General features: G+C 42.6%; 1 pseudogene; it reads right to left on the bottom strand.

Annotated features, from left to right (window-relative positions):
* Window positions 1-34,924: 34,924 nt before the first annotated feature.
* On the bottom strand, window positions 34,925-69,925 carry LOC100896861 (uncharacterized; annotated as a pseudogene).
* Window positions 69,926-72,089: the final 2,164 nt, after the last annotated feature.

Here is a 72,089-nt window from a genome sequence, read left to right as displayed (position 1 = left end):
CTTCAAATTTTTATTGGAAGCCTTCTACATGTTAAGCACTGTTTTAGATGCAGGAGATGTCAAAAGATCTATAGCACAATTCCTCCGTCGAGAGTTCAGTCTGAACTCTAACCTGAATGTCATGAAGTAGACCAGATTTCCTCCCCATTTTATACACTTAATTTCCACATCATAACCTTCTGTCCTCACCTTCTACAACTTTGTCATATCTTTTACTCTATCTGTGTTGTTATTTTCAGGTTTGGTTATTGTTGTTTTTAAACAAATGGAGTCTTGCTCTGTTGCTCAGGCTAGAGTGCAGGGGTGCGATCACAGCTCACTGCAGCCTCCAACTCCTGGGCTCAAGCAATCCTCTTAAGTAACTGGGACTTACAGGTACATGCCTCACACTCAGGTAATTGTAGAAACAAGGTCTTCCTATGTTGTTCAGGCTGGTCTCAAACTCGTGGCCTCAAGTGATCTTCCAATATTTTTGTATTTACTCTTCCTCAAACATTAATGAGCAACTAAACATTCTCACATTCATCTCTAATGTTTTTCTCATGCGTCATCTCTTCTTGGCCTACTTCTTTGATACTTTTCTACATGTCTAAATCAGACCCATCCATTAAACCAAGGTAGAATCTCTTCTCCCTGACAGCTATTCAGGAATCAGGCAATGTCTCCCTTCTTTCAATTTTCAAAGTACCAAAATTCCAAGTACCAAATGTAAGACGGTGAGAATAACTGAAGTTATTCACCATCTCATATTTGGTACTTGGAATATAGTGCACTTTGATAAATAGACATTTTTCTTTTCTATGTAAGTGGTCTCATGGCATATCTATAAGTATAGAAAAAGATCATCGATAGGTATTCTAAATAAATACAAATTTGCAATATGCATGATATTTGCTAAAAAGAATACTAAGAATAGTACAAAACTGAAGATCAATGCCAGATTTAATACTGAAATACCTATTGTTTAACCAGTAAAATCTTGACATGCATAGTTTTTCAAAAGTTGTAATTGATTACCAGTGTCTAAGTACTGGGAGGTCTGACATAGCATTTGAAATTTCTGGCCTCACTTGGAAAATCAGAGGCAATGCTTGACCTACTTTAGCATGGTGACTGTCAGCTGAGGCCAAGAAGCAACTACCATTGTCTCCTCAGTGTTGGGGTGGAGGAGAGTCAGTTTCCCCTTTGTCACCATTCTCATCCTAGTTATTTCTTACAACAGTGTCAAAAAAGAAAATAAAGCCTGGGCACAGTGGCTCATGCCTATATTCCCAGCACCTGGGGAGTCTGAGGAGGGCAGAAGGGTTGAGGCCAGGAGTTCAAGACCAGCCTGGCCAACATGGTGAAATCTCATCTCTACTAAAAACAAAAACTATCCAGGCGTGATGGTGCACACCTGTAATCCCAGCTACTCAGGAGGCGGAGGCAGGAGAATCACTTGAGCACAGGAGGTGGGGGTTGCAGCGAGCGAAGATCACACCACTGCACTCTAGCCTGGGCGACAGAGTGAGACTGGTCTCAAAAAAAAAAAAAAAAAAAAAAGAAAGAAAGAAAGAGAAAAGAAGAAAGTGAAGCATTTCCTGTTACCTGTGGCTCTGTCTCAGGGAACAAACAGCATGAAAGGGCAATTTTTTCAAGAAAAATGAGGAAATGCATTATTATTGTTTTGGGGCTGAAGTGGAAAATAGAACTGTGAGTTAATATTCAGTGTGTTTAATATGAAAACAAAGCAAAACCTGAGAGGCTGTGATGGGATAAATCTGGCCCGTTGTAATTTTTGCCAGCCTAGCCCTTGCAGACATTTGTGTTTGCAGCTGACCCTTGGATCAGGGGAAAGGTCAAGGGCCTAAAGGTGAGCTGGGCCCAGGTCCTGGCTCTGGCGTTGACAAGTGTGTGACCTAGGTGGGTTATGGCTAACCACACTTTTCCTCTCTCTAAAATGGGAATAATGCTACCTGCTACATGGTGGTAAATTGAACTTGAAACGAGATGCGTAACAACAGGACTTTTGTCTGTTCCTTGTAAGCTAGTGCCTACAACAGTGCTGTGTATGTGCTTGGGGCATAATAGGCACACATACTGAGTATACAAGTGACATCTGTAATGCGCTACGAGCTTTGCTCATAGGAGGCCATTAGCCAATTTGAGCATGTTTTTTTTTTTTTTTGAGACGGAGTTTCGCTCTTGTTACCCAGGCTGGAGAGCAATGGCACGATGTCGGCTCACCGCAACCTCTGCCTTCTGGGTTCAAGCAATTCTCCTGCCTCAGCCTCCCAAGTAGCTGGGACTATAGGCACACACCACCATGCCCAGCTAATTTTTGTATTTTCAGTAGAGACAGGGTTTCACCTTGTTGACCAGGATGGTCTCGATCTCTTGACCTCGTGATCCACCCGCCTCGGCCTCCCAAAGTGCTGGGATTATAGGCTTGAGCCACCGTGCCCGGCCGAGCATGTTTTTAAGGAGCTAATCATACCTGTTGTTAATAGTAGCAATTATTTGGTCTTTTTACCCCCTAGTACCTAGGCCTGCCACAGAGCAGGTCATTAATATTTATTTACAGAATGAATAGATAATGTCTGATTGTCCATCATTTGCTAATCTTTCTTAAAGAGAGTGGTACTGGGGACACCTGGCTGCCATTTTGGTGTGGCTTTCTCTCCTCTCCCTGAGATAAAAGGATTGCCTGTTGCTCCGCGTGGCGTAGGCCTAATATTTTTCTTTCTTCTTCCAGTTTGGTACATGGCTAATGGAGGGTGGTATCTTCTTAAGAAAATTTATTTCACTTTCTGAAGGTGTTCTTCATTTTCCCAGCTGCCCTTCACTCCCCCTACACACCATTCATGCAACTTCCCAGCTGGCAGATGAGAGGTGGCTAACCATGAAGCTGTCATGAGCATCTTGAACAGTGAAGGCTCACAGGGAGCAGGTTAACACTCAGTGTTGTGGGATTTATCATTACATCCAAGCTGCAGTCTGGTTTTACCGGAGAGCCAGTCTTGTGTGGTCCAGCCAGGCCAGCCATTCTTTTGCAATCTTGTCTATCCGTTGGTGTCTTTTCCTACTTGACTCCAAGGTGTGGTCTTTCAAATAAAGGTTTCATTAACAAGTTTGTAGAAAGGAAAATAAAAATGAGATCAAAGTCTTCCTCCATGTTGCATGCTTAGTACGAAGCCCATATTAACTTACGTAGCTTTCTAGACGCTTCGTAGTTACGTTTCCAACTCTCTCAAGTTCATTTTGTGCTTTTTGACTTTGATCTTCAGAGCTTGGGGCTTGGTGGAGTTTAACAAAATGGGGCATATTGGGTGCCAGGCGTTGTGTTGGGAACTTTCACAAGTGCTGATTTGTTTATTCACAGAAGTTGGCAGCATCATCATGGCCCATGATAACTTATCCAGAACGACTTTGGGTTCTCTTCTGCTCCGTGGTTGCATTTCAGGTTTATCCTCTCCCAGGGAAATACATTCCAGACTTGGGGATTGTATGATAGGCTCATTGGAATAATTAATTTCTTACAGATTAGTTGATATTCTATTGTTTTTGTGTATCATCCTCAAGGTAGATGGTAATTGTGGTGGCGTTTGTATAGTTTGTGTCGTCAGGAATGTTTGTGAGACATTAATTGAATATTTCCTGTGAATATTGTACTTTGCAAAGTCTCCTGGAGGCAAAGAACAGTAATATAAACACAGGTAGTCAATGAATGTTAGTTAACTAAGACATTCGTTTGTTTTTTAACTTGATACAGACTTTTAAATAATGTGCTTTCTTTAATGTAACAGTAACGTTTGTTGCTTGTGAATCATCTGGCCTATATAAAAATGTAAGTGTTTATTAAATAAATAAGAATTCACTGAATACTTACTGTGATCCAGGAGGTGTTCTGGGCACCAGGGACACAATCGTGAACAACAGGCACAGTCTGTTGTGGAGTTGTGGAGTTGACATTCTTCTGGCAGCGAAACACAAAATAATTCTAAGTTACACATTTCTGTCTTTTTTCTTCTTCTTGTCTTTGCTTAAGTCCCATAAAACAAAACAAAAATACGAGTTCAGGTAGAAACAATAGGGTAGCTCCATAACCTTCAAATAACTACTGTGAATAACCCAGCACATTTTCATTTGGTGATTTGCCTATGACTTGTGTGTAAGTGAATATATGCTAACATCTGGATTCCATTTGGTTTCATTTTCTTTCAATTAATGAACCATGTTAGGTGGTCGAACAAGGTGGATGTGTGAACGCCAGCTTGTGTTTTCATGCTTTTCTAGATGAGAGGAGGCAAGGTTTCCAGCGAGGCACCTTTTCCCCTCTTGACTTAGTCTCTTCCTCAAGCCCACAGTCCCAGAAAGAAGCCTGGCCTGGGCCCAGAGCACCTGGAACAGGCAACCTGGGGCATGCCAGGCTGAGCCCTGACTCCACAAACATGCTTTCCCCATTCTGTCTTGATCTCCAGATTGTGGTCCTGCCATGGCTGTTTTCAGCTGAAATAGCATGAAAAATGAGTTCTTGTGGTGTTTTTAATATAAATAGTAGAGATGCCACAGGAATTCAAGTTCTCAGGGGATATGCTTTCTTACAGGGCTTAATATGTCCTGGGAAGACCCTTGAGTTCCGCCTCCCCACCAGCCCTGCCCCTTCAAAGAAGGAAGGGCTGGCAGTGTCCAGGGACTGGGAATGTCCGCTAGGCTGACAGCTCCGTCTGATGCTGCCAGCCCAGGGCTCACTAGGCCACGCAAGCCGAGAGAGTGAGCTCTAGGGTAGCAGTCTACAGAATTTTTCTGTAAAGGGCCAGATTATAAATGCTTCAGGTTTTGCAGACCATGTGGTCTCTGTTGAAACGACTCAACTCTACTTTTGTCACATGGAAGCAGCCATAGTCACTGTGCAGATGAATGAGTATGTCTGTGCTCCAATAAAACTGTATTTACATAAATAGGTGACATGCCAGATTTCACCCATGTGCTGCAGTTTGCAGGCTCCTTCCACTAAAACTGAATCAAGAGGCCCCGGGATCCTACCTGGGCTCTACCGCTTATCTGCTAGAATGGTAGGTGGGTAGTTCCAACTTCTTCATCTGTTAAATGGGGTTCATAAAATAACCTACCTTGTAGTTCTCATGAGTCTTAGTGAGATAATACAAGAAGGCCTCCAGATGCAGTCTCCCCTGTGATTAGTACCTGGACAATCCTGGCTGTATTCCATCTCCATCTTCCCACACAGCTCTGCCTCTGGAAAAGTTTCTCCCTCTAGTCTGAAGAGGCTTTTACCCCCCAAACTTTTGACTCATTCTCCTCTTCCAGATATAGATTTTCTCATGCGTAAATCTTGTTAAGCCTAAAGGCCAATCCATACTGTAAATTTTTCCTGGTTGCAGGTCATACTTTACTCACTTCGGCACCTTTCCCCGACACTTTAGCTGCACTTTTTGAGCGGTGCTCATTTCCTGTTTAGTAACCCTTCATTCATCCATCCATCCATCCATCAGACATATAGGACATTGACTATGCATTCTCCGTGCTGCTATCAGTGTATGTCTTAACTGGCTCTTTTATAAGACCACAGGCCTTTTGAGGTCAGGGATGCTGTTTTATTCCGCCTGGTGCCTCAGAGCCTAGCACTGGGCTGAGCATAATCTATTATGCTTGGTAAACATTTTTTGATGAACGGGAGGGGTATGAATACGCTGTCTCAACTTCCCAGTCCACACTGTTCTTGGCACAGAGCGTTGTATACAGTAAGCATCAAAAACACACATGTTGATTAAGTGTTGGCCTTTGTACCATTTTACTAGCCTGTAATGCTGTTTCTTTGCTTGAGGGACTTGGTTGCCAAATATCTTGATCTTTCACCTTTTCCCTGGTGAAAGGGCAGGACTTCTGAATGAGAGGGGCTCTAAGCCCTGGAATGGCAGGACTCTGAAAGCACGTGGGTTAGATGAAGTGGGGTGAGCATAGGGCATGGGTGGTGGGGAGGGGGTTGTGAGCTCCAGCTTGTCCTTAACACCCATCTGGGTGGCCTCTGAAACCAGACAGGGTAATTATCCCTCCAGCCCCTGCACTCTAAATTATTTATATTTCCCAGTCAAGACACTAAAAAGGGAAGCATAGAAGGACCCTGCCTCCTCCTACAATCAGACTTGACTGCTCTGTTTCCTCCCTGGCTGATCTAAGATGGTCTATGGAATTCAGAAAGGGGCACCAGGTTCAGGGTCAGGAAGGCCTTGGGTTTGAATCCCAGCTCTGTGAATTTGAAAGGTTTCTTTATCCAGAGGGATATTCATTTCCCCTTCTGTAGTATAGAGGTGATAAAAGTCCCCATCTCATAGGGGTTGATGTAAAAAGAAAACAAAGTCAAAAAAGCAACCAAATGGCACATGTAAAATGCAACAGCTTATGTAGAGGGGATCAGTAAACACATACCGTTATCCTTTCCTTTGCCTTGTTTTACACATATTTGAATGCTTCCTTATCCTGCCTCTTGAGGAAGTACTTTGGCAGACATTGGCTTTGTAGGAGAAGAACTAAAGGTTGGATGAACCTGTCATCCAGGGTTTCTCAACCTGGTCATTGTTGATAATTGACATCAGATAATTCTTTGTTGGGCAGTGGGGAGAGCTCACTCAGTGCGTTGGAAGATGTTTAGCAGTGTTATTCACCATGATATGTAGATCACCCATCAGTACCACTCACTTCCTACTCATGATAGCCAAAAATGTCTGCAGATACTGCCAGATCCCCTGGGGTGGGGGTAGGGGGCACAATTGTCCTCCACCGAGGATTACTGCTAGACAAATGAATAAGAAGCTCCTTGCGGGGTGTGGGAGGCAGAGGAGTCTGTGATGGGAGCTACTCCCAGAAGTGATGTCTTTCCTCCTTTGCAAGGGAATTGCATCCCCTAGGATTCAGGTGCTGAAGGGAAATAATAGGCTGTGCTGTGATCCCAACACCTGGAGAAGGCAGAGAAACAAGACCATCAGACTCAGGGTTTGCCAGGGTCAACAGGTGCTTTGTGTCAGGGCCACCTGAGGGCACTTGCCACACTAGGTAACCCGGACCCCAGACATGACAGCTGTGCAGAACCAGGGTAACTGGTCCCTATAGGTGGGAGGAAGACACCATTCCTAAAACTAAGAGACTCAGGTTGGATGCAGCCTCCACTCCTGGTTCAAGCAATCCAGCCACAGTTGTGGGAATTTTTGGCACATGCCACTATGCATGGCTATTTTTTAAAATATTTTTTGTAGAAATGAGGTTTCAACCATTTTGCTCAGGCTGGTCTTGAACTCCTGGACTGAATCTATCTGCCAGCCTCGGCCTTCAGTAGTGCAAGGATTACAGGCAGGAGCCACTATTCCTGGCCAACATGTTTCCTTTTAAGCAGCCTCACAAGAGATTCTGATATCCATAGAAGCTTTAGGATCTCTGCCCCATTGGAAAGGCCATAAGCTTTAGATATAGAATTTAATTTTATGCCTTATCAAACCCAAGCACTTACTGGATGTGTGCTCTTTAAAAAGTTTTACTGGGCTGCCTTCCTAAACAGGTTAAACAATATTGCCGCCCTGGATCATTACAGAGATAAAATACCATTTTCTGAGTACCCACTAAGTGTCAGGTATGTGGAAAATAGTTTTCGTAGGAGAGTTCAATGTGCATTTTTATAAAATTCCAAAGGAAGAGAGTCATATTACTTTTCACCACAGGGCTCTGCTATGAGGAATATTAAGCCCATGTTATAGATGAAGAAACTGAGGCTTAAGTCCCTTGTTCAAGGGTGATACAGACTTATGGCTCCCAGTTCCATGGGTCACCCCAGATTTTTTCATTCTGCATTCAGCATTTTCACATCTGATCTCTCCTCCCCAGTAAATTGCCATGCTTGATTTCTACCCCCAACCTGGGCAGTTATTCAGTATTATGGTGCAGGATTCTTTTCAAGGGTAATGCCAAGAAAAATCTAATCAGATTTCAACAAGAGGATCTCATCTTAGGAAGGGAAGGCGACTTTTCAGCAAAGCAGGTGGGAAATGAGTCAGCTAGAATCTTTTGTCCTCTCTAGAAACAAAGACAGACTGATTCATAAGTGAGGGGTCTTGGCGTGTGTTCTGCTCTGGGATGAGGGTGTAGGTCCCTCACAGTAACTCTCTTGATGATCCTCGCTCTCACCCCAATTTACTTTTACCTGCCACCAACATAAATATCCTGTCAGCTTTCCCTTCCGATGCAGGAAATAACTGCTAGAGAGGGCAAAAGCCAAGGCTGGCCCACGTCACAAGAATTCCACTCCAGAACCTCTTTTTTCCCCGGCCAATTAGCTGAAAGGGTTCGGGAGCTGATCACAATCACTCACTGAGATCTTTCAGGAAGCAGGGGCAGAAATGAATTGATGGAAGTGGGTAGCGCTTTCCTCACATTATTGGCTTTACCTGAAAACTCTGTTCAGGAAATTGTGGGCATTATTTAATAAGTGCTTCTTTGACCCCCGACTTCCACAGACTCCCTGTGAAAACAGCTGACTGGTGAGATGGCAGGACGATCTGAGTAATGCGGGACACCGTGACGTGCAATCACAGACCGAGCACTTGCACAGTTGCACAGTGGTGTTTTCTCAAATGCTGGGACTACTTCAGACTCTCCACCTCATGATGAGCAGGTGGCAGGAGGGTGGGGGGTTTACACCTGGGAACCATAACTAGAAGGCTGTGTGGTGGTCATATGCAGGAAAGTCTTGTCAACCCATTTTACAGGTGAGGAAGTTTAGCCTTAGAAAGGCTGGAAATGCATCCCAGATTACACAGTTGAGATTCATACCTAGAGTCATCTGATCTTTAAATCAGTATTCTTTCCATTTTATTATAGATCATTGAATGCTATCCTAGGAGTTCGCCTGTGTAGAATTTCCTTTCTGCTCTGTTTTGTCAATATATCCAACATTTGGAAAATCAGTTGTATGTTGCATGTGTGTTTCCCTGAAAGGTGACTTTATGTCTTAGATCTCAGAAGCTTAGATGACATTCCAGAGTGGCAGAGATGGGACATATCTATAGGGTTTTCTACCGACCACGCCAGTTACTAGTGGATTGAGAACAACTCAATATGGCCTAGTAGCTTGGCTTAGCTTAGAGTAAAATTCTTGTAGATAGTTAATGTGCTTTGAAATAATAGTAATGTTTACGCTTATTTCTTAGGGGCAGAAAATGGACAAGATGAAGCCTCTAATCTAAGGATTAGGACCAAGAAAATGCATTGACTAGTGCCAGGCATGGTGGCTCATGCCCGTAATGCAAGCTGTTTGGGAATTCTAGGCAGGAGGATTGTGTGAGGACGTTACAGTGAGTTACAATGGCGCCACTGCACTCCAGCCTGTGAAACACGGTGAGACCCTGTCTCTTGGAGGTGGGGAAAGGATTGACTTTTTTAGTAACCAAATAAGTTGCATTGTTTCCTTCTAAATTGCTCTTTCTTCTTCTTGGCAATACATTACTTGTGCAGACTCCCATGGACTATAAACGGTAGCAGAAATGGACTCTAGGAATAACATGGGTGTCAGAGGTGTGCTATTTTAACCAGCGTCCACGAGGTGGCAACCTCTCCAAGGAAACTGAGACCAAAATCTAGTTTTTAAGCAACTGTTGTTATTTAAATGCTTATTGGGCAACTCTAGCACGCTTGGCACCGTACCGAATACTTAAAAGATTTAGCTTCTGCCTTCAAGGAGCTTACCAAGTATCTGGTTTAAATAGAGTCTTGAATTAGACCAATTCTCAGCCTTCTGTTTCAATCACCATAAATCCTTAGATCAGAGTCTTTAAAAGAGAGAGTAACATATAGAACAGAGAAAATGAATTTACTTGAGTCCTACTGTGTGACAGGCACTTAACAGGCACTTTACATGTGTGGTCCTCACTAGGAACTGTGATGGGCGTGGTAACTATCTCATTTTACAGAAAGGAAGTTGGATAGACATTTTAATATTGGAGCTCTAATACCACAGAGCTAGTAAATAGCAGAGGCAAATTACAAACCTATAGTTATCTGCCCCTACAGTCTTTCCACAGGCCACCATATCTCACTGCAGGAAACTTGTGGAATATATTATTCTCAAGAAGTGGTCCAAAAGAAGAAATAGCCACAAAATTCTTTAGATGTTTGCACTGATGTCATATTCCTAAGGAATGCTTATGAGGAAATACCCTGATTTTTTGAGCTATTCCTTGGCCCTTTAAGAATGGTGCCATTGGGGCCAGCCTGTTTTCCTGCAAACTTTCCTTTGCGAGAGGAATGATATGAGCTCTTTCTGGTGCTTCAGCAATAGATTGGCTGCAACTTTAGCATTTAGGCATTTAATTTTTCCTGGTTAATTTTATCCATTAGTCTATATACTATGTATTCATATATGTGTGTGATACACACACATGTATACATATATATACAACATAATATATAGATATGTGGTATATAATAGACCACATATTAGATTTAGAAATCATTTCCATTGAATGTGAGCTCACTAAGGGCAGGGTCTTGAAGGTGTTTAAGATGCTACACAGTCTGTTTGGGGCCTTTATGTTTCAATGGTAATTCTTTGAATTGTTTCTTATGCAAATATATCTACTGCATTAGTTAGGGTTCTCTGAGAAATAGAACCAATAGGATATCTATAGCTATATAGGAAGAGATTTATTATAAGGGGAGAGTTTGTGCCATTTTGGAGGCTGAAAAGTCCCAGGATGTGCCATCTATGAGGTGGAGGCTCAGGAAAGCTGGTGATATAGTTGCAGGCTAAGCTCAGAAGCCTTGAGAACAAGAAGAGCTAATGGCAGAAGTCCCAGTGCAAGTCTGAAGGCTCAAGAACCAGGAGTGCCAATGTCTGAGCGCAGGAAATATAGGTGTCAGCCTCAAGCACAGAGAGCAAAGTCACCTGTCCTCTGTATTTTTGTTCCATTCAGGCCCTTCAAGGATTGGATGATGCCCACCTCATTGATAAAGGCAACTGTTTTTTCCTTTTTCTTTTCTTTTCTTTTTTATGAGATATGGTCTTGCTCTGTCACTCAGCTGGAGTGCAGTGATGCAATCATAGCTCACTGTAGCCTTCAGTTCCTGGGCTCAAGTGATCCTCCCACCTCAGCCTCCTGAGTAGCTGGAACTACAGGCATGCATTACCACACTCGGCTACATTTAAAAGTTTTTTTAGAGATGGGTCTTGCTATGTTTCCCAAACTCCTGAGCTTAAGTGATCCTCTCACCTTAGCCTCCCCAGAAGCTGGGATACAGACCTGAGCCACTTCACCAAGTGAAAGCAGCTCTTTTTTATTCAGTCTACAGATTTGAAGGCTAATTTTCTAGAAATACCCTCCTAGATCATCAGAAATAATGTTTTACTAGCTATGTAGACATCCCCTAGCCCAGTCAAATTGACACATAAAATTAGTCATCCTGGCTGGACACAATGGCTATAATCCCAGTACTTTGGGAGGCCACGATGGAAGGACTTCTTGAGCCCATGAGTTCAAGACCAGCCTGGGCAACAAAGCAAGACCTTATGTCTTAACAACAACCACCACAAATTAGCCAGGCTTGGTAGTTCCAGCTACTCAGGAGACTGAGGTAGGAGGATTGTTTGAGCCCAGGAGATTGAGGCTGCAGTGAGCCAAGGTCACAGCACTGCACTCCAGCCTGTCCAGCCTGGGTGACATGCATACCATCCCATCTGCCCCTTCTCACTTTCATATTTGAAAATGCTACTGTAGCAGTGAGTGAAATACTGGAGTTAATGAAACTGAGATGACTTCAGGAACAGACCCTGGAATGAGGATGGAGGTGCAAGAAGAGAGTCTCAGAGAAGAGCAGGAGGTAGAGGAGGCAGGGCAGGACAGGGGAAGATGCAAAGGGAGATGTCAAGTTTGGGCAAAGTCCTGCAGGGGGAAACTTCAGCCTGATCCCATCAGGAAAATTTGGAGGGCAAGCTATGCCTTAGGATCTGGGGCAAGGGAGATGGGGATTTCCTCCTCCTGTACCTTGCAATCATTTATTAAGAGCTAGGAGGAGGGGAGGGACATGGGACATACATTCCAAGGAACTTGTGGCTTTCCATACTTGTGAGCCAAGCCGGCTTCATTCGCCCGAGATTGAATCTGTGAAGAGCTCCTGTTGCTGGCGTTTGTAAGTAAAAGCACACAGGAGCCCGGGCTGTTCACATGCAGCACAAACACACCGCAGAGGTTCTAGGTGGGGTGTCAACACTGTCCGCTGCACCTAGTGGGTTCTTGGCATTGAAACTTTTATGTTGATGGTTTTAAGTCAGTACTAAGGCCTGTAGTTTTAGTATTTGGCAAGTAGACTTCAGCTATTAGAGTACTTTAGCAAGTCGCTCAGTCATACCTGAAATAATGAATTCTTAACCCATTTCTTTTGTGACCTGCAGTGATTTGCTAAAGATTCAAAATCCTGGGAGGGACTGCTCGATTTGCTGAAGTTAGCGTGCTTTCTCCCTCCCTGGCTTCGGTTGCCCAACTAGGATCGGAGTTATCTGGATTTGCCATCAGACAGTGCCTGCCCCTGTGCAGGAGCCATCAAGCCCGAAAGGAAGGAGGATGAACAGTGAGCTGCCAGTAATGACAGACTCCCACTTAAGTTCATAGGTCCAAAGCAAACGAGACCCTTTGGCCCACTTCGAGCCAAGTCCAGACCCCACTGTGGGGTGGTGCATGAGCTGGGGAGTTTGATCTGAGACACTAGCTGGATGTCAGCTTTCCAAGTCACTAGTGGCCTCTAGGAGTAGAAGCTTCAGTCTCTACCTTTCAGAAACTCCTTTGGGTCTTTCAGTGTTGGCCATGCTGAGGTTTGGCAGCACATTTCTGGGGATTCAGACCAGAATCATAGTGTTGAAAACCATACATTTCTACTGTTCCGAAAATGATAGGTAAGATCATGAGCGGAGTGGGCTTTACCTAATTTTAAATCAATTTCCAGAGCGAAAATTTCCTAAGGCAGCTGCTGGTTATATTGGGATCCCAAAACATGTGGGAAGAGCAAACCTTATTGTATTTACACATCAAGCAGAGGCAGCTCTTCCAGTTCCCAGTCAGCTCTGCGTTCCCTGCAGGAAGCACTCACATTCCCTGGGATACCACAGAGGTGCTGCAGCCCTTGGGATCATCACTTGAGGAAGGATGATTACACCCCTTTGTTCTCATTTCAGCATCTTCTTCAGCTCAGGGCTTATGTTTGTCTTAAATCGTTTAAAGCTGTGAGGAGCCTCCCATTGTGTGATGATAGCTCTGCATATGTGCAGACAGTTTGGGAAGAACCATGTGCTGGAACATCCTGGGCGTGCTTTCTGGGCTTGTCTTGGACTGGCCATTCAGCGGCGCTCATTAAAACATGCTGATTGCCCCCACTTTATAAGCTGATGCCGTGGTAGCCAAGGAGGCAATAGTAAACCTCACGGAATGATGAGAGAGTCAAGCGTTGCATGCATTAAAATGCAATAAAAACATTATTTTTTCATGATTTGGGAAAGAGATAGCCAAGATTCTAGTAAAGCTTGAGAATTTGAAGAGTCTTTAAAAGAGGCAGTACCAATAGAGGTTAGGGGAATTACCAAAGGGCTCCAAGCATCCTGGGACCATTTGTGGTGGAAAGCCATTCACTCCTAGACCTGTAGGACCCTTGAGGGCTGCAGCCGCAACAGGGAGGGTGCTTACGAATACCTTGGAAAGGCTTCTCAGAAGAAATGTGTAGATTCATGGGAGTGAACTAGGCACAGGAGAGTTAGGTGAATATCAAGAGAGAGTGATGTTGCAAAGGCTGAGAGCATGGAAAGAGTTTGAGGTGTTTGGTGGCAGAGCAGAGACTTGGAGCGTGTGGGGGGTTGATTTTGGAGAGAAGGAAGGAGCAGCCCTGTTGTAATGGAACAGGAGTTTTCATTTCCTCCCATGGTAGTGAGAAGGCATTGAAGGGTTTGAAGAAAGAGCATAATCACTTTGCTTCCCTGATCTCACGTGGTGTTGCTCTCCCACGGGAGAAGCCACTGCACTGACCACTCTTTGAGGGTCTACCTGAGGCCTGGTTCCTTCTCACTGGCAGCAGCTAACTGGTTCTTCAAGCAGAGGGGCTCTTGACTCCCATCTGCTCCAATGGGCTGAACTTTCCGCCCCAGCCACCTTCTCCTTGGGCAGATCCATTGCCTATGATGCTCATAGCCTCAACACTGCTGGCACATCCCAAGAGGATGGTTCTGGACCATCTAGATAACTTTTTTCTCCTCTAGGAGAGCCTCCTCCTCCGGGCTCCAAAGATTTGTGTGTCCTGGGTGAACTTCTTCATTCTTAAAGTCTTATTTCATGCTGGTTATTATTCCTGCAGAAATATCTAATTATTCTGGAGTGGAATGTCTATGCTTACTCTCTATCTCTTTGTTGTTAATGTAGCAGTTCACACAGGAACCATGTAAAACATTTAGATATATAATTTTACTCAAGTATCGCAATGACACTATCCGAATCAACTACTATACTCCTTTTCCAGTTAGATATGTGGGAAAAGTTTAAATAAACTTCTTAAGGGCAAGGGCCTGGAGCTACTACATGGCAGAGCAGGATTCAAACCCAGGTCTACATTCTAAGCTCTTGAGCAGCCAGCTGGATCATCTCATCCAGAGATTGATGCCAAGGCTCAAGCTTCCTTCTATCAGGTACAATTGGCATCCCCAAGGCCATTCCTAACTCCTCAGTTGTCAAATCCTTCAGCCTCCCTGTTGCCAGGGCTCAGAGTTTGGAGTACCATGAGGACAGCCCTGTTCACAGTCACATTTAGCTATCTGGCCTAGAAACAACGGGACCTCTGGCTTGGAACTGTTCACCTATATCCAAGGTGATAATCTGTCAGGGTCAAGAGCAAGAAGAAAAGGGAAAATCAGAGGAATTAGCAAATTGATATGTTAGGTCCAGATGGAGGCAAGCTGACATTGGTGAATCGCTTAGATTGCTTTACAGGCAAGCAGCTCCGTCTTAGAATTTCCAGTGTTTATTTGCACAGATGCAGTGGAGAAAAATATATTTCTACAGGGTCATGTTAGCCCAGCTGATGAACTGATAAGGGAAGCCACACCATCTGCTCACAGCCAAGCCTCTGAGTACTTCAGGGATCACGTTAGCCATATTTGTGATAATATAGGAGGAAATGGATAATTTTGCTTTTTCTCTCATTCAAGCTCTATATTTATATTTTAAACCAAACATGGGCCCTCTTTTCTGGACTGGATGCTCCATGTATGTCCCCATACCTTCAGTCTATATTTACTTCCCAGAACACTTGCCAATTTGAGTTGTTTACATCTCTGGAGACACTGGGCTTACATCATGCTGTATGATATCCCATCTGATGAGGCACGTTTGTGAGGCATCCTTTGCAAATGAGCACAGAGGAAGCATTAGCAAATGTGTAACCGAGATGCTGAGAAGCAATTAGCCCAAACGCGAATTTCTTCAGAAATAGATCTCAGAGCCATTATTTGCACATTCTTTGAAAACAAGGAGGGGAATCCATGCAGCCCCTCGTGTGTTTAAACTTCAGTGTTTGTATCTGCGTCGGATGGGCAAGGCAGTGATGGGTTAGGTCCTGGGTGGTACCAAGGAATGCTTTCCACTGATTTGGTCAAGAATGAATTATGTTGCATGGGGACCTGGGTTCTCATCCTGACCTCTTCTTTCTGGCTGTGTGACCTTGGCCAATTTTCTGTCCTCGCCAAACCTCCATTGGTATATGTAAAATGAAGAAAATAATCTTCTAAGTAAACACTATTTGACCACTATAAACAAGACAGATACCAACTATTGTGTCTGGACTCGATGAGAAAATGTGGTCCGTGCACTCGAGAAAGACGCTGTCAGTTGGAGGTACCACTAGGTGTCACCAGCCAGTGAGCCATGTAATGAAGAGTTTCCATGTATCTTCATAAACAGGGTGCACAGGGAGGAAACGGAAGCCAGCTCATGACCTTGAGGCACAAAGGAAGATTCAAGGGATAAACATAGAAATAATAGATAAGAAAGTGCTTTATTTCTCAACGTCTAAATGTTTACATTTGGATTATTCCTGTTTTTAAGGAAATATTAGTCAGGACAGACTACGTTATGGTGCAGTAACAAATGCCACATAATGGAAGTTTGATTTTTTTTTTTTTCCTGATTCTAAATGTCCAGTTGGTTGCCAAGATTATTGGTGAAGGGACGGGTGTCTCTGCAGTCACTTAGAGACCCAGAGTTTGATGAAGGCTCCATATCAGCATGGGAGTCTATGATCTCCATGGCAGGTGGTAAAGCTGTGTACTGGCTCTTAAAACTTCTGTCTGGAGGGCACATTATTACTTCCAATCACATTTCACTGGCCAAAACAAGTTGCATGCCTAACTTTGAAAAAGGTCGGAGGGGTGATCCCAGCACACGTCTGGAAAGTGGAAAAAGACAAAAAAAAAAAAAAAATTGAGAACAGCTGCAATGTTGTCGTGGATTATTTTTTAATTTTTATATTTTTGAGATGGAGTCTTTATTCTGTCACCCAGGCTGGAGTGCAGTGGCAGATCTCAGCTCACTGCAAACTCCGACTCCCAGGTTCAAGCGATTCTCCTACCTCGGCCTCCGGAGTAGCTGTGATTACAAGTGCATGCCACCACACCTGGCTAATTTTTGTAGTTTTAGTTGAGACGGGGTTTTACCATGTTGGCCAGGTTAGTCTTGAACTCCTGACCTCAAGTGACCTGTCAGCCTCAGCCTCCCAAAGTGTTGGGATTATAGGCATGAGCCATTTTGCCTAGCCTCATGTCTTCATGTATTTTCTGTAGAAATACTGCCTGCCTGCTTATGGGTCAAAGTGAGTATTTATTTTTTTGAAATCATGCAGTATCATAACTATAAATCCTACGTAAGACTCAATAATCCTATCTCCAGGTATATATATCCCAGAGAAATTCCCTCATAGATCTGCTAGAATGAACATTAAGACACTGTTTGTTTTAGCAAGGAATTGGGGTCTTTCACTTCTCTGGAGATAGAAAACTAGGCTAAGGCAGGAGGATCACTTGGGCTCAGGAGTTCGAGACCAGCCTGGGCAACATAACAAGACTCAAAAAACCATATGTGTATATTTTTTTGTTCCGAGCTCCAGAAGTGGAAGATAAGGTCTTGTACAAGCCACTAAATTTGCGACAATTTGTTATAGAAACAACAGGTAATGAATATGAGTATAATGTATTATTCTCTCTTAACTCATTAGACACACCATGGACATTTGATATAGAATACTGTGATAGGCAGAATAATTCTTTGTCTCCTCTCACCATTTTACACACACACACACACACACACGCACACACACACTGTCCATATTCTAATTCTTGGAGCCTATGAATGTGTTACATTACATGGAAAAAGGGGGATGACTTAGGTCACAGATGAAAGTAAGGTTGCTAATAAGCTGATTTTAAAATAGATAATTCTGTATTATTCTTGTAGGCCAATGTAACCAGTGTCCTTAAGTGTGGAAGAGGGAGACAGCAAAATCAGTGTCAGACTGATGTGGCATGAAAAAGACTTGGCCTGCCATTCCTAGCTTTGAAGATGGAGGAAGGGGCCACAAGCCAATAAATGTGGGAGGCCTTTAGAAGCCAGAAAAGGTGAAGAAATAGATTCTACCCTAGAGCCACAGAGTTTATAGAACAAAAGATTTCCTCCTAGGAGGGAATGCAGCTCTGCCAATGTCTTGACTTTAGCCCAGTGAGATGCATTTCGGACTTCTGACCTGCAGAGCTGGAAGATGATTCATTTGTATTGTGCAAGCCACTAAGTTTGTGGCAATTTGTTATAGCAGCAATCAGAATAGATACAAATACTATGTAGCATTCTTTATTAACTCATTAAACACCTAAGATACAGCAGGCTGCACAGATTGTATAAAAATTCTAATTAGGAGGCTAGGCATGGTGGCTCACCCCTATAATCCCAGCACTTTGGGAGGCCGAGGCAGGTGGATGACCTGAGGTCAGGCGTTTAAGACCAGCCTGGCCAACATGGTGAAATCCCATCTCTACCAAAAAATAAAAAAAATTAGTTGGGTGTGGTGGTGGGTGCCTGTAATCCCAGCTACTTGGGAGGCTGAGGCAAGGAAAATTGCTTGAGCCTAGACAGTGGAGGTTGGAATGAGCTGCGATTGTGCTACTGCACACCAGCCTGGGCAACAGAGCAAGACTCCATCTCAAAAAAATAAACAAAAAGAAAAAAAAAGAATCAGGATACGATTTTGAACACAAAATCTTCAGTGTAAATTTAACACTCATGCAGATACATATACATAAAGTCCATAATTTATAATATTACAAGCATATTTAAGGATACATACTGAATATAGTAGGGTTTATGGGATAGAAAATGGGAGTAGCAATTAGAGATAAAAGGAAGGCAAGGGATTGGGGGGAAGCCGAAGATCCCGCATGGAACAAGGAGAAACATAGGCTACATTGAGTGTGATTTAACGTAAACTTATTTTTCTATATAAGGTACAGATTCTCCTCTCTCTAGGGGAGAATCTACATCTTTGCCTTTCTGGATTCTAAAGGCCTCCCACATGTATTGGCTTGTGGCCCCTTCCTCCATCTTCAAAGCTAGGAATGGCAGGCCAAGTCTTTCTCATGCCACATCCCTCTGACACCGATTTTGCTGTCTCCTTCTTCCACACTCTAGGGCTTTTTAAGACACTGTGAATCTCAGTTATTTGCATGACTTGCCAGGACAGTTTGAATTAGTGAAAAGTATTTGAAATACCAAAAAAAAAAAAAGTTTCTTTATGAATGTGTACCCCTTGGCTAGGCATAAATCCGTGAGTTTGGGGACAATGTCTTCTTCCACCCTTGTGGCTCCAGCACCTCATGTGGTGCCTGACACGCAGGAGGTGTCCTGGAAATAACTGCAGAGTGGTTAAATGAGAGACTGAGTGATCAAATGAGAGACCGACTGATCAAATGAGACTGGGCTAGTGAGTGAGTGAATATTCAGACTCAAGACAAAACTAAGAAGTGGAGTTGGTGGTTGCCAAATACTTTTGATCAGTTTATCAATTCATATACGCACCTACACAATGCTTGATACTAAGTTATGTGTCATTGGGGATTTAAAAAATAAGCAAATGTATACTCTGCTATCTGTGCATTCTGTTATCTGTCTTCAAGGGTGGTTTAAAATGTAAATAGGCAACATCTTTCACACAGGAAATGGCATGGAGGAAAGCCTCAGATTAAGAGCAGAAGGATCAGTGATAAAGTCAGGGTGACAAAGAACCTTCTAGGAGTGAAGTACAGTACTTCTCTGTACTTGCTGCTTCAAGTGCTCACCTGGAGTGTTTGAATTAATATTCAACTTAAGGAAACCTTCTCCGTGGGGCCCATCTGACTTTGCAGGCCAAAGCAAAGTGAAATTGGGAAAACAGAGGGCACTTCAGAGTGAGGGGAGAGGAAGGAAGGGGGAATGACAACTTGGGTGGCAGGGGAAAGGCAGGTTGCCTTGTAGGAAAACCAGCAGCTGTTCCCTGCCCCTCCGTGGCCCTGGCCTGCGAGGCCCTGCGGCTGAGTCAGGAGTGGCTGACGCTCTGGCTGCTGGACCGTTTCTGCCTCACCTCTTCACCAGCTGGGCTTTGTCAGGCAGCTCTGATGAGCTCGGCTGCCTGGTTCGTTTTCCTTTTGGAAAGAATGGGGGGAAGTTGACCCGCTCGCAGATATGGGGGCAGATCTGCTTCCCCAGCCACAGCCCTTGGCAGGTCCCCCCAGGATTTCCCTGGGCTGTCTGAGAACCGCGGGGAGATGAGAGGTCAGGCGTAGGCTGGATGGAAAACTCTGAAATCTCCACAGCAACCAGGGCCGCTCATGGGAGAAAAAAGCCCTCTGGTGATTAGCCAAGATCTCTAGTCTTCGTTCGTCATCTGGACTTAGACACTCTTTCCATCTGGGGAAAACTGTGTTACTGTCAAGGAAACTCACCAGCTCATTTCTTCATCTTGCATCTCCCGACCACCTTGGAAATCCAGGAATACTTTACGTTAGACTGGTCTGTTTTGAAATAGGCGAACGAACAAACAACCTCCCTAGCCCCTGCCCAAAACCGAAAAAACAAAAACGCCTGCCCTCTTTGTTTTTTCCACTTACTAAAATGGACTTGCCGGCTGGGCGAGGCTGGTAATCCCAGCACTTTGGGAGACCGAGGCGGGTGGATCACAAGGTCAAGAGATCGAGACCATCCTGGGCAACATGGTGAAACCCCCGTCTCTACTAAAAATACAAAAAAAAAATTAGCTGGGCATGGTGGCGGGTGCCTGTAATCTCAGCTACTCAGGAGGCTGAGGCAGGAGAATTGCCTGAACCCAGGAGGTGGAGGTTGCGGTGAGCCGAGATCGCGCCATTGCACTCCAGCCTGGGTAACAAGAGCGAAACTCCGTCTCATAAATAAATAAATAAATAAATAAATAAATAAATAAATAAATAAATAAAAATGGACTTGCCTTTTAAACCCTCTGGGCTTCACTTTGTACCTCCTCCTCCTTAGGACTCTCCATTTTCATTACTTTAAAAGTCCTTCACTGGAGTGGTTTTTACACCCCACCAGGAGAAATTTGGCAATGCCCAGATTCATTTTTGGTTCTTACAACTGGGGAGTTTGATTGGCATCTAGTGAGTGGAGGCGGGGCGGGTGGTAAACGTTCCACAATGCACTGGAATGCTCCCGCAGCAGAGAACGGTCCAGCGCATGATACTGATAGTGTGGAGGTTAAGAGCCCCTGCTCTAAATCTTGCTAATTTCCACGCCACCCTTCCTGATTCCCTCTATTTCTATCTCCATTTATTCAGTTTCCCTTCAGGACCCCAGATTCCATTTTATTTCTGCTTGATTCTGGCAGTTTACCATGGTGGTGAGAGGCATAGGCATATTGAGTTCAAAGAGAGGGTGAGATATCCAAGAGGAAATTAACAGAAAATGATAGAAACATGGCCTACTGATGATAATGGCCATGGTATTAGCTCTCTTTTATTGGAAGCATTCACAAGTAGATGATATTGTTCTAGTTAACCCTCAAATCTATGACTGGGGTATCATTATTGCACCCCCCCCCCTTTTTTTTTTCAAATTCTCTGCCTCCACACAGAGCACATTGACTTGAAAAACCATTGACTGACTCGATTTGGATAAACCTCAAGCTAAAATAAGACATTTTCTATGTCCTTTAGGAATCAGTTCCTAAAGGAAAAAATTGTCTGACAATTTTTTTTGCCTCTTTTTAAAAAAAATTTACTTTAAGTTCTGGTATACGTGTGTAGAACGGGCAGATTTGTTGCATAGGTATACATGTGCCATGGTGGTTTGCTGCACCTATCAGCCCAACATCTAGGTTTTAAGCCCCGCATGCATTAGATATTTGTCCTAATGCTCTCTCTCCCAACAGACCCCAGTGTGTGCTGTTCCCTCCCTGTGTCTGTGTGTTCTAATGATTCAACTCCCACTTATGAATAAGAACATGGGGTGTTTGGTTTTCTGTTACTGTGTTAGTCTGCTGAGAACGATGGCTTCCAGCTTCAGCCATGTCCCTGCAAAGGACAGGAACTCATTTTTTTTTATGGCTGCATAGTATTCCATGGTGTATATGTGCCATATTTTCTTTAGCCAGTCTATCATATTACATGGTTTTTACTGATGAAACTAGAGCTTGGAGAAAGTAAAGCCTGCTTAGTCAAGGTTATGGAGAAAAGGAGCTGGATTTTAAATCTGTGATTAGTCAAACTTCTCAGCCTGTTCTGTTATACATTAGGACTTTGTAAGACACTGTGAATCTAAATTATTTGAATGATGTGAAAGGGCAGTTTGAATGAGTGAAAAGTCTTTTGAATAACAAAAAAGGATAATAGTTTTCTTTATGAATATATGCCACTCTGCCAGGTGCAAATCCATGAGTGGTTTGTTTTCCTGCTGCCTCTGCCTACCTCTTGCTCTTTCTTATTTTGTTTTTGAGACAGGGTCTTGCTCTCAGGCTGGAGTGCAGTGGATCTTGGCTCACTGCAACCACCACCCCCCAGGCTCAATTGATCCTCCTGCTTCGATGTCATTGGCAAGGAGGCTACGCAGGAGTGCATGTCCGAATCTTCAGCCTTTGGGAATAAACTGTACTGGGGACCCTCCAGGGAATGTACCGAATCAGATTCTAACAGTACAGCCTGGGTAAATGTGTGCTTTAAAAGTTGTATAAGTGGGGCTGGGCACTGTGGCTCATGCTTGAACTCCCAGCACTTTGGGAGGCAGAGGTGGGTAGAACACCTGAGCTCATGAGTTCGAGACCAGCCTGGCCAACATGGCAAAACCTCATCTCGACTAAAAATACGATAATTATCCGGGTACGGTGGCTCACATCAGTAGTCCCAGCTACTTAGGAGGCTGAGGTGTGAGAACCATTTGAATCCGGAGGCGGAGACTGTAGCAAGTTGAGATCGCACCACTGCACTCCAGCCTGGGCCACAGAGCAAGATAGTCTAAAAAAAAAAAAAGGTGTGGGAACTAAAGGTAAGAACACATGGATACACAGAGGGGAAACAACACACACTGGGGCCTATGGGAGGGTAGAGGGTGGGAGGACGCAGAGAATCAGGAAAAATAACTCACGGGCACTAGGCTTAATACCTGGGTGATGAAATAATATGTACAACAAACCCCCACAACACAACTTTGCCTATGTAACAAACCTGCACATTGTCTCCTAAACTTAAATAAAAAAGAAAAAGTGGCATAAGTGATCCTGAAGTACATGACCCTGACCTAATAATTACCAGGCGGGGAAACTGAGGCTCAGAGAGGAGAAGTGAGCTGGGACCAGCACCCAGATTTCCTGATGGCCATTCCAGATCTCCATTCCCAGTGTGAGACCACTTAATTCTCATGTCTCTCACCTAGCTCTGGACTTAGGAGAAGTTAAATAAATATTTCCTGGCTTAGTGATTTAAAAAAACAAATCTTAAACAAAAACATTTTGTCTCCTTTTCCTCCCTCCTGTTCCAGTCTTTCAGTTTTAACATGATTTTGGGTAATGATACTTCATTCTTAGCTCCTCATTTTAAATGCCATTCTCCTTATTTTCTCCTGAAATTAAAGCACTGTATTTCTCTTGCCATTACTGAAAAATGTTTCCTTTCAGCCTTTAGAAACCCTTCAGATTCCTGAAGCTAATTGGAATGCAGTAACAATGGGTAACACTCATTGATTGTCTTCTACGTGTCAGGAATTGTGTGTTTCTATTTTATGTGTGCAATTTCTGATGTGTGAAACAACACTGCAACACAGATTTTTTATGTTAATAAAAGTGAGACTCAGAAAGGCTGAAATAATTTTCCTCAAGTCGCAGAGCTAGTAAGTAGCAGTGACAGGCTTTAGCTCTGATGACAGAGCCTGTGGTTTTGCACACTGCTTCTCAGTATCATACCAAATGCACATCATTTAAATCATACCAATAGCTACCCCCTCTGTTCTTCGGGCTCTGATTCCAACTGTAGTTTTAATGTTGGTTGTATGCTCTGAATAATGTTTGTTTTCCGAAAGAAGATACATGTATCGGCCAGAGCATAGCTGGGAAAATACATACCAATCTGGGTCTTTCAGCCAGAGACAGTGCAGTGTAGGGAAATGGCCACGTGGATGTTGGGAGAGCTGAGAACTTAAAAAGGAGATGAGGTAACCCAGTGCTGAGGAGCAGCTCCACCATCCCTAAGTGGGTAGAGAAATAATAGGAATAGGTGTTGTCACCATAGTTTGGAAGCCAGGGCAGCAGCTGGAGCTGTGCTGGAGCTTCCGTAGGAAGCAGAGAGAGAGGAGAATACTTTGGCTTCTCACTTTACTGTTTTAATCTTCTGCCCATGCCTCCCATTGTCAAGTCCATCCAGAAGCCAGAAAGCAGTGAAATAAGGGAAATGTAGCTTTCTGGAATACGGAGGCAGGCAGGGAATGAGGGAGAATGGCTATAAAAGAGGTGAATGACCGGGTAGAAAAGAACAGCTAAGCCTTCCTGTTATCCCCCAGCTAATACGAGCAAATAGAAACTAAAGGCAGTCTTTGGAGTTAGGCAGACTCCAGTTTGAGTCTCTTGACATTTCTGTAGATATCACTCGAGCTCTTTCAGCCCTGATGACTTCATCTTTAATAAAAGAATATAAATATTTCCCATGCCACAACATTGTTGAGATGAAAAGGGAATAAAGTGAAAGACCAGCTTTTAACACAAAAGGACATTCAACAAATAGAAACTATTTTTATTTTATTGTATTCTTAAAAATCTGTAAAATTACCGTTTGATCACACTGTTTTCACAGGGATGGGATGTCACAGTGTGTCATGGCAGATAGCAGATAATGGTAAGTTCTGGTCTCTTCTTCTGTAGGGAAAGGTGAAATACCTTTTCAATTAGCGATTCAAGTCTTATCCAAGGAGTTGTACAGTCTGTTTCCCCATTTTTTTTGCTACTTCCTCTAACACACACACACACACACACACACACACACACTCTCTCTCTCATATATATGCAGACTTTTCTATTTAAATCCTGGTAGTTGTTGAATCCTGTAATATTTTCTGTACCTGAGTTCTTTCACTGATACCTCGAGTTGTCTCCTTTCCCTTTTGGAAGTAAAGGGAAGTCTAAATTCAAGCTCACAGAGGAAAGGACTTCCAAACACTGTAATTCAAGCTCTCATTCTGTCTGCCCCAGAGAGACACAGACAGTCTGACCTACTGGTGAGGTTACCCGAAGTGCGAGTTTCCCGAGGATGCACGCGTTCCTATCCAAGAACAATATCCTCCCTGGTGACCCCAGTGGATGATAAAGATGGAAATAACTCATTAGCGCTTCAGCCGACATTCTTGGGACAGCTGAGGCAACCAGGGGCATTTCAAATTCAACTCGGTTCCCACAGAACGATTCAGCAAGGCTGTCTTTTCAGGCCCCTTGGTAGAAAACTGTCTTTTGAACGGAGATGCTCTGCCTCTCTGAGGAAAAGATGAGATGTTGTTTCTGAAAAGTGACAAGTAAAGGAAACAGAAAGGCAGCCAATTAACATTGGAGTTAATTGAGGCTCCTAAAAATCAAATGGCATGCCACATCACATGCTAGAAAAGTCCTCAGAAATGGAACTCAGATTGCCAATAAATAGCTGAACCTAGATTTGAATGCAAATTTATATCATTCACTCCTTTATCAATTCAAGAAATATTTAGTGAGTGTACACTCTGTGCCAACCTATTTTAGATACCAGGGATATAACAATGTAACAGTGAATAAAAATGAGAAAAATCCCATGTTTGCAGAACTTGTAAGGAAGGACAACACACAAAATACACAGCTGAAGATAGATAGTTCCTTGATAGCTTTGATGTTTTCAAGTGTTAAGGAATAAAACCGGAGCAGACAGGGAAGGGGCAAACATTGCAACGTGAGACATGATCTCATTGCTAGGGTGACATGAAGCCTTGCAGTAGGCAAGCAGAGTGCTGCTCTTCAGGGGAATGGATTATCTGGTAGAGGGGACCTCAGGTGTACAAGAACTGAGGTGGGACCTTGCCTGGTGAGACCAGTGGGGCCGAGTCATGCTGCCTTCCTAAAATGCCACATTGTAAAAGAAAGCTGTTGATAGGTTGTCCATTCGCTCGAAAATATCTGCTCTGTGCCTGAAGCTGTGGATGGAGAATGTTAAGAATCTTACATACCATGATACGATGGGGGGGAAACATCAGATTGGGAAGATCATGAATCACGTAACCAGTTGTTAGTGGGAACCTACCACAGTAGACACGGCATCAGAAAATACAGATGTCGGTACATACAAATGTGAACCTTGGCACAGCTGATATAGATATTCTGGAGGCAAAGACAGAAAAGAAACAAGGCACCCACCTCCCTAGGCTTAAAGAAGCTTATGGTTGAATTGGAGACACCAATTCAACCTGCCGCACTTTATTTATGGGTCACCGGCTCACGCGTAATGTACAAATGCATGAGCCGATGACCCATAAATAAAGTGCGACAGGGTGTCTCGGCCTTTGCTCTTTTCTCTTATCTTCCTCCTGGGCTACAGCATATACCCCTTCCCCACTTCAGGGTCTGGGAAGAGACATAAGTACTAAATAAGAAAAGGTAAACAAAGCAGACATTAGAGATGGGTGTGTTGAGCTTAGTTGGACTTACAGTTAGGCAAAGATCTACTCTGTGAGACATGTCTAGTGTCAGGATCACCTGAGGTCAGAAGTTCAAGACCAGGCTGGCCAACACAGTGAAACCGCCACCCTACTAAAAATACGAAAAAATTAGCCAGGTGTGGTGGTGTGTGCATTAGTCCCAGCTACTTGGGAGGCCGAAGCATGAGAATCGCTTGAACTCGGGAGGCAGAGGTTGCAGTGAGCCAAGACACCACTGCACTCCAGCCTCAGTGATGAAGTGAGACTCTGACAGTCAAAAGGAAAAAAAAGATAAAATGAAAAATGGTGTGTGTGCCTAAGTTCAACTGGGAAAGCATCCTCAGGGCACACGTTTCTCAACTGGTCGTGCTTCTGGATTGCCTTGGACTTACCAGTGTTCCACTGCTTGAAGCCTTTGTGCTGATTAACATTGCTGTTTTGTTTCTATTCTTTTATTTTCTTCCTGGGATATAAAGGCATACTCACCCCCACTACACTCATAGGAATCCTAATCCATCTCCACTTCCAAGAGGAAGGAAGAACCTGCTAGAACAGAGGAAGCTAGAACCTGGAAGGGGAAATCCCGTAGTGCCAGCCTGCTGGGAAGAAGAGCAAGCCCGATAGGATGGAGATGACACTGGAGGTTTCCCATGGGCAGGAGTGCCATAGATCCCTGCACAAGCCCCTTTATCAAGTACATGGACCCTTCCCATGCCTTGGTGGTAGTTTGCCACTCATGGCTCTCACTGCTCCCTTCTCTGGAGAATTTCCTTCCGCTTGTAAGAGCCGCCTCGTCCAGGAAATTATGCTCTAAGGGGAAAGCCCACAGCCGAAGCTGATGGATGCAGATATACCAAAGCCTGATCTCCTTAGGGGATGACTCTGCAGGGCAATTTATGCCCCAGAACCTCCCAAGGACCAGGGCAAGGCTAGAATTTGTCTGGGACTGCATCTGCATTCAGCTCCTTTCCCTTTCTTTCCTGCTTTTCTCCTTCTTGTAGAGAGCCTTCCAAAAATGGACTCCCTCAAATGGTAGGTGCTCAAATCCCACTCTGGGTCTGTTCAAAGGGAACCCAATGTAAGTCACCATCTGTATCAGTTAGGTTGCGGTGTAACAAATCACCCCTAAACTTAGCAGATGAAAAACAACAGACATTTATTATCTCACACATTGTTTGAGTCAGGACTTTGGAAGCAGCTTAGACTCTCTCACAAGGTTGCATTCAAGACCTCAGCCAGGGCTGCAGTCCTCTGAAGGAATGGCTGAAGTTGGATGAGCTGCTTCCACATTGGTTCACTCTTGGCTGGCAAGCTGGTGCTGGCTGTTAGCCAGAGGTTGTGATTCCCTGCCCTATGGGTACCTTTCCATTGGGTTGTTTGAGTCTCTTCATGGACTGGTAGTTGAGTTCCCCCAGAGGGAGTGACCTAATAGAGGTCAGGAGAGAGGCTATGACACTGCTTATGACCTCACCATGGAAGGTGTATACCGTCACTTCCGCAATATCCTATTGATCACACAGATCAGCCCTATTCATGGTTGGAGGGAGCTACAGCAAGGCACGAATCCAGGACTGGGGAGGTTTGAGGGTATCTTGACGTCTGGCTACCGTACCACCCAGGGAAGACTCAGTTTGAATTGTGATAGTTCCTGTGAGTTTGAACTGTTTGCCCCTTCTTTTGTTTTTCTATTAATATATATTTTTTCATTAGTAGGTTTGGTGTTGTTTTCCTCTCTTTCCAAATTGGATGTCTCAAATCCTAGCCTATGTTAATCTGAAACTATTGTTCTTTACCAGAAATTAGCTTTCTTCATCACTACTAAAAGAAGCAGTGGCATGAACAAGGCACTGTCTTTTGATGGCTCTGCAAATTAACCATCCTCTAAATGTCATCTTATCGGGGCTTGTGTGCTGGTTGAGAATGATGGTGCTATCTATACTGAACATGAAACCTTATTCTCCCCTCAGGCTGTTATGGCCAGGAGAATTCAGTGTAGGCAATATTAAGGGATGAGTCATGCAGGATTGAGAGGTGGAAAACTTGGGCAGGAGTTGTATTTCTGTCTTAGATATGTATCCAGTGTAACAGCAATACAGAAGAATGCTGTTAATTCGTTGTAAAATATAATTCATTTTCACATTGCTTTATCATTTTCTTCAGGGATCTAGGAAAAAGTTTGTAAGAAAATCACATGAATCTGGTGTGGAGGAGGAGATAGGGTCTCTAGCATTGCTGTTTGGCATGCATTATGAATTTTCATCATATATAGCATAGGTGGGTTTGGTTTATATTGGGGGAGGTCATCTTTAATTTTCTCCTCCCACTTTGCTCTCACAGCCCTTGTCTCCCATTTGATAGGAACAGTCATTGAGAAGAGGTAGAGTGTAGCATTTTGGTGTTAGGTACACCTATGTTTAATCTCTTCTTCATTTACCTACTTGCACATAAACTAACCTCTCCAAGCCTCCGTTTTCTCATCTGTGAAAAGTACGTACCTACTTCGGAGAGTAGTTTGAGGATTAGATGAGGTTTTAACTGTGTTTACACTGCCCAGCACAGTGCCCAGTCACAAGAATCACATGATTAAGTGGAAGCTGCCTCATGGATTATTCACCCTCCATCTAACTTCCTCCATCACTTCCTGTGGCCCTGATAAAGATTGCTGTGTATCAGGGTTGAGCAGGGCATGTCCTGGCCCTGGATGTTTTAACTTTCAATTTGGGCACTCTGTGTCTCAGGGACACCATTGTCCTGGCACCAGGTCCTACTGGCTTTCAGGAATTCATTGTATTCTTTTCACAGCTCTGAGTTCAGAAATGCCATGTTGCTTACTTGAAATTAGTCAGGCTGAGAGTATTTACACCATGGCAAGTGGCCACAGGGAAAGTATTTGTACCATGAAGCTACCAAGCAGGGCTCCCATTTAGACCCAGTTATGACAAATTTACCAGCATTTCTCTTCCGAGGATGTTTCTTTGGGAAAGCAATCTGTATTACTAGACTGCTTTGCTGTGTTTTTTTTTTTTCCTTCCAAATGACTCTTTAACCATTGCTTTTCTTATGTTTTCCCTTGTGAACCACCTCAGTAGCTCGTTATTTTTTCCCCAGCTTGGCATTCTACTCCTACCTATTTCTTTCCTTCATCATGGTACCAGAGAAGTATCCCACAAGCATTGATTTCATCCTGCTTTCTGATTCCTGCTCGGAAGTCTTCCATAGCATTGTACTTGTGTTGATGGCATGTCTTTGATTTCTCAGGAGTGGAATTTTAAATATCCTGCTCTACTCTCCCTACTTGAGAGACCCAATGTGTTTATTATATGGAATTTGCTTGGAAGAAACATGGTTTTTCTTTTGTTTGTTTATTTTTTGGAGACAGAATCTCGCTCTGTCACCCAGGTTGGAGTGCAGTGGTGCGATCTCAGCTCACTGCATCCTCTGTCTCCTGGGTTCAAGCAATTCTCCTGCCTCAGCCTCCCAAGGAGCTGGGATTGCAGGCATGTGCCACCATGCCCAGCTAATTTTTTTTGTATTTTTAGTAGAAATGAGGTTTCCCCACATTGGCCAGGCTGGTTTCAAACTCCTGGCCTTAGGTGATCTGCCTACCTCAGTCTCCCAAAGTGCTGAGATTACAGGCATGAACCACCATGCCAGCCGGAAAGATCGTGGGTTTTAACACATGGAAGAACAGTTGGAATCCTAGCTCTGCCTCTATGTAGCTGTTTGACATTGAGATGTTTACTTCCCATTAAGCTGCCATGGGATGTTAATACATGCACAGCTCTAGGAATAGTGACTGGCACACAGTAAGTGCTCGATAAATGCTAGGTCTTGCACTTGCTGTCCTTCCTCACTAATGTGCATCTTCCTCTTCAACCTGTCCAGGTTCTTCCTTGTTCCATGAAAGTGTCATACCCAATAGGATCTGATGCTATTTCCCAAATCAAGGGTGTCTTTTTCTCTCCCCTCTCCTGTGCAAATTCAGTTCACCACTTAGGATCAGAGTCGAGCCTTACCTCACTCCCAAAGTCCTGCTTAACTTTTTCAGGCCTTCTTTCCATCTTCCTGAGAAAGAGATAGAAACTCGGGTAGTCAAATTGATGGGGCATGTTCCTTGTGCATCAGCTCTCTGTGGCTAGAGGGATATCATAGCTCCTGGCTTCCTGAAAAATACAAATTTGTATTGAAAGAGGATAAGTTCATCATAATACAGCACACAAAGGGCTGGGTTGGGGAGCAGCAAGGGCTAAGCGGGGGTGGCAGAGAGGAGGGGCTTCTAGCCCACAGTTGTGTATTTCAGAAAAGGGAGTGACATACACATTGAGAGAACCAACGGGTATGGATGCCATTCAACTGGAAATAGGAAGAGGTGTGGTGGGAATTGGATTGTTCCAGAGAGAAACAGTGCAAGTAGGAAGGCCAATGCTTAGAGCTATCGTCGTGATGTAGAGAAGCTCAAGAGTTTTCTGGGAGCTGGAATGGAGTCTTGAGGCTGAGAAGATGGAAGAGAGTGCGTGGAGTCTGGTGTATCCAAGGCTTCGGCTGCCACATTAGGAAGTTGAGTTGTTGTTTTGTTTGCTTTTAAGATGATGGCTAGTCTAAAACTCCTGGGCTCAAGCTGTCCTCCTGCCTCCTCCCACGTAGTTGGAATTACAGACACTTGTCACTGCACCCAGCTAGAAGTTGAAATGTTATTCTAAGAACCACAGGTGTTAAGCAGAAGCATGGCTTGATTAGATCTTATACTTGCAGATTACTGTTTTGCTAAGTTTGCTTCTGTGTTACTCCTAGTTACCTCCCTGACTAAAATGTCACTTTTCTGAGCCTCAATCTCTTCCTCTCTTAAAAAAAAAAAAGGTAATAAGTTCATAATTTTGCTGAGAATACTGTATGAGATAATACCTGGAAAAGCATATTATAAAACCCTTAAAACTGTCTACACGTCAGAGGGATCATTATTAATTTTGGATGCAGGGTGCGGCCTCATGTATCCTGCTCTCCTGGAAAAGTTGAGTTCACATCCCAGCATTCCCACTCCTTGGGAAAGTTGCTTAATTTTTAATTGCTGACATCATGATTTCCACTTTACAAATGAGGATTACATCTAATGCATAAGGCTCTGATGAAGAGATGTTTATAGTGTGTGATTTGGGGGCACTAGTGTTAAATGAATATTAAGTTCTGCATACACACACGTGCATTCATACATACACAGCACACATATCTGCTCTAATCTATTTTCTGTACATAAGGGCAAACCACATATCTGCGTCTTAAAAGGCAAAAACAAAGAATGACTGGCATAGAGGACATAAGAGTAAATTTTGTGATAATATTGAAATAGATGGTGGGATAGTGATTGTTTCTCCTGCTGTGTTTAACGTTGAACCAAGTAAGTCAAAGCCCGTTCTCAGTTTCCCTCACTTCCAAAACACACACACACACACACACACACACACATGCACGCACGCACACACTCTATATAAGTTCTGATGTGCTGGTCTTTGAGTGCTGGTTCCTAAATGTGGAGTTTTACTCTCCTTAATGGATACACTTCTTCTGAAAGGAAACACAGGCCCATCATATCATGTCCTTTGATCATCATCTACAACTTTGGATAATTTCAGGTAACAATAAGATACATTCTGTCTGGGTGTGATGGCTCATGCCTGTAATCCCAGCACTTCAGGAGGCCAAGGTGGGCGGTCACCTGAGGTCAAGAGTTCAAGACCAGTCTGACCAAAATGATAAAACCTTGTCTCTACTAAAAATCTAAAAATTAGCCAGGCCTGGTGATGGGAGTCTGTTATCCCAGATACTTGGGAGGCTGAGGCAGGAGAATAGCCTGAACCCAGGAGGTGGAGGTTTGTGAGCCAAGATTGTGCCACTGCACTCTAGCCTGGGTGACAGAGCGAGACTCCATCTCAAAAAAAAAAAAAACAACAACACTCTAATGTTTCATAGTGAAGTGGATTTTATTAGGAGGAATTCTTCAGCTTGCAAAATGTTGTTCAAGTTTTCCTAGGACCCAGGGAACTACTAGTCATTTTAAAGTTTCCTTCTTTATTGCGTAGGGGTTTTCCATAGAATTACACATACGATCTGGCACACGTATTGTCAGATTCATGGCTTTCATTTTCTGGGACCAGATAAGCCAAGAGCACAAGAGATTAATTTAAAACAACTGGCTGGAATCATTACTCTTCCCACATCTAATTCTAGGAGAAGTTTAGCGTATTAATCTTCATTTTTTCTCATTAACATAATTTGGAAGTAAGATGACTCTCTGCTTATCGGTGAGATATCATAAAGAAGTGGTGGCAGAAAGCTTCAGCCGTGGATTTCTTAAGTACCTGAGAACTCCCAGGGTCCTTGGAAATGCTGGGCAGTTAGAGTTATCGGTTTATGAGCTTCCGGCTTTGTTTCAAGTGTGATATTTTCTTAACTGCAGTTTACCATGGGATTGCGATTGCCCTTTATGCTGGAAATCTGGCATTATTTAAAAGTTGGCTAATCTAAAAAGTATGTCTTAGATTTTTATCAGTGACTTAATCCTGCCCTGACAAAGCCTTCACTGTACTGTACAAAGGTTGGCTTTGTCCTGCCTGTAGTTTGCAACGAAATGGTATAGATGCCATGATGGTCTGCGAGGTTGAGAGAAAACGAGGAGCTGAGGCAATGGAGGCAGAACTGGAGACTGGGGAGCAGGTTCTCAGATGAAAGACCACGGTCTCCTGTCACTGTTTCATGCTGTGATTCCTAAGCACATTATGGCGAGATGACAGAGGGAACTGGGCCTGTCCGTCTCTCCTCCTGTCCCTTAGACAAGAGCATGGTGCTTCCTCTCTAGCTGGAGAGGCAGTTTTCCCACCCAAGTGCTTTGGCAATAGCTGTACATAATCAGAGTCATGTGACTTTGGTCTTCACGGAATTCAAGGCTGTGGAAAAGGCAAGGGGTGACTTTCTGTGGAGGAAATAATGTTAAATCCCTAATAGGAGAAGGAGGATTAAAGAAGGACCTCAGAAAATGAAAGGGCATAAGGAATACAAAGGTATTCCACCAAAGAAGAAATATAACTGGTTGAAGAACATGGACCCAAATTCAATTTCATGAGTAAACATAAGTAACCTATCATGTTTTATATATTGACAAAGATTTTTCCCTTCAGTGAAGTTCCCTAAAGCCTGGCAAGAGTGAAATAGTCATACTCAAACACAGTGGCGGGGTGGGGGGTGGTCTGATATGCCAGCTCATCCGTCTGCTAGCTAAAGGGTTACTGAAAAAGATACTCATATAGATATATCATTTTTAATTAGCAAAACATGGGAAAATGTTCCAAATTACCAAAAATGAAGGGGATGTTAAACGTTTGTTGATGGTTAAAAATTATATAGCTCTCCTAAATGACATATCTGAAGAGTTATAATAACATAACTAAGTTCTTAGGAACAGTTAAATGGAAAATGTAAGAGAAAACGTATGTATACAATGGAAGTGATTTCAAATGCACTTAATAAAGTATAAGGGACCGGGCACAATGGCTCATGCCTGTAGTCTCAGCACTTTGGGAGGTCGAGGCACGTGGATCACCCAAGGTCAGGAGTTTGAGACCAGCCTGGCCAATATGGCAAAACACTATTTCTACTAAAAAATACAAAAAATTAAGCAGGTGTGGTGGCGCATGCCTGTAATCCCAGCTACCTCGGAGGCAGAGGCAGGAGAATTTCTTGAACCTGGGAGGCAGAGGTTGCAGTAAGCTGTGATTGTGCCACTGCACTTCAGCCTGGGTGGCAGGGATAAACTCTCTCTCTCTGAAAACAGAAAACAAGCATAAAGGAAATGTATCAGTATGTTAGCAGGAGTTATTCTCAATATTTAATAATTAAAAGAAAAACATGTAGATTAATACTACCAAAATTCATTTCACTATTTTTATAGTACAAGTGACAGAATCTTCAAATACGCCTAGCAAACCATCAGGGCTAAACAGCAGGTAGTTCCAGTTTGCAGTAAGCTAGGCCTGTCCCATCCCTGCCTTCCTCATTCATGGGTGAAGATTTGATTGGAGAGAGCGCCACATTCTGGAGAACAACAAAACTCATACAATGAATCCACCTTCTTGGAACTGCAGATCCAAAACCCAAGACTAAGCTGGGTGCGGTGGCCCTCATCTGTAATCCCAGCACTTTTTGGGAGGCAGAGGCAGGCGGATCACCTGAGGTTAGGAGTTTGAGCCCAGCCTTACCAACATGGTGAAACCCTATCTTTACTAAAAATACAAAAAAAAAAAAAAAAGAAAGAAAGAAAAGGAAAAAATTAGCCAGGCATGGTGGTTTAGGCCTATAATCCCAGCTACTCAGGAGGCTGAGGCAAGAGAATCGCTTGAACCTGGGAGGTGGAGGCTGCAGTGAACTGAGGTAGCGCCACTGCACTCCAGCCTAAATGATGGAGTGAGACTCTGTCTCAAAAACAAAAAACAAACGAACAAAAAAACAAGAAAATATCCATGGTGGGGGGAGAATAACACTTCATTTAAAACAAAAGAAAACCAAAGCCACCATAACTTTTTTTTTTTCGGTGAGTTGGTTTTTATTGGGGATCAGGACACGGGTTGGGAAATGCCACCTTGGGCTGTGGTATACCCGCCTCCCAGAGAATGTCCTTTTGCATTCTAATCTTCCTGGGCTTCTTTATAGAACTTTTCCTGCTTCTCGGAGCTACTCTTGCTGCTAGCAGCCTCTTCAGGTCCACTGCTGACCGGCTCCTCTTCTCCTTGGAGACACTTCGGTTGCCTGCCTCTTCGGGGTCATGAACTGCCTCCTCCTTGGGTGATGCTTTCTTCCTCTTGGGAAGACTGGGGCTGCCAGTGATCTCTTCAGGACCACTACTCATCAACTCCTTCTTGTAAAAAAGGTTGCTTTTTTCTTGGGTTTGGAGAAAGGGGTAGATGGGTCTTCCATTCCATTCTCCTGAGGAACCTCCTGGGGCTGTTGCTGTTTTTTCTTCTTTTGGGGTTTTTCACTTGCCCCTCACCCTCCTCTGCAGTACTACTGCTGTTTTCTGAAGATGCAAGGGCAGGTGCAGCCAGCCGTTTATTTTCCTTAAGCGTAACTTTTTATTTTCTTTCCACCTTCTCTGTGTTGAGAAAGTAGGAGGGAGACCTGATTCCAGGGTTGTCCCTGACACTTGCTCACTATGTGAGTAAAAAAATCTCCACTCTCTGGGCATCAGTGTTGCCATTGGTAAAATGTGTTGGAGTCCACTCTGAACAGCAGGAGATGGGGCCCAAGCCAGCTGTTTTTAAGAAGGAAATTTCTTAAGGATAAACAAGAGCCCACAAAAATCCATGCATGTTTGTGTTTATTCCACTACAATATAACAACTTCCAAGAAAATCTGCACAGCACTAGGATGAAATGTAATCAAATGCTGGCATGGAGTAGAGACTGTGGCATCTCCTGTTTCAGAAAACAGGATATTTAGTTTATCTCCAAGGCCCTTCCAGTCTTAGCACCTTTGCGTCTCTGGGGTTTGAGTTCCCCTTTATATCATTCTAAGACGGGCATCCAAAGCCAAGAATTTCCTCAGCATGTGTTGTGCTTTCAAGAAAATAGTGTACGTTTCTGTCCTTCTCTAGGACAAGATCTTGGTGAAGTGTCTTAGGTGTGTCATACAAAGCAGATGGTGTTATCTCAACTATCAACAATTTGTGAGAAAATCTAGTATCTAGTAATACATGTACAATCCCGTTCTCTTTCTGAGACAGTCTTCCTTTGTCACCCAGCCTGGAGCGCAGTGGCACGATCTCAGCTCACTGCATCCTCCTGTTCCTGGGTTCAAGTGATTCTTATGCCTCACTCTCCCGAGTAGCTGGGACTATAGGTGTGTACCACCTTGCCTGGATAATTTTTGTACTTTTAGTAGAGATGGGATTTTGCTGTGTTAGCCAGGCTGATCTTGAACTCCTGACCTCAAATGATTCACCAACCTCGGCCTCCCAAAGCGCTGTGATTGTAGGCGTGAGCCACCATGCCCGGCTCAATCCCATTCTCTATCAAACCCAAACTTAGGGCCCAGTTAAGACTTTCACAGCGCTAAGAAGGATGTTAACACTACTACTTCTATCACTAGCGATAATAAGAATATACAATAATGTTAATAGCCATTAGGGATGCAAACGCTACTCATAATGTTAACAATATTAACTGAATCTGTTAAAGATGTTTAGAAGCAAGCCACTTCTCTGAGTAATTAGCAAAAAGGAATTTTGTGGAAACTTGTAGTCTTGCTTGTAGGATCAAAGAAAGAATGGGACAATCAGATGAGAGCAAAGACAGGAGCCAGGGCTTCTTACGGGATGAGACAGCGAGAAGAAATAGCTTCTTTAGGACGGCACTATTAACATGAATCATCTCCATCCACAAAATAAAACCTAAATTGTCAGGAGAGAGAGAGAGTAGACAATACTATCGGAATTTCCAGATGCATTAACAAGGAAAAAAAAATTTCTACCTTTTTGAACATGTGTGTGGTGACCTACATGAAGGCCTGTGCTAACACTTCATTGACATTATTCCAGTACCTCCAGGACAAACTTTCAAGGAAGCATGAAGATATCTTTTCTAAAGAAAAAACCCTTATGGCTCAGAGAGGTTTAGTGACTTATACAGGGTCACACAGCACAGTTGCTGAGACTCTAATCTGGGTCTTTCTGAGTCTAGTCGGCCATCCAGGCTGCTCTCCATGGTTCTTGCTCATCAGAAAATGATCCGCTAATGGTCCAAACCCTACCTAGTTAATTCACCGAGCATCTTCAAAATAACTGGATTTTCTTTCTCCTATATTTTGCCAAGTTTGATGACCTGAATCAAAAGGAAAAAGTTCATGGTGACAGCAAATCTCTCTGCGTGACTACCAATCTTCTTGTGCTGCTGCAGCTTCACATTTGTCCCTTTTCTTTTTCTTTTCTTTTCTTTTTTTTTTTTTTTTGAGACGGAGTTTCTCTCTTGTTACCCAGGCTGGCGTGCAATGGCGCGATCTCGGCTCACCGCAACCTCCACCTCCCGGGTTCAGGCAATTCTCCTGCCTCAGCCTCCTGAGTAGCTGGGATTACAGGCACGCGCCAAAGTGCCCAGCTAATTTTTTGTATTTTTAGTAGAGACGGGGTTTCACCGTGTTGACCAGGATGGTCTCGATCTCTCGACCTCGTGATCCACCCGCCTCGGCCTCCCAAAGTGCTGGGATTACAGGCTTGAGCCACCGCGCCCGGCCTTGTCCCTTTTCTTTCTAGAAACAGCCCACTATGATAGTAGATATTCATTTATTTGCATAGTGTCTGATTCCGTACATGAATTTATGCTCCGAAAGAGCAAGGGCTCTGTCTCCCAATTTCTAAAAGAGGCACTTGATAAACATTTCTTGAAGGAATGGGTGCAGCTGGCAGAAGCAAACCAGGTCACAAATTTTGCTTCTCCCCTTGTCCAATAATCAGTTTGAGACGTATTCTCCAAACCAGCAATTTCCCCTGCTTTCCTGTTTTCAATAATTCCTCCTCTGCTTCCTCACCAGCATCTGGTGTTTTTTGTCTTTTTGATATTAGCCATTTTGATTGAGTGAGATGGTTTTAATGTGCATTTCTCTGATGATTAGTGATGTTGAATGCTTTTCACACCTTTGTTGGCTGTTTGTATGTCATCTTTTGAGAAATGTCTGTTTCTATCCCTTGCCAACTGTAAAAATACACTTTTTGTTTGGAACGGTTTTAGATTTATGGAAGAGTTGCAAAGATACTAGAGGGTGTCCTTGTACTCGGCATGATTTTCCCAAATAGCTAACATCGAAGGTACCTTTTAGTGCCTGTGACCTGAAACACAGTGGTATGTTTGTCAAAATGAAGACACTGGTGTTGGTACAGTACTGTTAATGCAGGTTCAGTCGTAGCTGGTTTTCCTGTTAATGTTGCCTTTCCATTTCAGGATCCAGTCCAGGGGGCCATGCTGCATTGGATCATCATGCATTTCTAGTCTCCTTCGATCTGTGACAGTCTCTCAGTCTTTTCTTGTTTTCTATGACCTCGACAGTCTTAAGGAGTACACACTGGGTATCCCATAGGATGTCCTCATCTCCCCAAATGATTTTGACACTGCGCCAGGCTTTCGCATCTCAGGACCACATCTGCATTGTCACCACTACGTACCACAGATTCCACGCATGCCTGGCCCAGAGCCAGGACTCAGGGAACACGTGCTGGGATACATGTGATTCCTGCCTCATTAACCTGAGTGGCCCTGCAGCAGGAACCGGGCCTGGCGCATCCCTGCATTCCACACTGTGCCTGCCTGACCGGTACAGAGTCTGTGACAGCAACTCTCACTCTCCGATGGGGCTGAATGCATTAGACTCAAGTAGGACTTACATACAGAAACCATCACCTAATTACAAACGCGAACTCTCACTGCGATCATCTGCCCACTTTTTGACATCTCTCTTTCCCTTCATTCGTGGATGTGTTGCCCAATTAGATAAAATGAAACAAAGACAAAGGAGGCTGCTGGTGTTCTCACCAAAACCCGGGAAGACAGGCTCTTGCTCTAGGCGTGCTTATAAATTTAAAAATATTTCGGATGCTTTTGCGATGCTGCTTATTCTGGTTCAGTGCTCAGGGGGAATGCGTGAGGGGGACAGTTCCATCTCATGGGACTGCAGGATTATGGGGGCGCTTCACTCCGCCAGAGGGGAAACCCAGCTGCACTTAGAACTGCTGTTTCATGAGGTCTTTGGAAAGGACTTGATTTAGACATGAACTGAAAACAGCAACAACAGAGTGTTTTTTGAGTAAGGTCTAGTGGTTCTTTGTACCGTTTTAAGTACATTCCACACATAAATACCGAGTGCTAACACTATTCTAAAAAGCAGGCAATTTTGGTTGTACTTGATTGGTGAATAGCAAACGATGAAAGGATAGAAGCTTGACAGGCCACAGAGGATGCTCAAGAGAGATCACAAGGATTAAGGTGACAGAGCTGGGGTTGGAAATGCATTTCTTTGCTGCTCAAGCCACCACTTTTTTCGGCACTCTTTAGAGACCCCCCCCAAAAAACAGAACCTTTCTATGTATGTAGGCATGCATGCATTTATCCCTCACTGATCATTTTTACTGTTAAATACTTTTTTATAGTATAAATATTTTTGCTTTTAAGTATATTTCATATCCAGCATTATTTACTGTGCCATTCCTCCACATGTGATTCGTGAGACTACGTTGAAACTCCATGAGCAGCTTGTCAAAAATGTCAGTTCCTAAACTCAAGATATTCTGAAACAACTCTGAGGGTGGGGCCAGAGCTTAAAAAAACAGGCTCCGTGGTTGATGCACATTCTTACTGAAGTGTGAGAACTTCTGCTGTAAGGAAGTATGCAGAACTTGGAATCGGAGGGCTTGTCTAATGTCAGTTCTGGGATGTTCTAGCTGGTTAATCTTCAGCAAATCAAAGCCTCAGCTGTAAAATGGGTAGCGTCTCACTTCACATGATTGCCGTTAGGATAATGAGAGAAAATACAGAGAGGAGCCTGCTATCCCTGAGAAATCAGGCATCTCACAGTTCTAAATATATAGGAGAAAGAAGTCCTTGTTAGAATGCGATGAGGCCGGGCATGGTGGCTGGGATGGAAAGATCGCTTGAGTTAGAGAGCAGCCCGGACAACATAGTGAGACCCGCCTCTACACAAAATAAAAAAATTAGCTTGGCAGATCCATCTCTACATAAAATTTAAAAAAAATAGCTAGGTATTATAGTGTATGCCTGTAGTCCTAGCTACTTGGGAGGCTGAGGTGGGAGGATTGATTACTGTAGCCCAGAACGTGGAGGCTGCAGTGAGCCATAATCATGACACTGCCCTGAAGACTAGGCCAGAGAGTAAGACCCTGTCTGATAAAATAAAGAATATCATAACACTGTAATGTTGCACTTTTCTCATCAGGTGACAGCAAGGTTTTCATGTGACTTTACATAAACACACATAGTACCCTGGAATTGAAATATATCCTATAGGGTTTTGTGCTAAGAAAGAAAAAGTTGAGATGAAAATGGAAAACTAGGAGGAGTAAATCGTGATTTCTCAGCTTCAGCCCTATTGATATTTAGAGTCCGATAGTTCTGTGTTATGGTAGGGGCTGTTCTGGGTATGGCAGGTTGCTTAGCAACTGTCCTGGCCTCCACCCACTAGATGCCGGGAACATCTCCTTCCTAGTTGTGACAACCAAAAATGTGTCTAGGCATTGCCAAATGTTTCCTGCTGGAAGAATTGTTCCTGGTTGAGAACTGCTGCTCTTGAGGAAGATGAATTGGTTCAGTTCCTCTACCATTGACTGTCAGTGTGAACTTGGGAGCCATGTTTAACCCCCAAAGCCTCGGTTTTCTTAGCTATAAAATGGAGAAGGATGATATTCTAAGTTCCTGTCCTAATGAGTTGTCGTTAGGATTACATGAGAAAACACACCTCAAAAGTGTAGCAGAATTCTTCATGCTGTGTGTGTGTGTGTGTTTTAATAAATCTCGAAGTTTTGTCCGACTTTAAAGCTTTCAAAAACACACTCCTCCTTTTTGCAGAAAGCATCATTCAAAATGTGACAGTTCTTAAATTCCGGTCAGAAGTGAACTGAGGGCGTTATTAAGATGTGGGTACTGAAATTGAGCTGAAACAGGTATATTTTACCCTAGAACCATTAACTGTTGACACCCAATGTTCTACAGAACATCACTATAGAGATGGAAATGAATTAAAGTAAATCAGACTCTGGAAGAAAATGAAAATATGCTGAGACTGGGTACCAGCTCCTGAAGCATCTCTTACAACGTGCTCATGAAACTCTCTCTCTCTGGCGGCTTTCATGACCCACCTGTGCGGACGCCACTCACGTCTCAGCTTTTCTTCAGGCTGCAGTGAAAATCATTCATTTCTTCTCAGTGCGAACTTGCTGGTTGGACCCATAGACAGGGTTTGAGACTGAGGAGGTATTTGGTTTAGCTCTCCCTTGGTCTGGCTGCTTGAACACACTCTGTAGACAATTGATCTTTCACGAGCATGGGAGGCTTTTAACATTTGGGACAAATTAACCAGTTTGACAAAAGCAAAACAGTCCCCCTCTTAAGATGAAGTGCTCCTTAAGTGCCTATACGGTTTCCAGCCCAGCCTGGACGTTTCTCCTCCCCTGTCTGCTCTGAAGGGGCACTGGAACCCAACGTGTGAGCAGAATAATCAGACGCCGTGGTTCTCCTGTGGGTCGGGCTCTGCAGAGCTGAGTGACGAGTGCATGATAACAATCTCAGTGGAGCCTGAACTCGGCCTGAACCCGGAGCTTTCTGCCTTCCTAGCCCTTCCTTGGGATGACTTTGGTGTCGCCTTCTCCAGCCTCCTCACGACCAAGTATTTGAATGCTTTCTCTTTTACTATTTCTCCTTCAACAATAACCATAAGTATGGCTTGATACTTTCCTGGCACAGGCCCAGTTTTCAGGAATACTAATCAGTCACCCAAATCCTTTCTTTCAGAATCTCTCTTCTATGTTCAAGGAATGTTGCATCCTGCCTGCGGTGAGAATAAACCTTGTAAGGAATGAGGCTGATGAATGGCTGCTTCCCTCAAACTGTCATGGCTTCTTCCCATAGTGGCAGGATGATCATCTACCCTTTGATTAAATACTTCCAAACATGGGATGCTCACTACCTTGTAAGAGGATGTGCTCCCTTGGAGGACAGCATCAGCTGCTACTCTCTGCCATGGCAGCCTGGTGGTGTCCTTTCTAACATTTATCAGCATCTGCCCCTATTGATTTGTTCATTGGTTGACGGTCTAGGCTCCCCCTCCCTGCAGTAGTTGTAAGCTCCATGAAGACAGGGAACTTCTTGATGTGTGGTGCCTTTGGATCTCCTGTTGTTCTCCTTGAGTATGAGCCAAACCAAAAGATGAATAAGTGAATGAAATTGTTTACTTTCTGAGCCAGACTGATCTCCTGGTGGGTGGAATTTATGTCTGTTTTACCAGCATTTAGTGAGAGGAGGGCCCTAAGTCCGAGTTAATATTATGATGTGCTAGAATGAACCTAGATCTGAGGTCAGGCTTGTATTGAAAAATCCTGCCTATTCCACTTGCAAGGGACTTAGGTAATTAGCATTTCTGAGTTGTAAGTGCTTCAATCTGTAAAATAAATGTAACTATAGCAGAGTACCCAATTCACATGTTGTGAAGATTAAATGATCCTTTTAAAGTACTTAGCAGTGCCCAGCACATAGTAGGCATTCAGCAAATATAATTTCAATTGCATTGAGAAGGCCAGATGATTCTTACGAGCATGGCCAACAAAGGCAAGGAGTAGGGTTGTGGTTTATCTGTCTGTCTCCTCCAAGCATGCCTCTGTGTCTTTCCAGAGGTGAGCAAAGTGAAATGACCTGTTAATTTTTTCTTGGAAGCCACTTTAGTGTGTCAGGTATCTCCAGAAGTATATCCACAGATGAGGAGGCATTGCTACAGGGGACCCTTGTGCTTTTCTCTGTGGCCCCCATGTAGTTTGTATAATTGATTTCAAATGTGCATTTATTTTTCTTTCCCTCCAACTTGTGGCTGCCTGGATTTTTAAACTGTTTATTCCCCCCAAATGTGCCTGGATCTTGGATATCATACAAATGCAACCTCTCTCTCCCGCTCTCACTCCCTTCCTCTCTCTCTCTCTCTCCCTTTCAGATTTGTCTGTCACTACCCTAAATTAGGAACAAATCACAATCAGTTTAAATCTCTCAACTTAATAAACACCAGATTTCCCAAATGTCAGAGAGTCTAGTCTTTTGCAAAGTCCTTAACTTGTGGCTCATATTTGAGACTCAGGAAAAAAGTGGTAAATGACATGAAATAAAGACGGGGGTGTTATAGGAGCTGATGGGTTACTCACTAGGCCAAGAATGTGAGGACAAGTGGTCTGGGGCCAATCTCTACCATGCAGCTGGACTGTGTACAAGCCTTCTGGTCTCTGAGGACCCTGCCAGGGGTCTTGAGTTCTGATTAGGACAGCCTAGACTTCCGCGTTATCATGAGTGGTTAGCTGTTGAGCAACAGGGATTGTCTTCACCGAGATATTTTCTAAGTCATAACAGAATGTCAGCTTTCCAGGGCCCAAGAAAACCTCATCTGTGTCTTCATATTGCAAAACTACTTAGCAGTTTTGATCATGATTCGTATCATATCCAAATAAGACTTCTTTTTTTCCTTATATTTGGTTTTATTCATGGAAAGACCTTTAGAAGTATGGGGTTAGGAGAAAAGACATTGGATTGGGAGTTGATTCTGGACCTGGATCTTCCATAAAGTTCTCATGGGTGTAAAATCACTTCCTGCTTCTGAACCTTCTTTTCTTCATCTGTGATCTGAGGAAGGGCTCAGATGAATTGTTTAAAGTTGTGGTCGTGCAGCATTAGGTTTCTAAATACGGGGGCTCTTTACCCTTGAGCTGCACCCTGCCCAGATCACCTTTACCATGATCGGACCGTGAATAGATATCCCCATCTAACCCCTGGCACCTGCTGAATATGAGACTTCACCTGGCAAAGAAGACTTTGCAAATGTGGCTAAGAGATGGAGAGAGCAGCCTGGGTTATCCAAGTGGATTTGATGTAATCGTTCCTTATAAAGGGAGGGAGAGAGTCAGGGCAAGAGGAGACATGATTGAGGAAGCAGAGTGAGAGAAAGATTTGAATGTGGGAAAAAGGGTTATGAACCCAGGAATACAAGTGGCGACCAGAAGCTGGGAAAGGCAAGAAAACTGATTTTTTTTTTTCTCTAGAGACTCCAGAAGGAACACAGCCCTGCTGACACCTTGATTTTAGGACTTCTCACCTCCAAATAATACATTTGTGTTGTCATAGGAAGCCAGTATACCCACCCGTATTTGATTTACACATTGAGATTTTTTTTCATCTAAGATTTCGTCTGAAGAAGGATTTCAGTGGTTGAAAATGTTTGAGAAGAGGTCCCCAAGTTCATTTCCGTTTGAAATGACTGTGATCAGCCGGGAGTGGTGGCTCACGCCTGTAATCCCAGCACTTTAGGAGCTGCGGTGGGTGGATCACCTGAAGCCAGGAGTTTGAGACCAGCATGGCCAACATGGTGAAAACCCATCTCTACTAAAACTACAAAAGAATTAGCCAGGCATGGTGGCGGGCACCTGTAATCTCAGCTACTCAGGAGGCTGAGGCAGGAGAATCGCTTGAACCGGGGAGGTGGAGGTTGCAGTGAGACGACATCATACCACTGCACTCTAGCTTGGATGGGAAAAGCAATTCTCTGTCTAAAAAAAAAGAAAGAAAGAAAGAAAGAGTTCGTATCCGAGTCACAGCACCAGAAGTAAAGAAATAAAAAGAAAAAAGAAAGAAAAGAATGTGATATTCTTCATATCAAAAGACAACTCTGAGGAGAAAGAATGTGAACACTTGCTGCCTTCGTGAAGAATGGCATGGCGCACTCCAGTGGTTAAACCTGCTTTGTCCCGTCCTCCTCCATCATGTCTAGCAAGCACTCTGTGAGACTGCAAGCTCCAGGGAAGCAGGGCCGCTCTTTTGTTCACCACAGTATTCCCCATGCTCAGTAACTATCCTTGGAATAAGGATAAATAAATGAGTAGTGGGCCACTGGCCCTGGTAGAAAGGAAAATGGTATGGCCACTGTGGAAAATAGTTTGGCAGACTCTAACAAAACTAAACATTGTCTTACCATGCATTCCAACTATCCAGCTCCTTGGTGTTTCCATAATTGAATTGAAAGTTTACCTCCACACAGCCAACGTTTGTAACAGCTGTATTTGTAATCGGCAAAACTTGGAAGCAACAAGAGGTCCTTCAGTAGTTGAAAGGTTAAATAAACTTTGGTACATCCAGACAATGGAATAATAGTCAGCAGTAAAAGGAAATCAGCTATTGAGCCATGAAAATATAAGGAACAACCTTCAATACATATACTAAGTGAAATCAACCAACCAGAAAAGGCTGCATACTGGATGATGTCAACTCTTCTGGAAAGACCGTGGAGAGAGTAAAAACACCAGTGGTTGCCAGGAGTTAGGGAGAACGGACGACTAGGTGGAACACAGAGGATTTTGGGGGGCAGTAAAAGGATTCTGTATGATATTACAATGGTGAATACGTGTTATAACACATTCGTCCAAACAGACTGTGCAACACCAAGAGGGAAACCTAATGTAAACTGTGGGCATTGGGTGATGATGATGTGTCAATGCAGATTCATCAGTTGTAGCTGATGTATCGCTGTGGTAGGGGATGTTGATAGTGAGGAAGGCTTTGTGTGTGGGGGGGAGGGTATATGGGAAATCTCTACTTCCTGATCCATTTTGCTGTGAATCTAAAAGTGCTTAAAAAAAAAGTCTATTAAAAATTTAAAAGACCACTGGTCTACCTGCAGTTTTTCTATGTAGACTACGCTTTGCAAAAACTACCCTCAAAGGAAGTTCTCTTCCTGATTCTCTTGCCTCTCTGAGCACCTCCTCCTCCTCCTCCTTGTTGTTGTTGTATTTTTAGTAGAGATGGGGTTTTGCCATGTTGCCCAGTTGCCCAGGCTGGCCTCAAACTCCTGAGCTCAAGCAATCCACCCACCTCCGCCCCCCAAAGTGCATTACAGGCATGAGTCACTGTGCTGGGCCAACTCGTTCTTATGAAGATTTTTCTGTATTTCTGTCTTCAACTACCACCTCGCCTGTGCTGTGTGCCATATCTATTACCCCGATATCTCCTGAGTTAACCTCAGCCCTGGCACTAATCCCTGCTGTCCTGTCATTGTCAACACTTATTCATGTGACCTATTGGGCTGTGAGTCCCTGGAGGGCTTCACATGTCCTTTATTTCTGCATTCCTAAGGTTTAACATGGTTCCCCCCACCTCTCTCTCTCTCTCTCTCTTTCACACACACACACACACACACACACACACACACACACTCAGTACATATTTATTAGCCAAATGATTGAGGTTTAAAGACCTGCTTATATTTTGCAGTTTCTGGCCCAGCTTTGCCAGAACTTTTCTGTCTCAAATGTACAATTCTCTTCTGTAATTATTTCCTTCTCATTTTTTTCCTTATTTCAGTTGTATCCATGTCAGATTGTCTTCTCTTCCAGGACTGAGATGGAAAGTACCGATTTCTGTTCTAAACCAAGACATTCTCCAACTTTCAAGAGTCTTGAAAACATTAATGTGGGTATTTGAAAGAGTGTGTATGGTAAATGTGTTAGGCTTGGTATTAAAATTCATATTCACAGCTTTCCTCACTAGCGGGGGGCTTTCTCAGTCTCCTTATTATTTTTATGAGCTGCATTTGTAACTATAAGATTATAAAATTCTTCTTGACTATGGTATAAGTGCATGCATATATAATAAGGACATGCAAGTACCTTCCTTGTAGTAAATGATTGGAGGCAAACCGTGAGAATATAATGTCATAAAAAAATTCAAGAAGTTGGCAGATTCTGACAAAGGGGGAACCTCACTTGTGAAAAAGTCAGTGGGATATAAGATATAACTCTCTAAATGAGCAGGTGGCATCTCCCTGGGGGTGGTTGGTGGGGCTTCTTATCTCATATCAAAAAAACATTTTCAACTTTTATTTTCAGTTTGGTGGGGGGGTACATGTGCAGATTTGTTCCATGGATACATGGCGTGTTGCCGACGTTCGGAGTACAAAGGATTTCATCACCCAGGTAGTGAACATAGTACTCAGTAATTCATTTTTCAGGGCTTCCCTCTCTCCCTCTCCTCTCTCTCTCTCTCTCTCTCTCTTTCTCTCTCTCTCCCTGCCTCCATCCCTGTCTTCCTCCATCCCTTCTTCTCTCTCTCTCCTTTCTTTTATTCCCTAGTGGCTGTTGTTCCCATCTTTATGTCCATGTGTACCCAATGTTTAACTCCCACTTATAAGTGAGAACATGTAGTATTTGGCTGTTTCTGTGTTAATTCGTTTAGACAATGGCTTCGAGCTGCATCCATGTTGATGAAAAGGACATGATTTTGTTCCTTTTCATGGCTGCATAGTATTCCATGGTGTATGCATACATACTACATTTTCTTTATTCAGTCCGCTGTTGAAGGGCACCTGGGTTGATTTTATGTCTTTTCTATGTGAATTGATAGCACTTGTTCCATCCTTTCACAGATGCTTAACATCTCAGCAAAGGCAGATATTCTATCATCTCCAATCCTTCCCCCTAGTTGATATGCAAATATCCTTTGCAGGTATGGCAGGAAATGAAGACAAGTTGTAATATCTTAATGTGACACTTCATTCATTAGTTCTCTTCCAGAAGATGAAGTTCAGTGTCTAGAGATAGTAAGTAAGGGTCTACGAGAGAAGAATTGGGGAAAGAGTCTGCAAGCGATAGAAAAGATCAGAGGGGAATTTGAGGAAGCAAAGATAAAGAATCCTTGGTTTCCATTAATAACATTTCATTCTAAGGTTCCAGGATGCTATTGACAAATTAAAACCTCCTGTTCCTGTTGTTCAGAGGTATCACAGAATCTGGCAGGTAGACTGCAATAAGGAATGAGTCTGGCATGTGTATAATGGCTGGGATGGCCCTTTTCACATGGGATGTGGTTTTCATACCACAATGGTGTGGAACTCTGAAAGGAATTGAGATGTGATAGTTGGAGCACCCCCAGAGGGTGGGACACAAGTACTTTGGGTCCAGGCAGCTCATTGCTGACACTTGGGCGAGAGAACAGATGTGCAGGGTGTGAACCCAGAAGACAGAACGGGTCCAGTGGGAGTTGGTTAGAGGAGAGTGGATTCCAGATTCTCATAAGGAATGGATTTTTGCTATGGGAGGATGATGGGTGCCCGTTACTGGATGTGTCCAGGCAGAGGTAGAGGAAACGGCTACCTGAGCGAAAGTGAGAGTAGAGACCCTCTGTCAGCCCTTCTAATTATAGGACCTCACAAAGTTGGCTTTGGGCAGGGTCCTGAGGACAGAACTCAAATTCACTTCCAGGAACTGTACTTTTCTGTGTCATAACAAAGGCTTAGCAAATATTAACTTGAACATATTTCTAGGCTAGGTAAAGCCAAATTTCAATCCTGGCTCCTCCAATGATCATGTAAGGGTCTTTGAGGAAACCGAGGCTGAGGAAGATTAATCAACTTTTCCGTATAAATCAGGAGAAAGAATGTTGTTTCTCAGGTTAAATAAGACTAAGTCTGTACCATGCTCAGCATATAGTAGACCCTCAATCTGTGTTGGCTTTCTCATGCACATGACCTCAGAATACCAGCCGTCTGCATAGAACATATGTATGACTGTCTCCTTAGTGAATCATACTTGGGTCACAAACTAGAAAGGGCTTCATCTTTTTCTTGTTTTTCTTTTCGTTTTTGAGATGGAGTCTCGGTTTGTCACCAGGCTGAAGTGCAATGGCACCATCTCGGCTTACTGCAACCTCCACCTCCCAGGTGCAAGCAATTTTCCTACCTCAGCTTCCCAAGTAGCTGGGACTACAGGCACCTGCCACGATGCCTGGCTAATTTTTTGTATTTTAGTAGAGATAGGGTTTCACCATGGTGGCCAGGATGGTCTTGGTCTCCTGACCTCGTGATCCACCTGCCTCGGCCTTCTAAAGTGCTGGGATTACAGGTGTGAGCCACCTTGCCCAGCAGGCTTCATTCTTTTAATGAGGTTTCCTGGGCTGCAGGATTGAAAGTGGAAATGAGCAGTGTCATCTCAACGCAGCACAACAGCCTTCAGCAAGTAGCTTTTCATTGCCTGCTGTTCTTCATTCACATGACAGTACTAATGTAGGCTTGTTTGTCCCCCAAATATCTTCACATTATCTTAATGTTGTTTTGCAAATTACTAATTGCTATTACTCTAAAACATCAAGAAATCAGAAGGAACCTCTGGATAATGTTCTATTTTGGTGAGATGTATCTATCTTAACTCTATCAGGTTAGAAAAATGAGTCTTCGACATTTAAAATCTATTTTCAACAGAACAAAGGGTTGAGAAATTTTTTTCTGGTAAATAGACTTGAATCCTTCTTCAGTTGAAAACTTTCATATCTGCCTGTCTAGCTTGATATCTGTCTGCTGTCTGTCTTTCTCTCTCTCCCTTGCCTCATTCTAGAAGTAATAAAAATTGATGATTTTTATTGTTTTCAGAGGTGTACACTTTCTGTCTCAACTCAAGGGCATAGCACAGAAGCAGCTTTAAAATATCTTTAACAAAATGCTAAGACAAATTTGTTGTCATATTTCTGTCTGATTTTTTGTAAAGACTGAATAATCTTTTGGTTGGTTGGATTTTTTTTATTACATAAACTAACTTACACTGGACTTAAAAGCCCTTTTATAAAATGTTTCTCCCACTAGATATATAACTACTTTTAAAGTTTCAATATGCAAATTTAAAAAATGAATATCACCATTTACTTTCTAACTGCTCCGTCCAGGAAAATTTGAGGAGGTCCTTAACGTTGCTTCCTCCCTTTCTTCAAATATTACTTTCCATGCTACAGCACTTGAAGATTTTTACCTTCTGTTTAAATAGCAGTTTAAATTCAAATGCCTCTCTTAATATTTAGATATTTGTAAGTAAATTATTTAAAAGAAACCTGGCAAAGGAAGCAGTGATCACTGACCAGCAGCACAGAGTCAGCCATGTTTGATCAATTGTGCCTTTCTTCTTTCAAAACAGGGCTACTAGAGAAAGAGAAAAAATGCTGATGCCATAGTTATCTCTGTTCTTTAGAAAGGCATATGATAGTCATTGAGAAAATCAGAAAAATATGCCTCGATGATCATACAACGAGCCAAGGAGTTGATATCCAAAATGGGCCACAAAAAAGTGGAGGTGTCTGATCAACAGGGAGAATACAAAAATACTCAACTGGAGCAGTGTAAGAGGGATCGGAGCATCTGATAGACATTGGACCAGTTAGACCTCTACTATTTCCTCCATCCCTAAGATCCTATGAAAATAAATATTTAATCCAGGTACTAGAATTCTCAGACAGGGCAAAAAATAGAAAGAGTACTTGACCCTCACAACAACAGCAGTTCTTCAGTCTTTTAGGATTTTATTGGCTTAATTCTGGCCAGTTATTTTTTATAGCTTTCATGAATCTAATTCAAAACATATTGAGAAGCCAAATCTTTGCTGGGCTTGAGAATGTAACTAATAAAAAGGCAAATGCACCAAGGTTGCCAAACACTGCAAAAGAGAAGTATATGACACCAGCTCTAATGTGAGAAATTGTAGAGCCTTATTTTTGTTCTCCTTTTGATAGGAAACATAAGGGTTTTTTCATGCTCTTGGAGAATGGCCCTTATAATACTTAGCAATGACTTTAAAAATATCATTATTATCAAATGAGAAGAAACTTCACATCGTGGCAATGAACGAGGTATAATCCAAGCACTGCCTTTTTTCTCTGGGGACCTCCATGCAAGGCGAGGTCTCTCAAATTTAATGTCTTTTGGCAGCCAGCAAAACCTCAACTCTTGTTGAAAAACCCAAACCTCACATCATGGTCTCCAAGGTGATGTTGAGATCATGCAGGTGGTCACAGAAGAGCAGTCACGAGGGCCACCGTGGGCAGACCTCTTTCAAAGCTATGGGGTAACAAATGTCCTCTTCACCGTCATTGTTCACTGCCTCCCTAAAAAAAAAAAAAAAAAAAAAATCTGCCTCAGTCAATATACACATGGACAAGTAAACTGGCATCCCCTTTCCAGAAGGCCTTTGCAGATGTCCGACAGAGAACCCACCTCTCCACTCTGTTTGTTAAGTGATAGCTTTGCCAGGTGAGCAATGGTTTCTCTAGTTTAACCATGTAACTGAGAGCCATTAAGCATATTCACAGAATTTTGTTTGAAAATGTAGTTGTGTGGATTTTTTTTGAGACGGAGTTTCGCTCTTGTTACCCAGGCTGGAGTGCAATGGTGGGATCTTGGCTAACCCCAACCTCCGCCTCCTGGGTTCAGGCAATTCTCCTGCCTCAGCCTCCTGAGTAGCTGGGATTACAGGCACGCGCCACCATGCCCAACTAATTTTTTGTATTTTTAGTAGAGTCGGGGTTTCACCATGTTGACCAGGATGGTCTCGATCTCTTGACCTCGTGATCCACCCGCCTCGACCTCCCAAAGTGCTGGGATTACAGGCTTGAGCCACCGCGCCCGGCCGGTTGTGTGGATTTAAATGCCCTTTACATACTCATCTACAGTAGATACATGTTGGATCATGTCTCCTTGTTGAACTTTCCGTCATTTTTGGGAATGATCTTGGGCTATCCAGAGAACTGCAAATAACTTTCTACTATTCTTATAAAAGCTTATCTCCTTATCCTGACTTGAGGCATCACCTCTCCAGATCATCCTTTAACCTCTTGTACCTGGCTTGCTCCTTTTCTCTGCGTGCTTCTCCTTCCACCTACATCCTCTTCTTCTGCTCTTCACCTGGTCAGTGCCTTGTGTCCTTCAGCTCTCAGTTCAACCATCAATTCTGCAGGAGCCTCTCCTCCCCTCCCTGTCAAATCCATGCACTGTGCTCCAGGAATACCCTGTTCCTCTACTTCTTAGGCACCTAGTGTTGTTCTAATTTTTCGTTCATCTGGGTGATTACTGACCAATGGTAGTCACTTCAACTACATAGTAATTGACAGGAGAGCTTGTGTCTCCTCGCATAGTTTATCTCCAACTTCTCTTGCAGTATTCAGCCTATTCTGAAGCTCAATGAAAACTTGTCGAATGAATGAATGAATCGGGTAATGAATGACTTTGCTCCAGTCCAGCTCTGGCACTGTCATTAAAAGGTTGATGCACATTTCTCTGGGCTCCAGTTTTATTCTATCAAAAGGGGATAAGAATACCTACACTGTCTACCTCATAGAATTTTTATTAGAATTATATAAAATAGTGTATAGCATTTGGCATATTATAGGAACTCAGATACTGGCTGACATAAGTGGCTGAATTTTAAAACATTTGGCAACATCTGAAATTTGTGACGTACCTTATATTTTATATTTTTCCTTAACACAAACACATCTCATCCTCAATCCTTTTTTCCCACTAAAATTTCATTGCTCAATATTTTTCTCTCAAAGCCTCCATATCTGTTACGCCTTATAGTAATAATATTTTGCTTTTGTATGTTTCTTTAAAGTATATAAATTATTTGGCAGCCCTGTTTAACATTCCTATTATCAGTAGAATGGATTTTAAAACTGTAGTATATTCATATAATAGAACATTATACAACCATGAGAACTGATTAAAACTACTCAAAACAATTTTGTTGAATATTGAGAAATGGGAGTGAAAGAGGGAGACACAAAGCACATTGCATGATCCCTTCCTATAAAGAAAGAGGTGCAACCAATTTTTGGTAGTCATATCAGGATAGTGGTTGCCTTTGCTCGAGAAAGGGATTGGAAGGGGACATAGGGTGCTTTGGGGTCATGCTTTGCTTTTTGGTCTGATTGCTGGTTACATGTGTAAATTCAGCACTGGGAATTTCACCAAGCTGTGCGCTTGTTAAAGGCACACTCTCTACATGTGTATTTTACCCTCATAAAAACTTTATAAATTGCTTTTCTGTACAGGATTTTATGTAATAATTTCTACTTCAAGTCTGTGAGATTCGACAAGGCAAGTATTTTTTATTTCATTTTAGAGAGAAAAAAATGATACTTGGAGAGTACATGCTTTCACAGAACGTCTGTGTGTAGCACATGTTACCGCTGAGATTGAAACCCAGGTGTTCTCAGTCTAGAACTCTTTCTCCCAGACTATCTGATCCTCAGTAGATAACAAAATACCATTTAAATGTGCATATCTCTCAGAGGCCCATAAGTAGTAGGGCGAATGATGGAAGACTTAGGTAATTGCTGAGGATCTAATCTTGGATCAGGAAAGCTTACTGACATACCCCAAAGCCCACCATGTTGATGGCCATCTGCTTGGCTGTCCCACATTTCCATTTGAGATAGAGTAGAGAGATTTATCATGGAAGGCTCTCTTCCTTGTACCACCTCCCACATCAGCTGCCAATTGCTATCTAGGGAGTTCCAATGAATCCCAAAGACCTAGGCAATGACAATGAGGACATATGCAGAATAAGACACAATTGAGCAGATGTTAAGCAGCTGGAATCCTCCCTAGCATATCTAGTCAGGTCCCAGATGAACTGATTCTCCATTTGTATTCTTCGGTTCAGCACCCCATGTGCTAATCTTTGCAATGGGACGGCAGAGCCCTGGCTCACACCTCATCACAGAGGGCTTAATGGAGGAGAAGAGATTTAGCAAGGCTCTTTAAAGACACAAGGGGCTTGGTGGTTGACGGGAAGAAAGAGATTCCAGATGTAAATATACTACAGGAGTGGTCCGAGTTCACGGGAAAACCGGCCACAGGATTCCATGGATTCAAAGGCACATAAAAGAACAAAAAATGATATGAGAAATTTGTTTCTGAAGATGAAAAAATGTATGAAGATCGAAAATGAGATTATATTTTAAGGTGCAGAGTCTGAGCCTATCAACTCTGGATCCAAGTCCTCTGAACTTCTAGACCAGTGCTTTCTATTCTAATCACCTGCTGCGTGGCCACAAGCAAGTTATTCCATCTCTTTGACCACAGATATGGTGGTTGTATACTAGAGCTTGTGGTCATGCCTCTGGTGGAGTTTGACAATGCACCCTAGCAACCAAAGCCTGTTTGTGGATAAGGAACAGAAAAACAAATTAGATGGATCATAAAAACATGTTCCATCTTAGAAGAATAAAAAGAACATTCCACACTTTCCTTTGCAAAAACAACGGACATGTACCTCAAAATATTTGACAGATTGCTTCTAAATACAACCTTATTACAGATAAATGCGTGGCATTCTTTTAACTCCCTCTTTTTAGGAATTGAAATCATTTTTACTTGCTTTTGTGTTGCTTCATTTTCCTGCTATTTTCTAAAGTCGCGTTGTGTCATGGGACTTGGACCCATTTTTTTATGTGTTGGCTTTGCTGAAGAGGAATATTTTTTGGTTTTTGAAAATTGAGGTTTTCTGAAATCTGGTTTTCTCAAAAGCACAAAAACTCATATTTTGATTTTATGTTCTGATATATTTGTTGGTTCTTCATGGGTGTTAATAAAAAGTACCTTATGTAATAAAGAAAAATGTACTTATGCCCTTTGCAGAGATTCACTAATCAGAGTTCATATTCCTTTCACACAAATATTCCAACATGCCAGGTTTTCAACATATTTAGAGCAGCCCAGTACACATTTGTGGAGATCCATTTTATATTTTGAGTAGGAGCCCTTCGCTCTCATCTTTACGTCTTGCATAGCTCCAAGCTTATGTTTTTACTTCTGGATGGCTTCAATCAGCATGATAGACATGAAGGCACCGGCTGTTGAAAATGGGTTCTCCTCTGCTGGACTACTGCTAGCTTTGGCTTTATCTCTCCCTGCAATCTCATATTTTATTAAGTGCATAATTTTCTATCAGCTTCAGACACTAGAGTCACCAACTAAGAAAGAGCTGGGAGGCCTGTCTTTGACAGTGGTAAATTTCATTGTGCTTTAAAAAACCCCGACCAACACACACCATATGCTGCCATTCGAAGGAAGACTTATTTCATGGCTTAAACTTTATGGCCTTAGATTTCAGCATGACATGAGTGATGTGGAAGGGAAGTACATTTGGATGATAAGATGAGGATAATTTGTACTGGGAAATTATTCACCATTGTGATAATTAATAATCCCTGGCACACAATAACAGAAAATCTCAACCCTTGAACTGAATTATATATGTTTATGTCTCATAAACAAGGTAGAAAATACATTTTTTAAACCGCTCTGTTTGCAAAGTTCTCTCACTTCCAAGCTACCCTCGTTAATAATCATAAAGCAGCACATTTTCAAGCTTGGAATCACATTAATCTCCCCACACGTGACCCGATCATGCACTTTGGGGAGAATGGATGGGATGCAGTTGCCTTTGTGTGTGCTGTGTGTTTTTTGTCATTTTCCTGGTGGCTGGCTTTGGAAATGCAGAGTCTGGGAGAATGGTGGAGAAACCAGGAAGATAAAAAATGAATCTTGCAAGAAAATTGGACTTTTTGTGATTAATCACTAAAACAACGATGGAATGAAAAGATAAGGGTATTCCCCCTGCCCCCCGCCTTCCCTCACTCAGAGAAGGTGAGAAGGGAATGATGTTTCTGTTCTTACTCATAAACCTTACCATCATATCTGGAAAAGTTAACGGGGAAACTTGACTTTTTTTTTAATGCCTGTGCTTATAAATGCTATAGAGTTGGCTTTTCCAAGAAGGGGAGGTTATCCAAGGGTTGGCGGACAGGGGGCTGGCTAAATGCAAGAAAGAATGCGAGGATTCTTTAAGAAGCAGAGGGGGGTAGAAGTGGGGAAAGAGAATGGTGGAGTGAAGCAGAGGAAAGATGAGAATAGGCAAGGTAGGCTTGTGCCTCCCATCAAGGCTACCCCCGGAAGAGAATGGACCGTGGATGGTACATAGTGACTGTTACGTCGATGGAGGTTGGACAGTACATTTGGAGCCTCGATTGCTTTCAGGCGTGAGGTCGGTGGAGAACTCTGCTGAGAGGAGCCTTTCCGTTGGGTTTTGCTGTGCTGTACTGCTTACAGATGAGCAGTGCCCAACAGGAGTATGGGGGACCTAGCAGACAGAGCAGCAGTGATAAAGCGCCTCCGCGGATCACGAGCAGGTTCCAAACGCATCTTCTTAGCACCTCCTATACCCTGCCCCTCTTCCACCAGGGCAGCTCTGCTTTTTTCTGCTTATTATTTGAAGGTACTCTATAAGACGTTGAAAAAGGGACCCTTTAAATAAAAAACAACAGTTGGAAACCATTGATTGAGTTCAACTTCTGTATTTATCAGAAGTAGAAAATGAGTCCTAAAAAGGTTATTTCCCATCCAAACAGTAGGTGAAGGGAATACAAAGCCATCGAAGTATCCTCAGAATAACACATAGGGGTGGGAAGAGAGGCATGGGAGGGACGGGTGATGCTCTTTTGACCCCTTATAGGTTATCATGAAGACCAAATGAGATCAAGTGTCCAGAATCACTTAGTAAGCAATCAAGCTGTATTACCTCTGCTGCTTACCTGAGTAAAATCATCCACATGTATTTATTAAGCACTTACAACTATAACCTGTTCTGCATGACAATAAAAATGGACATGATGAAATTCTTATTTCGGGAAACTTACGATGGAATGCCTTCAAGTTAAATTCTACAGTCTGACCTGAAAAGAAATGTTATCTGGAGCTCAGTAGAAAAAAAGAAAGTACTTTTTTTTTTTTTTTTTTGAGACAGAGTCTCTTTACACCCAGGCTAGTGTGCAATCTGGCATGATCTCAGCTCATTGCAACCTCTGCCTCCACCTCCGCCTCCCAGGTTCAACCAATTCTCCTGACTCAGCCTCACAAGTAGCTGAGATTACAGGTGCACGCCACCACGCCCGGCTAATTTTTGTATTTTTAGTAGAGACAGGGTTTCACCATGTTGGCCAGGCTGGTCTCAAACTCCTGACCTCAGGTGTTCTGCCTGCCTTAGCCTCTCAAAGTGCTGGGATTACAGGCGTGAGCCACCATGCCTGGCTGATACTTTGATTTTGTAGAAAGAGTTCCTCTGTGCTATAGAGGGCAAGCAAAGTGTCAGGTAACCATGGGAGGAAAAAAAGGTTTGAGTCAAGTGCTGAAGATTTGCTAGGGTTTGGCTAGAATCTGAAATCTTTGAATTAGAAGAAGGACATTCCTAGATATGATCATCTGGAAATTGTCTGCTTGAGCCTTCAGGGAACCTAGATGATGATATTGTCGGGTGCCATGCTGGCTTCTCTCCTTTTATAAAAGACATCCTCATGATGCTGTGATTATCTCCATTTCATAGGAGGACAAAGGTCAGGGATGTTCAGTGACCTGTTGGGTTTGGCTAAGTTGTGAGGTTAAGCTTTGCAAGAAGAGCTGAGGAGTTAGGAGTTGATACTTTGGAATCAGACAGGGATGCATTTAAATCCTGATTTTGCCACTTCATAGACAATTTACATCATCCCTCTGAGCCTCAGTTTCCTGGCGTATAAAATGGGTATGATCTTCATCAATCCTGCATAGAGTTATGAGAATCACATTAGAGTTATTAGACAATGTCGTAAAGCATCTAGAAAAGAATCTGGCTTGTTAAGGGCTTGACAAATGATGTGTTTTCACTATCAGGGACAGAAAAGAAAGAAACATGGACTAGAGGCTGCCAAGTCATAGGTTGCTTTGAGGAGGGAAGTACCACGATAAGAAACCAGATTTGGTTTTAAATGCTAAGTCTGAGTGTCAAAGCTTGTCTGTTGCCCACAGTAATGAGATTGCATTTGTATGTTTTGCTCACGGTTTCTCAAGTCCAGCACTATTGATATTTGGGGCTAGATAAATTCTTTCTTGGAGGGGTTTGCAGGGATGGGAGCTGTCCTGTGCATTATCATATATTTAGCAATATCCTTGGCCTTGCCCATTAGATGCCGGCAGTACCTCTTCCCCCACCCCCGTGACAATCAATACTGTCTCCAGACATTGTCAAATGTTCCCAGGGAACAAAATTGACCCTGGCTGAGAACCACTGGTCTATCCATTGCCTCTGTTTCTTCTACGGCAGCAGTCCATGAAGCTCCCCTGTGAGCATCTTGGCCCAGACTCTCCTAGCAGCTCACAGCTGGAAAGTCCTTACACAGCTTCCCCAGGAATATACCATAACTCAACCCAAGACTGTCTTTTTCCCCTTAATTCCCATGATTACACAGTGTTGCTTTTCACTTTTCAACTCTGGGAATTTGTCTTTTCTCACTCACCAAAGCCGCAGCTGAGAGCAGCCAGCAGAAACTGATGAGCAGTGTCTGTCCAGGCTGAAGCTATTGAACAATTACAAGGTATATAATGCCCCAAGTACAGTCTGAACTTACTATGTGAACCCAGTTAAAGTCAACACGCTTTATATTTTTTACTGTACGAATTTCGTGGGGACTATTTTTCTTCATTTTGTTTTCTTTTTCAGCGATTAGAAAAACTAACGTTCTTTGTCTTCCTGTCCTGTCATTCTTCTATTTGTGTCATTTTAAATTATCACCAGCAGTTTCATCGAGGGTTTCTGGAAGTTTTAAAGATCCCACCTGGTTTAGATGTGTCTGTGTGGATGTTGAACACAGTCTTGTTCTTGGGGACATGAGGTAGACCCTTCAAGATCAGGTTCCTGGTGATGGTGGGAAGAAGAAAACCTGGATGGATATACATTTGGAGAAGAGCTGGAGGGCTGTAATATTAGCTAAGCACCAAGCTGAGCCTCTCACACTGTTGTCCTATTCAGCCCTCACAGGATATTATGTGAAATGGAAATGATAGTAGTTACACTACAGAGAAAGTGAATAAAGCTGAGATGGAGAGATTCACTGACCCTATATTATGCAGTTCATAATCCCAGCTGGGATTCACTGTACAATCTGTGATGCCAAAGCCTGTACTCTTTGCAGCAATCAACAGAACCTCTCCAGAGATGAGGGCTGCTGTATTAGGATTTTATCCAGCCTCTTCTCCCCATTGCTTTCCTTTCCTCGATCCCTCATAGCATGCAGATTCTGAAATCTGTGGTATATTCCTCTGTACACTCCCCTAGGAGGACCAAGTAGAGAGTTTGGCTAAATCACAGGAGGTTTGTAAATGACCAAGTAAGCAAGTCAAAACTTGCCTTATCTCGACTGACTTACTCTCCTCCAGCTTCAACGTTTACTGATAATGGGTGGCCAGGAGAGGTGCCGAGGCAGAAGAGATACAAAATCAAGGATCTGAATCCTTGCAGTTTGAATCCAGGTCTTCATGACCCTGGGGAAGTTACCTCTTAGTTTGCTCATCTGTGAAATGGGAAAGGATGATCTCATTTGTAAGCTGGGAGGGCTCCCAGGACAAAGGAGAAGCTCCATAAATGGCTGTCTACTTCTGCTCCACCTTGTTATTATGATGAGGCATCTTTACAGGTTTCTCCACCCACCTCTTCACCTCTGTGGCCTGAACATCAGCCCTGAAGACCGGAGATGATGTATTTCTTCCACACTAAATCAATACTATTGGAAATCCTATCAATGACTGTAGATGCTTCCAGGAAGCAGGCTCTTTTTCTACAACTCACTGCCCTCCCAACCTTTGTCCCCTTCCAAGTTTGGGGCACCTTGTCCCTCCCAAAGACAGCAACTATTTCTCCAAGCTTTCTCTGTCCCTCTGCTTCCTGTTTGGAGCAGCCTCATGTACTGTATTAGGTGAGCTACTACAAACCTCGTGTTGTCTTCCTTTTCTTGGGACTTGGGGTAGTCCGAAGAGATATTGACCATTGCTTGTTTTTTCTTTTTATTTGTATTTTAATGAACAAAGAAACCTTCTGTTTGTTTTATGATAGTGACCACAGACCACAGAGAAGAAATCATATCTCCTGATGCAAACATGATATGGTCAGATATGGTCTGACCAAGAAATGTTTCCAACTTATTTTTATTTAGTAGACCAGACATTTCAAAATGTAGCATATTCTTTTCTTTAGACCCTGTTCTAAGTACCTGATGCATTTTAACTCATGTAATCTTCTTAAGAAAGCCAGGCCGGGCGCGGTGGCTCAAGCCTGTAATCCCAGCACTTTGGGACGCCAAGGCAAGTGGATCATGAGGTCAAGAGATCGAGACCATCCTGGTCAACATGGTGAAACCCCGTCTCTACTAAAAATAAAAAAAATTAGCTGGGCACGGTGGTGCATGCCTGTAATCCCAGCTGCTCAGGAGGCTGAGGCAGGAGAATTGCCTGAACCTGGGAGGCGGAGGTTGTGGTGAGCAGAGATCGCACCATTGCATTCCAGCCTGGGTAACGAGCAAAACTCCATCTCAAAAAAAAAAAAAAAGAAAGCCAGAGAAGCAGGTTCGTTTATTGCCTCCATTTTGCAGATGAGGAAACAGGTGTGAGAGGTGAAATAACTTGTCTGAGGTAACACAGCTAGGAACTGGAACTGACTCCTGAGTCTATGATTTTAACCTCTATACATATGTAATCCTTGTGAAAATGGCTCTATGAAAAGTCTATAGCAATATACAATCCATTAATTTAATGCCAGATGTAAAATGTGATTTAACTGCCTTATTAAAAAGAATAAATTGCATGAAATGGAGACCTGACTGCTCTATTTCCAGGAAATTGTCCTTCTTGGTGTGTTTGAGTCAGCTCTGAGGGTTTCTACTAGGAGGAGAGCAATTAGAACTTGTGGCCTCCCACTGAAGTTCCATTTAGCTTCATGTGTCTGGGGGAGGAAACCAAGGCGGCTCATAGCCATAACCTCATTGTTGTTACCCTCTTGATACTTTTCTTTTCATCAGGCTTGCAATGGAAGCAGAGAACTCTCAGTTTCTCTGCTTCCTCTTTCCCTCACCTCCCCCAGAACATACACATTCAGAAATGGCCACCGCCACGTCCTTTATTTCTCTCCTCTTTCTTCTCTACTCTGCCCGGATGAACACAACCAAACAGATTCATGGATTGTGTCTGTGGATTTCATTAGTTGGTCATTTACTAAAATCTCAAATCTCCCAAATAAAATTTATAAGAATTAAATGGTTAAACATAAAATTATAAAACATCTATTTATTCTTATTTTAGAAATGATGTGTGCTCATTTAACTGATTGGGGGAAAAAATCAAATGATTTAAAGAAAGAATAAAAATTAAACATAATCCAACCAATCGGAAACACTCACTGCCAACAGTTGGGAGTAAAGTGTTCTCCTAACTCCCAGAATTTCTCGCTCTCCCCCAACACAACAGTTTCTCTCTCTTTCCCACAGCACACCCTCCATCTGTCCATGTATACTGTACAGTTTTAATCAGTATCCTATTGTGTGTGCTGGTTTAAATTCTGAATTTTTCCTTCAACTTTTTATCAATAGTCGTTTTCCATTTCACTAAATGGTCTCTGAAAACATCCTCTTGGATGGCCTACCTGATGAACTGTGATGCTTAAACTATTGCTCTACTTGCTAGATGTCTAGATTCTTTCCCATGTTTACACCACAATAATAAACATTTTTCTACATATGTCTCCTTCTGAGTTTTTTCCCTTTTCTTTGTGTAAATATTTTTGTTACAAATATATAAAAGTTTAACTTTCTTAGGATAGATAGATTTGAGGAAAGCAAGGGACATGAGTTTTTTTTGAAGGATTTTATGCATGTTATAAAATGTTTTTCCTCTGGGTAATTTCTATTAGTTTGCACTTTTAGGAAAAGAGAATGACAGTGCCTTTTCTAGTCTTCTTTTGCCCAAACTGACCATTTCAACTTTTAAAAGCTGATTTGATAAGTACAAAAATCTCATTTCAATTTTTATTTTCTAAAAATATGAGATTTTAAGACTTTTCTTATCAGTTTTAATGCCTAATTTACCTATAGTTGTGTTGATTAATTTCAACATGTTTTCAGGTAGGAAGATCCACTAATGATCCTTCATAATAAATTTTAAAACACCTAATGCCAAAGAGCATCTTGGTGGAATTTAGAAACAGATACTCTCTTCATCACCTTCCCAAAAATGTTCTCCGTTAGATATTGTAACTTCTGTGTTGATACCGTCATACGTCTCAGGAAATAGATCTCTCTCCCTACTCTCTGCCTTTTTGTCTTTGCAGTTTGTTTTCTTGAAGACGTCCTTAACCTTACCGCAGACTGTTCTGGGGATGGACAGCCATATTATTTTAATTTCCCGAAGCATTTTCTTGTTCTCTGTTCCTTTTCTGTGCATTTTTAAACCTATTTTTATCTTGTAACTTTTAAGTTCAGAAATACAAGTGCAGGTTTGTTACATACAAAAATTTCATGCCAAAGATGGCAAAAGCAATTACAACAAAAGCAAAAATTGACAAATGGGATCAAATCAAATGAAAAAGTGTCTGTACAGCAAAAGAAACTACCAGTAGATTAAATGGGCAACATACAGAATGGAAGAACAGTTTTGGAAACCATGAATCTGACAGAGGTCTAATATCTAGCATCTATTCAGAACTTAAACAAATTTTGTGCATGTTTTATTGATATTCTAAGTTTTTGATTCTCACAGAAACATTAACAAGGATTTGCTTTTCAAATTCTCTTTTGATCTCTGCATCATCTGTTTCCCTGAGGCTTATTTTAAAATTTTATTTATCTTCTCTAATTTTTGAGAATATTGAACACTATTGTCAACTATCTAAGGATTGAAATTTAATATAAATTTAAAGTTCTGGGTATCAGGGTGAAGTGATCAGTCGGTGAGCAGCCATCACACTGGAGAGTGCTAGTTGCTATAAAATGAACAAAAATAAGGTTTCCTGTAGGGGAGGATGACTTCTGTACATAGAATTCACATTAATGTCTCTTTCCATCACCCTTCCCTCCATTTTCAACCTATTTATTACTCCAGCTCTTAATGATACCTGGCATTTACAGGTCCCAAGTCTCCAGAGCATTCTGTTAGGCTAACAGCTTTCATCTTCCCTGGGGGCCCCATTCACATATCTGTGCTGTAGCTTCTTTTACCCTGCACAGGAGATGTCCCTGGTCCCTAGACTCACATCCATTCAGTCTTACCACTGATGTTGGCTGTGGACAATTTGTGTAGGTTTGGGTTCAATTCACACTGACAGCAACTCACCTTGAGCATGTGTAATGTGACTTACATTTTTTTTTTCTCACAGTTTCTCATTGCAGATGCAACAGGTGCTGCTGATTAAGTGCAAGAAGCTTCCAAATTCATAAGAATTAATGTCACCACAGACAGAACCAAAGAGGGGATGGGAGTAAATGGATTGTATTTCCCTTGGCCAATCCTTGCACGGGCAATTTATTCTACACCATTCTCAAAAGATCTGGGTGGGATTAAGTTTCAGGTATCCTTAGTGGTGACCTTGATAACTTCATGACACTCTTAACATGGGCTTTCTTCTTTCCTCCACTCTTCCTCAGTGCTCACTAGGATTTCAACTGCCTAAAGTTGTTGTCTCAAGCCTTACTGTCAGGGGAAACCATGATTCCTGAATAATTACTATTCAATTAGGAAATGAAGAAGTCAAATTGTCTCTATTTGCAGATGACATGATGGTATATTTAAAAGACCCCATCATCTCAGCCCCAAATCTTCTTAAGCTGATAAGCAACTTCAGCAAAGTCTAAGGATATAAAATCAATGTGCAAAAATCACAAGCATTCCTATGCATCAATAACAGATTTAAAGAGAGCCAAATCATGAGTAAATTCCCATTCACAGTTGCTACAAAGAAAATAAAATACATAGGAATACAACTAGCAAGGGATGTGAAGGACATCTTCAAGGAGAACTATAAACAACTGCTCAAAGAAATAAAAGAGGACACAAACAGATGGAAAAACATTCCATGCTCATGGTTAGGAAGAACCAATATTGTGAAAATGGCCATACTGCCCAAAGTAATTTATAGATTCAATGCTATCCATCAAGCTACCACTGACTTTCTTCACAGAATTGGAAAAAACCACCTTAAACCTCATATGGAACCAAAAGAGAGCCCACATAGCCAAGACAATCCTAAGCAAAAAGAACAAAGCTGGAGGAATCATGCTACCTGACTTCAAACTATACTATAAGGCTACAGTAGTCAAAACAGCATGGTACTAGTACCAAACAAATATAGACCAATGGAACAGAACAGAGGCCTCAGAAGTTATGCCACACATCTGTAACCATCTGATCTTTGACAAACCTGACAAAAACAAGCAATGGGGAAAGGATTTCCTATTTAATAAATGCTGCTGGGAAAACTGGTTAGCCATGTGCAGAAAGCTCAAACTGGATCCCTTTCTTATACCTTATACAAAATTTAACTCCAGATGGATTAAAGATTTAAACATAAGACCTAACACCATAAAAACCTAGAAGAAAACCTAGGCAATACCATTCAGGACGTAGGCATGGGCCAGGACTTCATGACTGAAACACCAAAAGCAATGGCAACAAAAGCCAAAATAGATAAATGGGATCTAATTAAACTAAAAAGCTTCTGCACAGCAAGAGAAACAAGCATTATAGTGTACTGGTAACCAACAGAATGGGAAAAAAAATTGCAATCTACCCATATGACAAAGGGCTCACAACCAGAATCTACAAATAACTTAAACAAATTTACAAGAAAAAAAAAACAATCAAAAAGTGGGTGAAGGATATGAACAGACACTTTTCAAAAGAAGACATTTATGCAGCCAACAAACATGCAAAAAAGCTCATCATCACTGGTCATTAGAGAAATACAAACAAAAGCCACATTGAGATACCATCTCATGCCAGTTAGGATAGCGGTTATTAAAAAATCAGAAGCTAACAGAAGCTGGAAAGGATGTGGAGAAAAAGGAACACTTTTACACTGTTGGTGGGAGCGTAAATTAGTTCACCCATTGTGGAAGACAGTGTGGCAGCTCCTCAAGGATCTAGAAATAGAAATACCATTTGACCCAGCAATCACATTACTGGGTATATATCCAAAGGATTATAAATCATTCTGTTATAAAGACACATGTACTCGTATGTTTATTGCAGCACTGTTTACAATAGCAAAGACTTGGAACCAACCCAAATGCCCATCAACAGTAGACTAGATAAAGAAAATGTGGCACATATACACCATAGAATACTATGCAGACATAAAAAAGGATGAGTTCATGTCCTTTGCAGGGGCATGGATAAAGCTGGAAACCATCATTCTCAGCAAATTGACACAAGAACAGAAAAACAAACACCACATGTTCTCGCTCATAAGTGGGTGTTGAACAATAAGAACACATGGACACAGGGAGGGGAATGTCACATACTGGGGCCTGTCGGGGTGAGGGGGCTCAGGGAGGGATTGCAGGGTGTGGGGGGATGGGGAGGGATAACATTGGGAGTAATACCTAATGTCAGTGACGGGGGTTGGATGCAGCAAACCACCATGGCACATGTACACCTCTGTAACAAACCTGCATGTTCTGCACATGTACCCCATAATCAAGGCATAATAATAATAAAAAAATTACTGTTCTATCCTCTCTTTTCTTTGTTTTCATATTTTTTTCTTTGGACCCGTCTCCCATTCTCTTCTGTATTGTGGAAACGTTTAGAAACAGTGTTTATTGTCATTTTGTTGAACTCAGCAAGGAGAGTTTTGAACATAGATATTATTACATCTAATATTTTATTTCTACATTTAAAAATTGCTTTTGAGTGTAGAAGGTATGTCACTGGCAGGTGTGGTGGCTCATGCCTGTAATCCCAGCACTTTGGGAGGCTGAGACGGGCAGATCATGAGGTCAAGAGTTTGAAACCAGCCTGGCCAACATAGTGAAACCCCATGTGGTGGTGTGTTCCTGTAGTCCCAGCTACACGGGAGGCTGAGGCAGAAGAATTGCTTGAACCCAGGAGGAAGAGGTTGCAGTGAGCTGAGCCCGCACCATTGTCAGTCTGGGCAACAGAGCAAGACTCCATCTGAAAAAAAAAAAAAGAATATATGTCATTATTCACCTATTACAAATGTAGGATTTATGTCAGTTTCTGTAGGGGAACTAAAATACATAATTCACTTTGTTTGACTCAGAAAATGTTGACTGATTTAGGCAATATACTCTCAATGTCCTTCAGCCAAAGACTGCCGGAAATATACCTGTATTGACAAAATTGGGTTCACTGACTTGCTCTGATGTGGGTGGATGCACATCACACAAAACTGTGGACTTTTTCAGTAAGAAGTTGCTTGAAAATTTTTATTACAGGCTTGTGTTAGGTGATTTCGGGAAGGGCTCGAGGAAGTGGTCTTTACCCTGGATTGGATTCTGTCAGGATGGAAAGGTCATTCTATGATTGGCTGTTTTATTAATTCCTATCTGGAAGGCAAGTAGCACAAGGCAAATCTCAAGATATAATTGGTAAAGCGGTGGCATTAGTCATTACCGTATTAGCCAGGAAGGCATGCTGCTTGGTGTGTGAAATTAATTTATTGTTATTATTAGTGGAGGATATACTTGCTTTTATCTTTCTCAGGCATGAGTGTGACTGCTCTTACCTTTCTCTTTCACGATCGTTTCCTCATCATGGTCTATCTTAATGTTCGTGTTCTGTGAAATCATTTTATAGGAAAGTATCACAACCTAACTATGCATCCTGGGTGCTTCTTACCAATACCAAGGCTTGGCTAATAGAGCCAGACCAGTCCCTGGCTGTCAAGAGCTCTCTTTCTCTTTCTCGGCCTTAATGAAATTTCTTCACAAACTGTGATATGATGTAATTTCCATGCAGTTTTGCTGGGACCGTAGTTTACCGTTGATATTAATGGGCTTTAGAGTCTGTTACACTTGGGTTTTAAACTCCAGCTTTGTCACTTGCTAAATGTCTTAACTACATTATATTATCTCAGGCTATCCCAGCCCATATAAATGGTGATAATGGTCCTCATAGAAGCTTTATGTAAAATAGTAATTGCTATAATAGAATACATAAAGTACCTGGAAGATCCTTTAATCCCTATTAAGTAAAAAACACAGTATGTGTTCTTTTTCCATTCTTTCCTTTCTTAGTTTTGTTAAGAGCATTATCCTTAAAGACCATTGTCCATAAAGACCCTACCTGCTCCTGAAGGGCTATGAATACACCTCCCCCACCCACCCAAAAACTTGAGTATATGTTCTCTCCTGTCCTCTCCACCACCAGCAACATTTGTCTTCCCCTCTGTCTTGCTGTTGTGGCTGGTTTTCACTCTGACACATAGTTGGAAGGCTGAGATCTTTTCTTTCCCCCTTAACTCAGATTGGTACTAAATACGAAATGTTTTGGATCATAATTTTTCCTTTTTCTTTAGAAAGCTGGTAATAATTAATCCCGTACTTGCAACAATGGAAAAATTGATAGAAATTTTAGAAGCTGCAAAAACCCAAATACGGTCTACAGAGTTCTCTCAAAATAATGCAATTTTGACAATGATGCGTTATATTTAACTTGAAGCAGCAACTTCTTGGGCATGATTCTGGCTAATTAAAAAAATACAGAAGGGTTTTAAAAAAATGAGTAGGATCCTACAGTGGTAGGATGGAATTTATGAACACAGTTCACACATTCACCAAAAGAGCACATACACCAAAGCTACTCTGATGCTTGTCTTAGTTTGGGCTCCCCTGGAAGCAGACACTGAGCAAGAATTTAAGTAGAAGGAGTTTACTAGGGAGAGGAAACAAATACCAGCAGAGGTGTGGGCAGGTGACATAGAAAAAGGAAGGCAGCTAATCATAGACACGTTTTCAAGGCAGTAACTCCTGTGACCACTGGGCGTTAGTCTTGCTAGGGAACTCTGAGAGCCAATGTAGAGCAAACTTCCATGTATCTCTCCTGAGAATGAGGAAGTCAGGGTATTTATTCACTAACTCTCGCCAGTCACTGGCGGTGGGATGTTCCCAGTGGGATTTGTCTCCTTGTACTTCTGGCCTCCTGCACTTAGGGGTGAGCAGGTAAATTGGGCTTCAGCAGCTGAAGAAAGCCCTGTGGTAGACCAGGCATGGAGGCCCATGCCTGTAATCCCAGCACTTTGGTAGGCTGAGGCAGGCAGATCAGTGGCGATCAAGAGCTCAAGACCAGTCTGGCCAACATGGTGAAACCCCATCTCTACTAAAAATACAAAAATTAGCCAGGCGTAATGACCTACACCTGTAATCCCAGCTACTCAAGAGGTTGAGGCAGGAGAATCGCTTGAACCCAGGAAGGCAGATATTGCAGTGAGCTGGATCGTGCCACTGCACTCCAGCCTGGGGACAGAGCCAGACTCTGTCTCAAAAAAAAAAAAATCTTGAGGTAGAACTCACTGGGCACTTTAGTGATGAGAATATATGACTGGGCACTCATAGCTACAATGCTGATCATAATTTATGTTTGAAGTTACATGTGTACGCTGGCCTGAATATTTGCATGCCCCCCCAAATTCACCTGTTGCAATCTAATCACCAATGTGATAGTAATAGACGGTGGTGCCTTTTGGGAGATAACTGGGTCATGAGGGCAGAACTATTGTGAACGAGATTAGCTTTCACCTATCGTTTGAAGACAGCAAGAAGTCAGTGGTCTGGGGCCCTGGAAAGGGCCTTCACTGGAGCCTGTCCAATGCTGGCACTCTAATCTTGGGTTTCCCACCTCCAGAACTGTGTAATAAGTTTCTGTCACTTACAGGCCACCTGGTCTGTGGTATTATAGCAGCCCAAGCTGACTAAGACAATGTGACTTAATAGACATGTCCTTATTTTTAGTGGCAAATGGCTTTCCAAAGTTTAGTTTCAGAAAGCAGCATAGATTAGTGAGAAAGACATTAAGATACGAAGTCAGACGGGCTTGTTTCCAGTTTCTCGTGTGTCTGCCTTGCTCGACTTCTTTGGGCCCTGGTTCCTTTATTCCTTCCGCAGTCATAAGCAATGATCAAATGAGGGTATCAAACCCAGCATGAGGTAAGATGTTTGGTAGGCACCCAGAAAATTGAAATTCATTTTTTATTTGCTTCTCTACAAAGAAGTTTATTCGGCCCCACTGGCTTTCAGAAATTAGTCAAGAGAAAACTAAAAGAAAAAATGGAGTTTGAAGCAATGATTTTTACCTCCCTTGGTTGTCATTGTATGATTGCTACTTCCATCAGCAATACAGAGAAGATATCCAGGTGTCTGGAGCTGACGTGCAATGTGCCATTGTCTCTCACTGCCACTGTTTCCAACTGCCATGGAATTGAAGCCAGTGATTGTGTGGGACTTCCTTTGTTCATTAGTATCTTCTGATTATTGAAATAAAATACATGTTTTTCTACCACTGAAATCTGTTCTAACGCACCCATCAAAGCTAGAGAAACTGTTACCTCTGTCTGGCCTTTGCAAACATTTCTCTTTTTTGTTGTTGTTGAAACAGAGTCTCACTCTGTTACCCAGACGCTGGGGTGCAGTGGCACAATCTCCGCTCACTGCAACCTCTGCCTCTTGGGTTGAAGTGATTCTCCAGCCTCAGCCTCCTGAGTAGCTAGAATTACAGGTGCATAGCACCACACCCAGCTAATTTTTGTATATTTACTAAAGGCGGGGTTTTGCCATGTTGGCCAGGCTGGTCTTAAACTCCTGGTCTCAAATGATCTGCGTGCCTCAGCCTCCCAAAGTGCTGGGATTTGAAGCATGAGCCACCATGCCTGGCCTGCAAAGGTTTCTTAATGGAATTCATCTTCTTTGTTTCCGTGTCACTTAATTGATCCATGTCACTTAAGAGATCATCAACTCTTAGCCATAGATACCTTCCATTACTACTACTGCTATTGCTACCAATGCTAATAAATACTGTGAGAAGGACTATGATGGTGATGCCCATGATTACTTTACTACTACTACTATTACCATTGCTGCTACAAAACGGCTACTGCTGTTATATCACGACTTAATGCTACCGCTATGACTGCTACTGCGGTTCTCACGAGTACGACTACTACTAATGCTACTGCCGATGGTTTTGCTGCCACTGCCAGTTGCTGCCATGTTGTCAGTGCAGTGCCTGCCTGGGAGATCTTATCAATAGCATATGCAATTGTTTGTGTGCTTAGAATATTTATCTTCGTGACAGTGCCATGAAGCAGGCACTGTTTTTGCTCCATTTTATAGGGCAAAGATCCTAAGGATGAGAGATGTAAAATAACGTGTCTATCTACCATCAAGAGTCACGATCATAATTTGATTTTAGATCCACTGGACACCCATGCTTAGCTCCTACCTACTACTCTGTATGGTTCTTTTGAAAACCTCCTCTAATATTTCACCTTTTTTCAGAAGGTCAGGCTGCATGAGTGCAACATTAAGCCTATTAAGACAGACGCTGGTAATGTGATTCCATAAAATGTAATATCCACTTAACAAAGCAACATGGGAATAAGAAGGCCACACAGCTTAAAAGCGTGGTGTATGCATAGCACTGCATTTCCTTGGACAAATCTCCTTACCTCTCTGAACTTCAGGTTTCCGGATCGATCACGTTAAAATAACGGTAACACCTAACTTCCAGAGTTGTTCTGAGGACTGGGAGCATGATCTCTTTGTGAAAGCCTTTTGTAAATTATAAGCGTTTTCAATCATAAGTTATTACTCCAACAAGTTTGAAGGCCATGTAATGACTAGACAAAGAAGACAAGTAAAGCTCATAAATAAAAGCAAGCAGTAGTTTTAAAGAAATTATTTTATTTTTACCATTTTGTTTATTGTCCCAAGGCCAATTGTCACATGAAAAATATTTAGGGAAACTGTCATTTGGCATTCCTGGTGGTCATGTGTAGTGTGAGGATGACTAAATGAGGCAGAAAAAGTGCTGCATCTTCGTTTCCAATTCCTGACTTCTCTCATTCCACATTTCACAGGGGTGAGGTTGTACAGTCTCTACCCTGCTGGTTTCTTCCACTCTGCGGAAGGGATGAAGGCTCAGAGTTGGGCTCTGACTCTTTCCTTTCCCCAACCTCCTCGTACTGGAGACTCTTAATGCTTAAGAATGACCAGGAAGGGTAAGAGTCAAAGCACCTGGTATTTCTTGTGCTTTTTATAACTAATCATGCTTCATTGAATGAATGAACAAATAGGTCTTGGGTTATTCCTTTAAGAAGGGACTTAGTTACTTCTTTCTTCCACTATTAAACAACCTTATATTACCTGGTTAAGTGCACCTAAAGAAGACATAAAATAGTCATTTATTTCAAGTTCATTTGTTCTTGTTGTCATAGTTTTTTTAAATTTTGTTTTTTATTTGTTTTTGTTTTTTTAAGACAGGGTCCCACTCTGTTCCCAGGCTGGAGTGCAGTGGTGCCGTCTTCGTTCAGTGCTACCTCCACCTCCCAGATTCAAACGATTCTCAGGTCTCAGCCTCCTGAGTAGCTGGGATTACAGGCGCCTGCCGCCACACCCAGTTAATTTGATTTTGTATTTTTAGTAGAGACATGGTTTCTTCATGTTGGTCAGGCTGCTCCTGAACTCCTGGCCTCATGTAATCTACCTGCCTCAGCCACTCAAAGTGCTGGGATTACAGGCCTAAGGCACAGTGCCTGGCATTATTTCAAGTTCAGATCCTATCCTCTGTTATAGAAGCTATGTTGGGACTGGTGAAAGAATGGCTCCTGCACTGTCCCCCTTTGACCCAACCCCACTCTTTAACGGAAATGGGTCATATAACATGGATTTTAGTGCTGGTCGTCTTTTCCAGATAGTCAGTAGACAAAGTATTCTAGAACATTCTAACTGCTCTGTCCCTTTTACCCCATGGCTACTAGGGCCAGTCAGCCACTTTGCTCCTCTACTCAGAGTCCCACTTCTGGATGAGCTATTCATCATTCTGCTCCACTTTGGATAGGGCTGAGTTGGGGTGGGAAGTAACACCTGTGGTCATCTTCATCAAGTGCAGGATCCAACCAGAATGCCAAGACTAACCCTTACTGAGCACACCTGCTTTTCCTTCTCAAGTGAAAGGACTACCTTGTCTGTTTCTATCTTAGTTATTTTTATTACTTCCTTCACTATCTCTTGAACCTAGATTTTATCTCTCTCTTTTTTTTTACATTATTTTAAGGGTTACTAGTTTTCTTTTTCTTTTTTTTTAATTTTAGGTTTTGGGGTACATGTGCAGAACATGCAAGACAGTTGCATAGGTACACACATGGCAGTGTGT

The sequence above is a fragment of the Callithrix jacchus genome, chromosome 20, assembly GCF_049354715.1.
Source record: "Callithrix jacchus isolate 240 chromosome 20, calJac240_pri, whole genome shotgun sequence".
In the NCBI taxonomy this organism is placed as follows: Eukaryota; Metazoa; Chordata; class Mammalia; order Primates; family Cebidae; genus Callithrix; species Callithrix jacchus.
The sequence above is the reverse complement of the archived record's forward strand: the minus strand, read 5'-3'. Positions and strand labels throughout refer to the sequence as shown.